The 62,659-nt window shown below is 34.5% G+C and overlaps 5 protein-coding genes and 1 long non-coding RNA gene across 15 annotated transcripts; all 6 read left to right on the top strand.

Annotated features, from left to right (window-relative positions):
• The first annotated feature begins 3,465 nt into the window (after positions 1 to 3,465).
• Positions 3,466 to 7,398, top strand: LOC115960859 (F-box/kelch-repeat protein At3g23880-like). The gene is made up of 2 exons (XM_031079859.1): positions 3,466 to 4,738; positions 6,853 to 7,398. Exon 1 carries the CDS (start codon positions 3,481 to 3,483, stop codon positions 4,696 to 4,698), a length of 1,218 nt encoding a protein of 405 aa, XP_030935719.1. The 5' UTR covers positions 3,466 to 3,480; the 3' UTR covers positions 4,699 to 4,738; positions 6,853 to 7,398.
• A 3,145-nt stretch (positions 7,399 to 10,543) lies between these two features.
• On the top strand, positions 10,544 to 19,323 carry LOC115960452 (F-box/kelch-repeat protein At3g23880-like). Of its 3 annotated transcripts, XM_031079373.1 has the most exons (4): positions 10,544 to 10,721; positions 10,827 to 11,873; positions 17,283 to 17,363; positions 18,774 to 19,323. In XM_031079373.1, the coding sequence occupies exons 1-2, from the start codon at positions 10,594 to 10,596 to the stop codon at positions 11,830 to 11,832; spliced, it is 1,134 nt and encodes a 377-aa protein (XP_030935233.1). In that variant the 5' UTR covers positions 10,544 to 10,593; the 3' UTR covers positions 11,833 to 11,873; positions 17,283 to 17,363; positions 18,774 to 19,323. The 3 variants fall into 3 exon arrangements, with proteins under 3 accessions (XP_030935233.1, XP_030935231.1, XP_030935232.1); XM_031079371.1 differs by having other exon boundaries at positions 10,544 to 11,873; XM_031079372.1 differs by lacking the exon at positions 17,283 to 17,363 and having other exon boundaries at positions 10,544 to 11,873.
• Positions 16,180 to 16,818, top strand: LOC115961381 (F-box/kelch-repeat protein At3g23880-like). Its single transcript, XM_031080373.1, has one exon. It carries the CDS (start codon positions 16,180 to 16,182, stop codon positions 16,816 to 16,818), a length of 639 nt encoding a protein of 212 aa, XP_030936233.1.
• Positions 19,324 to 26,215: 6,892 nt separating the features above from the next.
• Positions 26,216 to 32,202, top strand: LOC115960110 (F-box/kelch-repeat protein At3g23880-like). Of its 6 annotated transcripts, XM_031078820.1 has the most exons (3): positions 26,216 to 26,748; positions 26,914 to 27,691; positions 31,721 to 32,202. In XM_031078820.1, exons 1-2 carry the CDS (start codon positions 26,260 to 26,262, stop codon positions 27,649 to 27,651), a joined length of 1,227 nt encoding a protein of 408 aa, XP_030934680.1. In that variant the 5' UTR covers positions 26,216 to 26,259; the 3' UTR covers positions 27,652 to 27,691; positions 31,721 to 32,202. The 6 variants fall into 6 exon arrangements, with proteins under 6 accessions (XP_030934680.1, XP_030934676.1, XP_030934675.1 ...); XM_031078816.1 differs by having other exon boundaries at positions 26,216 to 27,691; positions 31,693 to 32,202; XM_031078815.1 differs by having other exon boundaries at positions 26,216 to 27,691.
• A 16,835-nt stretch (positions 32,203 to 49,037) lies between these two features.
• LOC115960892 (F-box/kelch-repeat protein At3g23880-like) lies at positions 49,038 to 52,500 on the top strand. Of its 3 annotated transcripts, none has more exons than XM_031079892.1 (2): positions 49,038 to 50,319; positions 52,184 to 52,500. In XM_031079892.1, exon 1 carries the CDS (start codon positions 49,065 to 49,067, stop codon positions 50,277 to 50,279), a length of 1,215 nt encoding a protein of 404 aa, XP_030935752.1. In that variant the 5' UTR covers positions 49,038 to 49,064; the 3' UTR covers positions 50,280 to 50,319; positions 52,184 to 52,500. The 3 variants fall into 3 exon arrangements, with proteins under 3 accessions (XP_030935752.1, XP_030935754.1, XP_030935755.1); XM_031079894.1 differs by having other exon boundaries at positions 52,188 to 52,500; XM_031079895.1 differs by having other exon boundaries at positions 52,274 to 52,500.
• Positions 52,501 to 58,203: 5,703 nt separating this feature from the next.
• On the top strand, positions 58,204 to 60,950 carry LOC115960798. The gene is made up of 2 exons (XR_004085239.1): positions 58,204 to 58,373; positions 60,493 to 60,950. It is a non-coding gene; the product is annotated as an uncharacterized LOC115960798 (long non-coding RNA).
• Positions 60,951 to 62,659: the final 1,709 nt, after the last annotated feature.

Raw genomic sequence — 62,659 nt, forward strand, 5'->3', positions numbered from 1 at the left:
TTACGGTTTAACTGAGAGAATAATAATATGACATGTAAGGACACGATTTGGTGACGAACCTAAACAGTATTGGGTTCGTACGTAAAAGGCCCAGACAACATGATTTGTAGAGCGTGGGTGTAAAGAGCTAGATTAACTGTGGTATCTACCTCCAAGATTTTCTCTCAAGCCCATACCATGTTTTCCTTTTCTTTTGTTGGTATAATCAACGTCTTTTCTTAAGTCCCTAGTGTTACTCTCTCTCCCTTTCTTCTTCCTTCTTTCTCTTCAGTTTTATGTGTGTTCTCCTTTTTTTTCTCGATCCCCTTCTTCATGTCCCTCTTTTAGTTTATATACTCCCCTTCGCGATCCATTTTCACCGAACACGTGTAGATTGTGTCCGTGGGATTTCTTTCTGTCCCATCTAGCGCCTCCTGGAACTTCCTATGGGCAGCTGTAAGGCTGCTTCCCTACTGCTCAGGTATCACCTCCACATTAATGCGGCCAGAGAGTTGGTTGAGAGGTCATTAATGCAGAGGCAGCTATAGTTTCAGATATTTGTTTGCCTTATCTCTTTCATCTTTAGTCGGCTACTCTACCCCTTGAGATGACCTACTTCTGAGATCTGATCGTGGTGATACCACGTCCTGATCGTCTTCGGACGCGATCGTCCTCGGACGCATACTGCCGAGGAGCATGGCGTCCTCGGACGGGTGCACGACCTCGGATGGGCCACTGGCCCAACAATCCTCAACCAATTCTGAATCCTATGGGCCTATCAACCGAATGATCCCCACATGACATATTTGCTATTTTCCAAAATATTAAGGAAAAAATTGTTTGATTTTAAAGTTTAAAGAGTAATGCTATGTTCACAATAATTTTACAACAAATTTTATGTGGCAAGGAATTTTTTATGAATAAAAAAGTGATATCAGTAATGGCTTAGTTTAAAACCAATAAAAACTTGTCATTTAGAAATTGTATTAAAAATGTTTTGGATGTAGCATTTCTCTCAAATAAAATAAAAAATATCTATTCAAATCCTAAAAAAGAAGGTATTGTTAAAACGTTGTAATATTTTATTGTATTCTTAGACTTCTTTTTTAGTATAGTTAAATTGGGTGAGCCAAAATTCACGATTTCACACACAATTTTCTTTTGTTGTCTTTTTATTTGTTTTTTTTAATGCATAATTTTAAAATCAGTAATAATTTCATCTAATATTTTTTGTGAAAATGCTGTGAACGTAAAAAATAAAATAATAAAATATCAAACTGAGCCCTGCCACAGCTGGAAATAAAAAATATTGTGAAAATGTTGTGATATTTTATTGTGTTCCTAGGATTCTTTTTTGTGTGACATTTTGTTGTGTTCCTAGACTTCTTTTTTTGTTTAGTCAAATTTAGTGAGCCAAAATTTATTATTTTAGGCACAATTTTCTTCAATCGGCTTTTTATTTTTATTTTTTTTCAAATGTATGGTTAAAAGTGGTTAGTCCAATTTAAAACCAGTAACAATTTACCACTTAAGATTTATTATGAAAATATTGTGGACGTAACATTACTCTAAAATAAAATAATAAAATATCAGACCAGAACCTACCATAACTAGAAATAAAGATATTGTAAAAATATTGTGACATTTTGTTGTGTTCCTAGACTTCTTTTTTGGTTTAGTCAATTTGTTGAACCAAAATTCATTGTTTTATGCATAGTTTTTTTAGGTTGATTTTTTTTTTTAACACATTGTTTCAATTTTTTTTTTTTTTAAACACATTGTTTTACACACATACACACACAAATTGAAGAAGTAGCACTTTCCTCCTTTATGTTTGGGATAGTTTCATTCCCCCCTAAACTAAAGTTGAATAATTCCCTCCTTTATATTTTGTAAATGAGTATTGTAAGGACACGATTCCTGCGCGGCCCAGTGACATTTTTGGGTTCACGCGGGAGAGATCCCTCACAATACGATTTGTAGAGAGTGGGCTTGAAAAGCTTGGGCTTGGTCACGGGGCGATGGTCCGGTCTGGATTTCAGAAAGGTCCCTGTGGAAAATGGACTGGGCCTAAACGTTTAAAGCCCCGCCATGCTGCCACTTCTGAGAATGGGCTCCTCGGACTTGATCCGAGGACCCTTGTGATCCTTTCCGGCTGTCCAACGGAGGACCTTCTCTGTTCTGTGCATGGATCGTTCCAGCGATCTTATTCATGAAGTCCTTTTTTTTCTCCCCCCCCCTTTCTAGATTCACTTACTTCTCCTTTTATACTAGCGTGCATTCGATGTCCTTCGTCCACGTGTAGGGTCAGTCTTTACAAATACTGACATTGGTCCCATCAGTCTAATCCCGGAATTGTTGGGGATGACTTGATAAAGCTGCAGAGTACGGTTCTGTCAGGCATTGGGCCTTATCTAGAAGGGTATTTAGGGTAATTGCCCCAAGGTATTTTGGATTTCCTTACGAATTTATCCCTTTATTCTGGGCGGATTATGGGCTTGCCGAGGACTAGACTGTCCTCGGCTGCCTCCCAAAATTGGTCTGTGCTCTGCGTCATGGAGCTTGGGCCACAGTTCTCCTCGGATTGGGCCCTCGGACTCTCTAAGGGCAAATGGGCCTGGTCCACGAATTGTTGGGCCCCACAAGTATATACTCTTATTGTTACTCTCTTAGTTAAACCCTAACGAAATTTTATAATTTCTAAATATTTAATTATGCAATGTCTAAATTACTTCTACTAAATTTTAATGTTCCAAAAAATTTCTTATTTTGAATATTATGTAGTAGATTGATAATCATGCTTGAAAAATTAGAATGATGATATATGGTGTTCTATTTGTTATCTAGAGAACACTAATTTATTAGGATTAAATCTTCTAAAATTATAATTTTATCTAATAGAAACTTTGATGATAGATGTCTTTTGTTATTTTGTTGTTGTTGTTGTTGTTTTTTTTTTTTTTTTTTTTTTAATTTCTTTTCTCACTTAAAAGAGTGTTCATTAAAAATAAGTAAGCTAAATATCGTAGTTAGACTCATAAAATAAGATGATAAAGAATGAAGTATGAATAACAAAATCTTTATTGTAGATGGTTGCAAGTATTTAATTTGATGAAGATTTTCAAAAAAATTGTAGAATATATCATCATTCATTGCGAAAATTTAAATATTGTGGAAAGATTATGACATTCATGATCATTCTTGTAACATTTTTAGTGAGTAGATATTACATTAATAAATAGGTTCTAAAAAATTGTCACAATAAATAGATATTTAAAAAGCTATTTTTAAGTTAATTTTCATAGTACATAAATATTCAAATAACTATTTTTAAGTTAAATAAATAATTTCATACTACTTCAAAACAAAAAAAGTTGTATTAATTTTTTCACGAAATGGTCAGCACATGCCTTGCACGTGCAACCCACGCTAGTGTACTAAAAAGAGTTAAAGAGACACAAACTGAGTCACTGGCACAGTCTCTTTCTCTTCCGATAGAAAATGTCCCATAAGAAAGAAGCCCGACCATCGATGATTCTCCAACGTAGGACGAAGCATGATCTCCCACTCCCAGACGAAATCATGTTGGAAATTTTAGCAAGACTTCCAGTGAAATCCCTCCTAAGATTCAGGTGCGTTTGCAAAACCTGGTACTCTTTTATCACCAACCCCAGTTTCATCTCCACCCACTTGTTGTGCTACAATCATGATGATGATGGTTATGTCATACACATGCCCAAGACTAATTTTTTCATGGTTCTTTTTTATCGTCCTCACTGTCAAATCTGTACGGTCGCTTCGGACCGCACGTTTGAAACTATGTCCGAGTTTAGAATTCCCTTCACTATTGAATCTGGGTATCCCAATTTAGTGGGTTCTTGTAATGGCATATTATGTTTCACTGATTTTATCACAGCAAAGTCTAAAGATGTATACTTGTGGAACCCCAGTATTAGAAAATTTAAGAGGTTGCCCAATACTTGCTTGACCCTGTTATGTAATGTGGCACTCGGATTTGGGTATGATTCCCAGAATAATGACTACAAGATTGTCAGGTTTTCGTCGACTATTGCCAAACCCCCTGAGGTTGAGGTGTACTCATTAAGTTCGGATTCATGGAAAAGAATTGAACTTGGAATCTCGTGGAGACCCAATGTTTTGGCCCACAACTTTAATTGTACTTTGGCATCCCCATTTGTGAGTGGACATTTGCATTGGATGATAGAAATCATAGAAAAAGGAAGTGAGCAAGAGGAGCGTTTTACTTCTATGATTTTGTCACTTGATGTCAGTAGTGAGAAATTCAAAGAGCTACCACTGCCTGATGAAGGAGGTTGTTTTACAAAATGTCTTACGTCATTCAAGGAAAAACTGGCTTTGATTAAGTTTGGAAGTCGTGTGCTTTCGTGCTCCATTTGGGTGATGAGGGAGTACGGTGTGTTTGATTCCTGGAATAAACTTGGTGTTGTACCAGTTGGAAGCTATCTTAATTTCATTGGTTTCACCAAGTATGGTTTACTTCTAGTTCGAAAAAGGTCTCAGCTGGTCTCTACTAACAGTGAATTAGAGAGCAAAGATAAGTCTTTTTTAATTGACCCTGAAACTCTGCACGAGAAGGAGATTAGTTACATTAGTAATCAAGTTGATAATCATTTAGACATAGCTGTTTACATGGAGAACCTTGCTTTACTTGATGGAGAAAATCTGGTATCTTACTGAGAAGATGGTGCTATGTGTATAACAAGTGATGTCATCACAGGTATGTATGAATTGAAACTTCTGTCATGCATTTACTGGTTGCAGTAGGCATGTTAGTATTGTTAAAACCATTATTTATGCCCTGGATTTATATTATCCTTTTATGGTTGCGGCTATTATATATCAGTATTTTTTTGAAAGGTAACGTAAATTTTATTAAATAAACTGTTATATATTAGTGTTTATTTCCTTTTATGGTTGATAGTGTTTGTGAATGATTGTTGCACAGACAGTGAACCAATAAAAATGATGGGCCAAAATAACCTTGTTTACTTGTGTGTGTCTCTGTTGTAGTGATAAAAAGAACTCATTAGAGCTATCTAACTATATTTTTTCTTAATAATAAAAAAAAGATATGGCAAAAGAGATAGAGGAAGAATAAAGAGAAATAAAAAATAATAATTAAAAAAGGAATAGAAAAAAGAAATGGTACATGCAATGTTGTCTTCTTTGAGGGGGAGGTTTGGTGGGAGAAGCAGCAGGGGACTTGGAACGCGATCCCCTAGTGTCTGTCTCAAGTGTTGTTTATGGAGAGAGAGGAATCATCGTTATTTTGACAGGTAGGATTTAAGAGTGGTGAAGTTGAAATAGTTATTGTTAAATTCTCTAAGTCTACATTAATCATTTATAATAGTTTTTATTTTTTATTTTGCTAAAATCTTTCGTTTTTCAGTTTGTACCTATGCCCTTTGTGTCTTTGTGGAAACATAATCGAAATGAATGTAGGAGGTTTTCTAAACTTATCAAGTTTGAGGTGGGTTGTGTTTGTCGTATTCACTTTTGGCTTGATCATGGTGTGGGGAGGTCATCCTTAGGGGGCCTTTTTGGCACTGTTTCAAATTGCCCTAAATAAGGACACTTATTTGGCACGCTATATGCATTGGACTAATGGAGTTATTCATTGGGACGTTCTCTTTACCAGATCAGTCCATGATTGAGAGTTGGAGAATTTACATTATTTTCTTGGCTTTCTCTATTCCCATAAAATTGGTAGGAGGAATGCCTATGTGGTGTTTATGGAGAGAAAGGAATGCTCATTGCTTTGATGGGCAGGGGTTAAGTGTGGCAAAGTTGAAATATTTATTGTTGAAATCCTTATACGAGTGGATTCAATGTCTCCATTGTCCTCTCTCACAAGGCTTCTAGAGTTTCTGGATTCTCTAGGTCTACACTCTACATTAATCCTTTGTAGCAGTTTTTATTTCTTATTTTTTCTATAATTGGTCCTTTTTTATTTTCTGTTTGTAGCTATGCCCCATGTACACTTCCCGTCATCCCATGTATTAGGGTGGTTTCACTTATGTTATTTTTAATGAAGTACTTACTTATCCCAAAAAGAAAAAGAAAAAAAAAGACTGAAAGAAACTCAAAGTTGAAACCTATGGTGTGTCTTTAGGGAAACATATTCAGAATGGGTTTAAAGGTTTTTTTTTTAAATTCATCAAGTTTGAGGTTGGTTGTGGTTCTCGTATTTTCTTTTGGCTTGATCCATGGTGTTGGAAGGTGATCCTTAAGGAGGGCCATTCCGGTACCATTTCAAATGATCTGAAATAAGGAGACTTAAGTGGCAGACTATGTGTGTTGGAATAACTGAGTTATCCACTATTTTTTCTAACTTGAAAAAGAAAAAAATAAAATAAGCACCAGGGGATTTTTCATGAGTAGGGAACCAAAAATAATATCCTTTATTTGTTTTCTCTCTCTCTCTCTCTCTGAAATAATTGCTAGGATAGCTATATATTCGTTATAATTTTATAAATGTCTAATTAATTTAAATAATTGTTATATACAATTGCGTATGTTTCAGTGCTTTGTTGTACACAATCGATCTTAAATCAAGGAAAAGAAGAAACAGAAACCAGTTAAAAGTGATTCAAAATAGTATAAAATATATTAAATTTTGTTATATTAATTCAAAATTGTATTATTATATAAATTTAGAATTATTATTTTAATTTATAAATTATGGTAGGTTATTAATATAGAATAAATAGTAAAACTTCTTAACTTTCTAGAAACTTTGGTTGTTACTAATAAAATAATGATATAAAATAGGCCTATTAAAATAATATAAAATAAATAATAAAGTGGTTTTTGTTGTATATTTTGCTGAAGGAGGATGAGAGCAAAGAAAAGGAAGAAGACTGGGTAGAAGTTGAATTTAAGATGTGGGAGAGCTGCAAGATTGAAAAGAAAGAATTCTTTTTCCAGAGAGAGAAGCAGAACAGGAATGCAACAAAGAGGAAGTGGACTCAAAGATGGAAGGCAGTGAGAACTTTGATCAGATAAATGGGATATCTTCTACAGAAAACATTGATGATGGTGGAAGCCCACCATCAAAGCAGCAGCAACATAAGAAGAAGAAGCCTATGCTCGGAAAGTTTGGAAGCCTATTCAAGAAGAAGGGCACTAGCAGCCATAAGTAGAGAAATAGACCAGTTTGGCTTATCTTCTGCCCTACTAGCAGGCAGGTATATTTGGTATTATTGCACCTAAATGTTTTTGCTTCATTGTTTATGCTTCCAGAAAGCCGAATAGGTTAAAGAAATGAAGATGCTTGTATAATGTTTTTAGTTTTTTCTTCTATTTCTTTTGCTTTTAATGTGATTCCTCATGTGGAACGGTATCTTGTATGCAATGGAGATTTTTTTTTTTTTTTTTAACCTTCATTTTCATCGTGATAATTGTTCTTGTCTAGATTTTGTGAAAAGAAGTGGTAATTTTGAATTTTCATCTTGATGTGCTATTGTCCATTGTCTATTCTAACTGGATATGTTGTAGCAAAGAGCTGCAAAATTTTATTTTGGTGTGCAGTAGTCTATTAAATGGATAAATCACATATCAGTTATCACTGTTGGTTGTTGCCGAGTTTAAACATCATTAAAGCATGAAGAATTACTGTTTAGAAAGGGAACCACGCAATTTATTAGTGTCTTTTGCTGCAATTGAATTTCATCTGATTTGGAAAGTCTTATTAATCTAGTGAACTTTACCATTTCAAGTTAGTTAATTGAAGTATACCGACTGGTTTAGGAAGTGAATTTCCATGTTGCCAAGTTCTGATGTGCCATGCATTGGTTTAATAATAGGGAAATAGCCTCCACCTCCAACTGATTGACATTATCACATGGTAGGGAACACCCACTTACCTTGCAAGTGCAGTATCTTAAGATCAGGACTGACTTGAAATTACTTGGTAGCCTAGTTGCATGTCACTCAAAAAGCTAGGAAAGTTATTTATTTAATTGTTTGTTTATTTGGGTAAGACAGAAATTTTCTGTTTTGCACATATGGAAGTATTTTTTTAGAAATCTGTATAGAATTTTTCTGTTAGTTGTTGAGTGTGAAACAAGCATGAGTACTTCGTTTGTTCCCAACATATATGAGATAATACACAAACTTTGTCTTGTGTCAGCCTTTCCATGTATTGGAAATTCTGATTGCCCAGGTATTGGAGCATCAGATGGCTTATTTCATAAGTTGAATCAAAGAGTTCTGCAACATTGCAAATGTTACATGGACGGGTTTTTTTTGGATTGAGTTTTACATATACTGTTTGTTGTTGTTATTGTGGTCAGCTGTATAAAAAGTATACTGAAAATAAGTGTTATGTGATAGCATATATATGTATCTAAATGACCCCAATGCTCTTCTCAAAAAAAGGAAAAAAAAAAAAAGAAAAAAAAAAAGTGACCCCACTGCATACTTGTGGCCATAGGCAGGTGAAGCTTAGGTGGGAGACATGTTTTATAGGTGCTGAGCATGGCCAATTGAACAGCATTTTTATTTTAGAAGGAAACACACACACACACAAGGGAGATGAAATGAGGATTTAACACAAAGGCAAGTTCTGCCTCTTCTGGCTAGTACACATTCTTCAATCAGCTCCCATACTAAAAAAACTATGCACATTCATTTTTCTGCAATTGTTCCATCACAATTAAGTTTGACAGGTGTTCTTCAAACATTTATGGTCCATTTGGATTGAGAGGGAGGGAGGGAGCGAGTAGAGTAGAGTAAATTTGGTCCAAAATTAGCATATTTTCAGCCAATTCTACTCTACTTCCCTCTACTCTCCCTCAATCCAAACGGGCTCTTAGCCATCATATAGGATTTTTTGAAAGCCCTAATTTGAATATCATATGACTGTATGCCTACTTGACGTGTGTTTTTTCATTTCTTAGTGAAGTTTTCTGGTTCTAAAAAAAATAAAGGAGAAGCCAGGTAGTTGAAAAACGTTTCCTAGTGCAAAAAAATTAAAATTTAAAATAAGAAGATTTGGAGTTAAGAATCTTGTGGTTCATTGACATTCTCTAATTACATTTCAAACCCAAGGGTGTAACAAGTTAAACATATTGTTTCTCAATACTTGCCAATAAACCAAGCAAGATTCTGGTTGGTGGGGTTAAGAATCTTAGCACTAACTGTTTGCCTATTTTGACATGTACTTTTCATTTGTTAGCAAACTTTTTTGGTTCAGAAACAAAAGAAAAAAAAAATAAGTTGAAATCCATTTCCAAATGTACACTTGCAAAAAAATTTAAACAAAGAAGATTTGGAGTTAAGAAATCCATTTCCTCTAGACTTCATCTGATTCATTTGGTGCGGACAACATTCTAACATGATTGTGCATCTTATATGCTTTCTTTTATTATCTATTTTGGCTTTTTGGAACATTTTGGTTGTTCACAATAAATTGATTTTCCAACAATTAAGCAACTCAATCTCTCAACTCGTTCTCGAAACTAACCATTATACCTATGAATTTTACTATTATGCTTATAACACAAAAGTTTCACTTTCTAAAAAAAACTAAGTTGGATTTCATTGTTCCTTCCCCCTATCAGCTATTTGAAGTCATAAGTTGAATATAGATGGCAGCTCTAAAGAAAACCATGATTTTTTGGGAGCTAATGGTATTATTAGAGATTAATTCGCTTATTAGATTGTCAATTTCTTGATTAACATAGGATATTAAACCAACAATTTTTGTGGGATTGGCGAACATGGTGGAGGTGATTAACTGTGGAACAAGACCATGAACAATACAAGTGTGGATTAGTGTGGTTTATTTCAATATCTTGATAGATTGATGATATGAAATAATTTGGTCTTATTAAAATAAAATAAACTCTTCATCTAGTAATTGTAATGGTATATTTGGTATAGATTTTTTTTTATTGACTTTTTTATTATTTAAAAGTAAGTTAGATAAAATGTATGAGTAGAAAGGTGTGCATTCTCCCTTTAATGGGATAAAACATATGCTATTTCACCTTCTTCTTTTTTTCTTTTTTCTTTTTGTTGGTTGTCAATTTGGTAACTACTGTTTTTAAACATGTTTCAATGATATTATTATTGTCATTTACTAATAAAAAATGTTGGTGTAGCTAATAAAACATTTATTTATTAGCTTAATTATAATAAACAATTTTATGTAATCAACTTGGAAAATAAAAACCACATCAACTAAAAAAGATTTACTCAACAAAAAATAAAATTCCATTTTCTTGAGTCTTGATAACCAAACAGTATGAAAGCAATTTAAGATGAGATCAAATATAAAAAATATCAACCAATTATAAATTTTTCTTTCTTTACATTTTTCAACTTTTTTTTTATCTTTTTCTTCATATTTTTTTTTACCCTAACTTAATACTAAGCATGGAAAAAGAAAAGTAAAATATCCTCTTGTACTCATTTACTTCTATTATTAATTTTTTTTTAAATATTTATATTTTAAAAATGTACCCATTTTAATAAATGAAAGTGAGCGTAGACAAGAGGGAAAGGGTTTGCTAAAAAAAAAAAAAAAAGAGAACACACACACAGAGTCTCCTTCTCTTCCGTTAGAAGATGATGTCCCAAAGTAAAGAAGCACGACCACCGATGATCCTCCGACGTAGGACGAACAATCATCTCCCAGACGAAATCGTGTTGGAAATTCTAGCAAGGCTACCAGTGAAGTCAGTCCTAAGATTCAGGTGCGTTTGCAAATCCTGGTACTCTTACATCACCCACCCCAATTTCATCTCCACCCACCTTAATCACAATCATCATCATCATCATCATGATTATGTCATACACAGGCCCAAGAGTAAGAGTGTTTCATATCATCCTCCTTCTCGTTCTAACCTTCAAGTCTGTACGCTCGCTTTCGACCGAACCTTTGAAACCATATCCGAGTTTAGAATTCCCTTCACTTTTCAATCTGGGTATCCCCGTTTAGTGGGTTCTTGCAATGGCATATTATGTTTCACTGATTGTGTCACATCAAAGTCTAAAGATGTATACTTGTGGAACCCCAGTATTAGAAAATTTAAGAGGTTGCCAGATACTTGCTTGACCCAGTTGCGTACATTGGTGCTCGGATTTGGGTATGATTCCCAGAGTAATGACTACAAGGTTGTCAGGATTTCACAGACTCGTGTCAAAGATGTGCTTGCCCGTGAGGTTGAGGTCTACTCATTAAGTTCGGATTCATGGAAAAGAGTTGGACTTGGAATCTCGTGGACACCCAGTGCTTTTTCCTTCAGTTTTAATGGTATTTTGGCATTCCCATTTGTTAGTGGACATTTGCATTGGATGATAGAAATGACAGAAGAAGGAGGTGGGCAAGAGAGGCGTTTTACTTCTATGATTTTGTCATTTGATGTCAATAGTGAGAAATTCAAAGAGCTACCACTGCCTGACGATGAAGGAAGTTTTATTGTGACGAAATGTGTTACATCATTCAAGGGGAAACTGGCTTTGATTAAATTTGGATTTGGTGTACAACCACATAGCATGCTATGCTCCATTTGGGTGATGAAGGAATATGGTGTGCTTGATTCCTGGAATAAACTTTGTGTTCTACCAGTTGATGCTTTTATTGATTTCACTGGTTTCACCAACTATGGTATACTTCTAATTCAAAACATGCCCCGGCTGGTCTCCACTAACTGTGAATTAGAGAGGAAATATAAGTCTGTTTTAATTGACCCTGAAACTCTACATGAGAATGAGATTAGTATTCAAGTTAATTATCATTTAGATGTAGCTACTTACATGGAGAGCCTTGCTTTACTTGATGGCGCAAATGTGGTATTTCACTAAGAAGATGGTGCTATCTGGTATAAGAAGTGATGTCATTACAGGTATGGATGAATTGAAACCCCTCTTGCTTTTACTTATTGCACTAGGCATGGTAACATTGTTGAAACCATATTTTTTTCCCTGGACTATATTATCCTTTTGTGGTTGGGGCTGTTATATATTAGAATTTGATATTGTTTTTCAATGATTGTTGCGCTCAGTCAACAAATAAAACCGTAATTGGTCAACATAACCTTTTTTTGCTTGTGTGTCTCTGTTGTAGTGATAAAAAGAACTCAGTAGAGCTCGGCAGCTTTTTTTTTTCCCGCCAAAAAAGAAAAAAGAAAAAGAAATGACAAAAGAGATAAAGCGAAATTAAATAATAATAAAAAAGGAAAAAAAAGGAAGAAAATAAAAAAAGAAATGGTTTAGGAAACAAGGAGGCATTCCCATTGTTGTATCGCATTGCACGAAACACCCACTTACCTTGCAAGTGCAGTATTAAGATCAGGACTGACTTGAGTTTAGATGATTGCCTAGTTGCATGTCAGACTTAAATGCAAGGAAACTTCATTTGTTCTTCTGTTTTGCACATATGGAAAGGATTTTTTTTTAATAGAAATTTGAAGAGAATTTCTCTATTAGTTGTTGAGCATGAAACTAGCATAAGTGCTTTCTTTGTTCCCAACATCTATGTTATAATCCGGACTCCGTCTTGTGTCAGCATTTCAATGTATTGAAATTGCTGATTGCCTACGTATTGGTGTATCAAATGGCTTATTTCATAAGTTGTGCTGATTCCAAGAGTTTGCAACATTGTGATCTGTGAATGTTGCATTTACAGTTTGTTGTTACATGGATCACATGCCACAATGCATACTTTTAGCTGTTGGCAGGTGAAGCTTAGTTGGGGGGCTTGTTTTAAAATTAACTAATGGTTAATTTGAAAGAATCTTTTTAGCTTTGAACAATCCAAGTGTATAGAAGTACCTGGGGTCAAAAAGAGGGTCTTGGCTGTTCTTCTGGTTTGGAAATAGGAAAGAATCCTATTACATGCTTCATTCAGCTGCTCATCTGCATTCTTTACCACCACAGTTATGCAGGTTCGTTTTTCCCCAACTGCTGCATCACAATTAATCCTATGTTTGGATGGAGGGGTATGCACGGATCAGGGAGATCCCTGCATCTCTGTCCATCCCAAACATACATAAGTTTGACAGGTGCTCTTCAATTGTCATAGAAACTGTTGAAGCACAGTTAAATTTGGAAGCCTTTATATCATATGAATATGACTGTAGGCCTACTTAGCTGTTGTTGGTGGTGGTGTGCTTTTTTTTGGTAGCCTTTTCAGTTAAGGAAAAACAAAAAAAAAATGAAGAGCCCAGGTAAGTTGAAATACATTTCCAAATGTACACTAGGGCAGACAATTTTTAACAAGAATATTAGGTGCAAGAATCTTGTGGTTAAATCATCCTATTGATTCTCGCATAACAAAAAATCTGGGTGTGATCTCCCTGTCTCACTTGTTATATGGAAGGAAAAAAATAGGAGTTAAAAATAATATGTGAAATATATAAATGATAAAAGAAGACATTATCGAGTCATCCTCTTTACATGGCAAATACAGGAAAAAAAAAGATGAATAATGACTAGCTCATTTGGTTTGAAATAATTACCTCAAAGCTTCTCTCAATTCTTTTGTGCAGCCAACATTTTTGTTTGATGTCATTCTAACATGATTATGCATCATATATGCTCTTCCTTGGATTTTATCATTTATTTTGGCTCTTTGGAACATGTTGGTAGTTCACAATAAATTGATTTTAAAACAATTAGACAACTCAATCTCGGATCGAAAATAATTTTACTATTATGCTTATAACACAAAAGTTTCACTCACTAAACAACCAAGCTGGATTTCATGGTTTCCTCCCCTTATTGGCTATTGGAAATCATAAGTTGAATATAGATTGCAGCTCCAAAGAAATCCATGATTCTTTGGGAGCTAATGGTATTATAAGATTAATTAGGTTATCAGATTGTTGATTTCTTGATTTACATATTGGTGAACATGGTGGAGGTGATTAGCTGTGGAACTATACCATGAACAATACAAGTATGGATTAATGGGGTTTATTTCAATATCTTAATAGATTGATGATATAGAATAATTTGGTCTTACTATTAAAAAAATCTCTTCATCTAGTAATTGTAATGGTTTATTTACCTATTTATTTTTCTATTTAAAAGTAAGCTAGATAAAAGTGTGAGGTAGAAAGGTGTAACATTCTCCCTTAGAGAAAAAACATATGCTTTTTCCCCCAAATTTTTTTGGGGTCAATTTGGTACGTACCGTTTTCAAACATGTTTCAATGATATCATTACCGTCATTTCCATTAAAAAAAAAATGTTGATGTTGCTAATAAAATATTTACTCCCTCCGTCCCACTTTGTTTGTCCTGTTTGAAAAGTCAAATTTTTTAAGGGAACATCATTTATTGTCTTGTCTATCTTTTAAAAATGTATAAGTTTCCAAAACTATTCTTAAATAAATTTATCAAAAAATTGAATTAGTAAATTAATAGGGGTATAATAAGAATATTAGTAAATTAATGACTTTTATTTTTAGAAATAGGACAATATTTTGGGACATCCCAAAATGGAATAGAGGACAAACAAAGTGGGACGGAGGGAGTATTTGTTTGCTTAATTACAATAAACAATTTGATGTCATCAACTTGGAAAATAAAAACCACATCAACTAAAAAAGATTTACTCAACAAAAACTAAAATCTCTATTCTCATGAGTCTTGATAACCAAGCAGCATGAAAGCAACTTAAGATAAGATCAAATATATATATATATATATATAATCAACCAATTATAAAATTTCTTTCCTTTCCTTTTCAACCTCCTATCTTTTTCTTCACTCTTTTCTCTTTTTTCTTCTTTTTTGTTTACTTTTTTTATATAACAAAAAAAAAAAAAAAAAACAAAACAAAACAAAAAACAAAAAACTTGAAGTAGTAAAAGCATATTTTGGACGCTCACGAAGGTATTTGGGTGGTGGGCTCATTTGTTAGGGACATGACGTAAATCCAGAATTCTTAGATACAATTCATCATACTATCAGTCAATGGGTTTTTAGGGTGTCTAGTAGAATATTCTAGCCAAAAGCTGAGACTAAAGTTGTCAATTCCATTTTGATTGTCATTTCGGTTTATCCATTGAAACACAATATTTCAGTACTAGACTATTCTAGTGCATTATTTTGATGGTAAAGTTTTCAATTCCATTTTGATGGCCATTTCGGTTTATTCATTGAAATAAAATATTTTAGCACCGTTCTATTTAAGCACATTGTTTTGGGGTTAACACTAAAATTATGTATTATTTGAACATAATCAATATTTAAGCACATTGTTTTGGGGTTAACACTAAAATTATGTATTATTTGAACATAATCAATTTACATCTGATGTAATTCAAAGTAATATTACACCCCTAATAAGTTTTTATTGGATTAATATATGGAAAATTTTGTTGGATTATATGTTCACTATGTTCTTATCATGCATGTCAAATTTCTTGCTAATCAGATGTTATCTGGTATTCGATTTGTAAATTCATCTTTTATGCATAATTTTTTTTTAAAATTTGAACATTTAATAGATAAAATAATTAATATATTATCATAGAGTTTGTAAGAAGAAAATGTAATCCAACTATAAATTTTTCAAAATTTGCATTCAATTTAAAACATATAGTATAGCATTGTTAAAAGTTGTCAAGTATAACTTGAACTATATATACATAGACACACACACCTTAGACTTCATTGCATATTAACTTTCTAGGAATTGAATTTTAGGGTTGTTTTGGCGAACATAATAATAATAATAATAATTATTATTATTATTATTATTATTATTTGGAGAAAGAACACAATGGAATTATTATTTTTATTAATTTTATAAACTCAATGGAATTGAAAACATTAGTTAGGGCACAATTTCATTATTTTAAGGATTATTTTGGTCTCTAAACTTTATCAAAACTGTGCTTTTTATCTCGCAAATTTTATAAAAAAAATATTTTTTCGTCCTTAAATTTTGTAAATAATTTTTTTTTAATAGTTTAGAAACAAAAATAAGTTCAAAGACAGAAAAATAAAAATATTTTTGGAACAAAAGATGAACCAAAGAAAAACAAGTTTTTGGAAATGTATAGAGACAAAAATATTATTTTATAATAATATATATACTAAAAAAACCAAAAAAAAAAAAAAAAAAGATGCACAAAACCAAAGAGGTGTCTATTAACTTAAAACAAGCGTTGCTCTCTTTTTTTCTTTTCCGTTGAGAGACATGTCCCAAAGGAATCTCCCTGAAGAAATCGTGTTTGAAATCCTAGCAAGGTTACCAGTCAAATCCCTACTTAGATTCAGGTGTGTCTGTAATTCCTGGTACTCTTACATCACCATCCCCAATTTCATCTCCACCCACTTGCTGTGCCACAATCATGATGGTGGTTATGCCGTACACATGCCCAAGACTACTGTTATTTCTCCTTCTTTATGTCGTCCTCACAGTCAAATCTGTACGGCTGCTTCAGACCGCATGTTTGAAACTGTATCAGAGTTTAGAATTCACTTCACTTTTCAATTTGGATATCCCGATTTTGTGAGTTCATGTAATGGCATAATGTGTCTTGCTGATTATAGGCCGTTTAAGTTTAAGGATGTGTACTTGTGGAACCCCAGTATTAGAAAATTTAAGAGGTTGCTGGATACTTGCTTGACCCAGTTATGTCCTGTGAGACTAGGATTTGTGTATGATTCCCAGAATAATGACTACAAGTTTGTCAGGATTTCATGGGGTTGTCCCCAATTGATGCCTCCCCTTGAGGTTGAAGTGTACTCATTAAGTTCGGATTTGTACAAAAGAGTTGAACTTGGAATCTTGTGGAGACCCAGTGTTGTGGCCACAAATTTCATAGTACTTTGACACACCCATTTGTGAGTGGACATTTGCATTGGATGATAGAAATGATAGAAGGAGGTGGGCAAGAGAGGTGTTTTACTTCTATGATTTTGTGATTTGATGTCAATAGTGAGAGATTCAAAGTGATGAAGGAACTTATATCACGAAATGCGTTACATCATTCAAGGGGAAACTAGCTTCGCTTAAATTTGGAAGTGGTGTGCAACCACAGAGCATGCTATGCTCTATTTGGGTGATGACGGAGTATGGTGTGCTTGATTCCTGGGATAAACTTTGTGTTTTACCAATTGAAAATCTTGCTGATTTCATTGGTTTCACCAAGTATGGTTTAATTCTAATTCAAAAAAGGTCTCACCTGGTCTCTACCAACATTGAATTAGAGAGGAAACATAAGTTTGTTTTAATTGACCCTGAAGCTCCTCATGAAAAGGAGATTAGTAATAAAGTTGATTATTGTTTAAATGTAGCTGCATACATGGAGAACCTTGCTTTACTTGATGGAGCAAACGTGGGGATGGTGCTGTGTATAACAAGTGATGTCATCACAGGTATGGATGAATTGAAACCCTTGTCATGCTTTTTCTGGTTGCAGTAGGTGTGTTATTATTGATAAAACCGTAATTTTTGCTCCATATTTATATGATCCTTTTATGGTTGTGGCTGTTATATATTAGTTTTTGATATTGTTTTTGGTGACCTGAAGTATTTGATATCGTTTGTGATTGATTGTTGTACACATTGTGAACCAATAAAAATAATTAGCCAACATAACCTTGTTTGCTTGTGTTTCTGTGTTGTAATGCTAAAAAGAACTCATTTGAGTTATCCTACTCTTTTTTTTTGTTGATAATAAAAAAAGAATGGCGAAAGAGATAGAGGAGGAATACAAAGGAATAAAAAATGGTACTGGAAATGTTGTCTTCTTGGAGGGGGAGGTTTGGTGGAAGAAGTAGCAGGGGACTTGGAACGCAATCCCCTGGAGTCTCATGTGGTGTTTATGGATTGAAAGGAATGATCGTTGTTTTGACAAGTAGGAGTAAAGAGTGGCAAAGTTGAAATATTTATTGTTAAATTCTCTAGGTATACATTGATCATTTGTAGTAGTTTTTATTTCCTATTTTTCTAAAATCTTTCGTTTTTCAGTTTGTAGCTATGCTGCATGTACACTTCCTGTCATCCCATGTACTCAGGCAGTTACACTTACACTTATGCTATTTTTAATCAAGTATTTACTTATAATTTATATATATATATATATATATATATATATGAGACGAGAGGGAGAGAGAGAGAGAGAGAGAATAAGAGAAACTCATAGCTGATACCTATGCTGTGTCTTTGAGGAAACATAATTGGAATGAATGTAAGAGGTAAACTCATAAAGTTTGAGGTGGGGTGTGTTTGTCATATTTGCTTTTGGCTTTATCAATGGTGTGGGCCTGTGGGGAGGTGATCGTTCAGGGGGGCCTTTCTGAATTGCCCTAAATAAGGACACTTATGTGGCACACACACACTGTATGCGTTGGACTAATGGAGTTATTCATTGGGACATTCTCTTTACCAGATCAGTCCATGATTGGGAGATGGAGATTTTACAATATTTTCTTGGACTTTTCGCTAATCTCATAAAATTGTAAGGGCTAGGAATGACCAGATTTGTTGGATTTCTGCCAGGAGCAGTATTTTTGAAGTCCTACTGTAAGGTTCTCACTAAGGAAAATCTTCATAGAGCTTAAAATAAGAATCTCCATTATTTTTTCAAACTTGAAAAGAAAAATTAAATGTGAGTTGCTAAAATTTATTATATGAATTGGAACTTTTTTGCATCGCCCGTGTTACAACCATAATTGATAAATAATTAAATTGGTTGTGTACTAATAATATAATATGTAAAATAAGCCTATTAAAATAATATAAAATAAATAATAAAATGTTTGTTGCTGTATTTTTTTTTTCAGAAGGAAGATGAGTTCAAGGAAAAAGATGAAGACTGGGGGTAGAAATTAAATTTAAAATGTAGGAGAGCAGCACAATTGAAAAGAAAGAATTTTTGCTAGAGACAGAAGCAGAGCAGGAATGCATTGAAGAGGAAGTGGACTCAAAGATGGAAGGTGGTGAGAGCTTTAATAAGATGAATGGGGTATTTTCTACAGAAGACATTGACGATGGTGGAAGCCCACCATGAAAGCAGCAGAAACATCAGAAGGAGAAGCCTTTGCTCAGAAAGTTTGGAAGCCTACCCAAGAAGATGGTCACTAGCAACCATAAGTAGAGAAATAGACCTGTTTGGCTTAACTTGTTTCCTACTAGCAGGAAGGTATATATGGTATTAATTTGCACCTAAATGTGTTTGCTTTATTGTTTATGCTTCCTGAAAGCAGAATAGGCTAAAGAAGTGAAGAGGCTTGTATTATTTTTTTAGTTTTTCCTTCTATCACTTTTGTTTTTTTAATGTGATTTCTCATGTGGGACAGTATCTTGTATGTGATGGAAATTTTTTTTTTTTTTGCCTTCATTTTCATTTTGTGTTCGTTGCTCTGCTTATCTTAAATTTTATGAAAAAGAGTGGTAATGTCTATCAGTATTTTGTTGTGCTGCTTCCCGTTCTCTATTCTAAATGGATATGTTAGTTGTTGCAAAGGGCTGCAAAATTCTATCTTGATGTGCAGTAGTCTATTAAATGGATATATCACACATCACTGTCAATTGTTGTAGGGTTTAAACATCATTATTGCCTGGGAAAACTGTTTGCAAAGGGAACCACACAAGTTGATGTCTTTTGCTGGAATTGAATTTCATCTGATTTGGAAACAGTCTTATAACTCTAGCTAACTTTACCATTTCATGTTATTTTATGTTTCCAAGTTCTGATATGCCATGCATACCTTAAATCGTAGGGAAATAGCTGCCTCCATCTGCAACTGGTTAACATTATCACATGGTAGGGAACACCCACTTACCTTGCAAGTGAAATATTAAGATCAGGACTGACTTGAGTTTAGATGATAACCTAGTTGCGTGTCAGGCCCCAATGCAAGGAAACTTCATTTGTTCTTCTGTTTTGCACATATGGAAAGGATTTCTTTTAATAGAAATTTGAAGAGAATCTCTCTGTTAGTTGTTGAGCACGAAACTACCATAAATGCTTCCTTTGTTCCCAACTTGTAAGAGATAATCCTCGGACTTAGTCGTGTCAGCATTTCAATGTATTGAAATTGCTGATTGCTTATGTATTGGTGTATCAGACGGCTTATTTCATAAATTGTGGTGATTCCAAGAGCTTGCAACATTGTGAATGTTGCATTTACAGTTTGTTGTTACATGGATCAGATGCCTCAATGCATATTTGTAGCCGTTTGTTGTTACATGCCTCAATGCATTTACAGTTTGTTGTTACATGGATCAGATGCCTCAGTTTGTTGTTACATGGCAGGTGAAGTTTATTTGGGGGGCTTGTTTTAAAATTAACTAATGGTTAATATGAAAGAAGCTTTTTAGCTTTGAACAATCCCAAGTGTATAGAAGTACCTGGGGTCAAAATGAGGGTCTTGGCTGTTCTTCTGGTTTGGAAATAGGAAAGAATCCTATTACATGCTTCATTCAGCTGCTCATCTGCATTCTTTAACACCGCAGTTATGCAGGTTTGTTTTTCCTCAACTGGTGCATCACAATTAATCCTATGTTTGGATGGAGGGAGATCCCTGCTTATCCGTCCATCCCAAACATACATAAGTTTGACAGGTGCTCTTCAAACATTTGATTGTCTTAGAAATTGTTGAAGCACAATTAAATTTGGAAGCCTTTGTATCATATGAATATGGCTGTCGGCCTACTTGACTGTTGTTTGTGGTGGTGTTTTTAATATATTTCACATATTAAAAATAATATGTGAAATATATTAATGATAGAAGAGGACATTGTCGAGTCATCCTCTTTACTATTTTGCTCTTTACATTGTAAATAGGAAAAAAAAAAAAGAAAAAAGAAAAGATGAGTACTGACTAGTTTTTTTTTTTTTTTTGAGAAACGACTAGTTCATTTGAAATGAAATAAAAGCACATTTTTATCTGATATCATTCTAACATGATTATGCATCATATATGCTCTTCCTTGAATCTTATCATTTATTTTGGCTCTTTAGAACATTTGGGTAGTTCACAATAATTGATTTTCCAACAATTAGACAACTCAATCTCTGAACTCATTCTCGAAAAGAATTTTACTATTATGCTTATAACACAAAAGTTTCACTCGCTAAACAACCAAGCTAGATTTCATGGTTCCCTTACCTATTGGCTATTGGAAGTTGTAAGTTGAAAATAGATTGCAGCTCCAAAGAAAATTCATGATTCTTTGGGAGGTAATGGTATTATCAAATATTAATTAGGTTATTAGATTGTTGATTTCTTGATTAATATATGATGTCAAAACAATTTTTGTGGGATTAGTGGACACGGTGGATGTGATTTGCCGTGGAACAATTCCATGAACAATACAAGTGTGGATTAATGGGGTTTGTTTCAATATTCTTTTATTTTTCTATTTAAAAGTAAGCTAGATAAAAGTGTGAGGTGGAAAGGTTTACATTCTCCCTTAAATGGAGAAAAACATATGCTTTTTCACCTCAAATTAATTTCTTTTTAAAAAATTATGTCAATTTGGTACCTACCAACATGTTTCAATTATACCATTACCATTATCTACTAATAAAAAATGCTGGTGTAACTAATAAAATATTTATTTGTTAGCTTAATTTCAATAAACAATTTTATGTGCTTGGAAAATAAAAACCACATCAACTAAAAAAGATTTTCTAAAAAATAAAAACAAAAATCTCCATTCCCTTGAGTCTTGATAACCAAACAATATGAAAGAAATTCATGATGAGATCAGATATCAAAAAAATAAATCAATTATAAATTTTCTTTCCTTTCCTTTCCAACCTCCCTCTCTTTTTTCTTCACTCTTTTCTATTCTTCTTTATTTATTTATATTTATTTTTTATATAACCAAAAAAAAAAAAAAAAACCTATGTTAAGTACTAAAAGCATATTTAAGACATTTACGAGGATATCTGGGTGGTGAGCTCATTGGTTAGGACTTAGGAACATGAAGTAAATCCTGAATTCCTAAATACAATCAACCAAACTATCGGTCCATGTGGTTTTTAAAGTGTCTCATGGGTAAGGAGTTGAATAGACTAACCAAAAGTTGAGACTAAAGTTGTCAATTCCATTTTGATTGCCATTCCGACTTATCCATTGAAACAAAATATTTTGTTATTGGTTTATTCCACAATTTCCAACGCATTATTTTGAGGGTAAAGTTGTCAATTCTATTTTGATGGTCATTCTCTGTTTATCCATTGAAACAAAATATTTAAGCATGGGTCTATTCAAGTGCACTATTTCGAGGTTAACACTAAAAGTTATATATTAAAATATTATCAAATTACACATGATGTAACTCAAAATAATATTACACCCCTAATAGGTTTTTATTAGATTAATATATGGAAAATCCTGTTTAATTATATGTTCACTTTGTTTTTATCACGCATATCAAATTTCTTGCCAATTGGATGTTATTTGTTATTCGATTAGTAAACTCATCTTTTATGCATAATTTTTATTTTTATTTTTATTTTTTTTAATTTTAAAATTTAGTAGATAGAATAGTTATCAATCTTTGATCATCTTAATTTCACTATTATGGAGTTTATAAGAAAAAAAAATGTAATCCAACTATAGATTTTTCAAAATTTGCATTCAATCTAAAACATTAAGAAGTATAGCATTGCTAAAAGTTGTCAGGTATAACTTGAACTATATATCTATACCTAAGACCTCATTACATATTAACTTACAAGCAATTCAATTTTCTAGTCGTTTTGGTGAACAAAATTTTTATTATAAATTTTTTTTTTTTGGAGAAAGAACTCAATGGAATTATTTATTTATTAATTATAAAAATCCAATGGAATTGAAAACATTAGTTAGGGCACCATTCCATTATTTTAAGGGTTATTTTGGTACCTAAACTTCAACAAAATTTTGTTTTTCATCTTGAAAACATAATAGATATTGTACTGCCTATAAATACCCAAACTCTTAATGAATTAAAAAAATGTGCTAGGAACTTGGTGAAAATTGCACAACTTTTTATGCCATCACCAATTCGTTTCTAATAGATAAGAGGCCAAAACAATATCAATACCTAGCGCAAAAAAATTTAAACAAGAAAATTTGGAGTTAACTAGTGACTTAGAGACACCGTCTAATTTTCTTATAGAGAAAATTTTGAAGTCGCATCTCCCATTTCTCACTTATTTTAAGGGGGGGAAATTTTTATGCTCAACCATAGGATAAGGTGGGGGTGACTAGCATAGGATATTCAAAAGTCATTTTTGTCAAACCGAAAATTTTATAAGGTGTATATTAATGAGGATTTATTTTGATATATCAGTGGGGTGATAATATGGAATAATTTTGTTCTAATTATAAAAGAGCTTTTTTCTTTGTTTTTCTTCTTCTATTTTTATCTAGTAATTGTAGGCTATTTAATATAGATATTTTTATTATTTTATTTTATTTAAAACTAAATTAGATAAAAGTACAGTTGTACTTAGAAAAATGGTTAGGTAAAAAGGCTCTTCATCTAAGTAGTTATAACATCTAAGTAATTGTAAGGGTTTATTTGGTATAGATTATTTTTATTGATTTATTTTATCTAAAAATAAGCTAGATAAAAGAACAATTATACTTAAAAATTGTGAGGTAAAAAGGCATACCTTTTCTTGTAGATGATTTTTTTAAAGGAATTTATTTTTTTGAATTTGGTTAGAATTGCCTACTACTACTATCTGAATCCCTCCTTTCTCCTTCAACCACTAGGTAATAGACCATCTCAGTGGTCAATTCCTTTAGATGAAAGTAAACGTAGGCTTAAATATGAGATCAACCAGAACCCAAAAAAAAAAAATAATAAATCCTTTATTTTACTAAAAAAAATTACTTGAAGATTTATTAAAAAAAAAGCTAAAATCGAAAATTTTAAAAATCTAATCTCCATTATTTTTCTGTATTTTCTTGACAACCAAATAATAGGAAAACAATTTAAGATGAGATCAAAGCTTCAAAAAATTCAACCAATTATATATATTTCTTTCTTTTCCTTTTCAACTTCCTTTTATTTTTCTTTGCATTTTTTTCCCTTACACTAGTTAAGTACTCAAAGCATTATTTAAGGAAATAAAATTTTTTATTGGGTGTTTGATTGTACTCATTAAAGAGGAATTGAGTATATCTGAGAAATGACTTCCTTCAATTCATAAAAACTAATGTGTCACGCATGATACAGTAAACATTTAGTAAAATATGACACACATATAATACAGAAAACATATGAATGGGTACTGTGGGGCCCGAAATTTGCGGTCCCAGCCCACTTTGTATTAAGGGCCCAAAGCCCAAGCCGAGGAGCCGAGGAGCCCTACTGTCAAGGACGCGGAAAGGGAAACTCCTTGAAGGCCCAAGAATGTGGCCGAGGACGACTTTACGTCCAACATCCCACAGAAACGTCGGAAGAAAAGGACAAATTCAGCATAGGAACAGCACATGGGAGAAGGCTGCCATCACCTTAATGTGGGGCCCAGCGCCTGACAAACCCATACTTATATCCTGCTATCCAGCTTTCCCCAACCACTCTGACGTGAGGATTGATAAGACAAGTAACCACCCAGAACGAGGAGAAACGGACACGTGGGTGAAGAATGGGAAGGAAATACTAGTATAAAAGGGAGGCTCGGGGCATTGACAAAGGGGACGGAAAAAGAACCAGAAAAAGGAGAAGAAGGAACTCATAAAGAAGAAGGATGATAAGGACGAGACTCTCCTCGGACTAATTCCGAGGAGATAGATCCTCATACCGAATCCGCGTAAGGCTTAGCCATGCAGGCCAAACCCACCTTCATATGGGCTTCCATGAAAATCCTGACAAGACCGTTGCCCAACGACCAAGGTCTAGCCTTTTCCAAACCCACCTTCATATGGGCTTCCATGAAAATCCTGACAAGACCGTTGCCCAACGACCAAGGTCTAGCCTTTTCCAAACCCACTCTCTACAAATCATATTGTTTGGACCCTTTACACACAAGCCCAATGTCATCCCTGGGTTGTAAAAATCGTGTCCCTACAGGTACAATTCAATATTTTTTTAACAAAAGTATGTTTATAAAATTCAGAATTAAAATAATAAAAACACAAAAGGGTACTAGTATAAAAGAAAAAATTTAGGTATAATATCTTATATGCTGTTCTTTAAGTTTCTCATTTAAGATTAAGCTATGTGGCTATTTAACTAAAAAATTATCTTCTATTCTTAAAAAAAAAAAAATCTACATGACAAAATCTTAAAAAGAGAACATAAGAAACAACACCTAAATACTGTAGCTAAATCTTACTTAAACATTTATATTTCAAAATTTTGTATAGAAACATTTACCACATATTTTTTGAGATAAATACAATAATCCTTATTTGATTCATTCGATTTATTTATTAATAAAAAAAAAAAAAAAAAAACCACAAAACGCAGGAAAAAATTGCCAAACAGACTATTCTTGGAAAAAAATTAGACGCGTGGCACATTTTCAAAGTTATTTAGCAAGTTAGACCGTTTTTGAAAGTCGAGTTTGGCAAACTCGACTTTGGGCTGAAAAACAGACACTATAGTGGCGTTTTTTTAGTGGCTATAACAGCGTTTATAGAAAACGCCACTATAGGGAACCTATAGTGGCGTTTCTAACAAACGCCATTAAAAAAAACGTCACTATTGTGTATTTATTCCAGCCCAAAGTCGAGTTTGCCAAACTCGACTTTCAAAAACAGTCTAACTAACTAAATAAGTTTGAACGCGTGCTGTCCAGCTAAAATTTTTCAGAATTTTCACTTTTTGGCAAATTTTGCCCAAAACGCAGCTTGAACAGTAGATATTAAACCCAAAATTAGGGAAAAAATTGCCAAACAGACTATTTGTGGGAAAAAATTAGGCGTGTGGCATGTGTTCAAAGTTATTTAGCAAGTTAGACTGTTTTTGAAAGTCGAGTTTGGCAAACTCGACTTTGGGCTGAAAAACGAACACTATAATGGCGTTTTTTTAGTGGCTATAGCAGCGTTTATAGAAAACGCCACTATAGGTGGCCTATAGTGGCGTTTTTTCAAACGCCACTAAAAAAAACGCCACTATTGTGTCTGTATTCCAGCCCAAAGTCGAATTTGCCAAACTCGACTTTCAAAAACAGTCTAACTAACTAAATAAGTTTCAACGCGTGCTGTCCAGCTAAAATTTTTCAGAATTTTCACTGTTTGGCAAATTTTGCCCCAAAATTAGTGTTGCTTACTGTTTAAAACACACACTCTTCTGTTTCTCTTCTTCCGTTGGAAAATGTCCCAAAGGAAACAAGAACGAGGAACGATCCTGCGACGTAGGACGAAGCACGATGATGATCTCCCAGACGAAATCGTGTTGGACATTTTATCAAAGCTACCTGTGAAATCTCTCCTAAGATTCAGGTGCGTTTGCAAACCCTGGTACTCTTACATAGCCAACCCCAGTTTCATCATCAATCATCAGCAATCTCTTCCGTTAGAAATGTCCCAAAGGAAAGAAGCACGACCCCCGATGATCCTCCGACGTAGGACGAAGCATGATCTCCCAGAAGAAATCGTATTGGAAATCCTAGCAAGACTACCCGTCAAATCCCTATTAAGATTCAGGTGCGTTTGCAAAACCTGGTACTCTTACATCACCAGCCCCAATTTCATCTCCACCCACTTGCTGTGCTACAACAATCATGATGGTGGTTATGTCATACACATTCACAGTCAAATCTGTACGCTCGCTTCCGACCGCACGTTTGAAACCATATCCGAGGTTAGATTTCCCTTCACTTTTCAATCTAAGTATTCCGATTTGGTGGGTTCTTGTAATGGCATATTATGTATCACTGATTTTGTCACATCAAAGTCTAAAGATGTATACTTGTGGAACCCCAGTATTAGAAAATTTAAGAGGTTGCCCCTTACTTGCTTGAACCAGACCCAGGTGCTTAATGCGGCACACGGATTTGGGTATGATTCCCTGAATAATGACTACAAGGTTGTCAGGATTTCATGGAATCGTACCAAATGGATACCTCCCCCTGAGGTTGAGGTGTACTCGTTAAGTTCGGATTCATGGAAAAGAGTTGTACTTGAAATCTCCTGGAGACCCAATGTTATTTCCTACGGTTTAAATGGTATTTTGGCATTCCCATTTGTTAGTGGACATTTGCATTGGATGATAGAAATGATAGAAGAAGGAGGTGGGCAAGAGAGGCGTTGTACTTCTATGATTTTGTCATTTGATGTCAATAGTGAGAAATTCAAAGAGCTACCAGTGCCCGATGAAGGAGGTTGTATTGCGAAATGTCTTACGTCATACAAGGAAAAACTTGCTTTGGTTAAATTTGGACATGGTGCACAACCATTTAGCAGGCTATGCTCCATATGGGTGATGAGGGAGTACAGTGTGCTTGATTCCTGGAATAAACTTCATATTCTCTCAATTGAAAGTCTTACTAATTTCGTTGGTTTCACCAACTATGGTTTACTTCTAGTTCAAACAAGGTCTCGGCTGTTCTTTAGCAACAGTGAATTAAAGAGGAAACATAAGTCTGTTTTAATTGACCCTGAAACTCTACATGAGAAGGAGATTCAAGTTGATTATCGTTTAGATGTAGCTGCTTACATGGAAAACCTTGCTTTACTTGATGGAGCAAATGTGCTATCTTACTGAGAAGATGATGCTATGTGTATAACAACTGATGTCATCACAGGTATGGATGAATTGAAACTTTTGTCATGCACTTACTGGTTGCGGTAGACATGCTAGTATTGTTAAAACCATTATTTTGCACTGTTGATTTATATGATCCTTTTGTGGTTGTGGCTGTTATATATTAGTATTTGATAATGTTTGTGAATAATTGTTGCACAGATTGTGAACCAATAAAAATAATGGGCCAAAATAACCTTGTTTTGCTTGTGTGTTTCTCTGTTGTAGAGATAAAAAGAATTCATTAGAGCTATCTAACAATTTTTTTTTCTTAATAATAAAAAAAATAGAGGAAGAAGAAAGAGAAATAAAAAAGAAAAGAAAAGAAAAAAAGAAACGGTGCATGAAATGTTGTGTTCTTTGAGGGGGAGGTTTGGTGGGTCAAGAAGTGGGTGACTTGGAACATGATCCCCTGCTGTCTCATGTGTGTTTATGGAGAGAAAGGAATAGTTGTTGTTTTGACAGGTAGTAGTAAGTGGTGAAGTTGAAATATTTATTGTTAAATTCTCCAAGTCTACATTAATCATTTGTAGTAGTCTTTATTTCCTATTTTTCTAAAATCTTTCATTTTTCAGTTTGTAGCTACGCCCTATGTGTGTCTTCGTGGAAACATAATTGGAATGAATGTAAGAGGTTTTCTAAACTTATCAAGTTTGAGGTGGGTTTTTTTTTTTGGTAATTGCTTTTGGCTTGATCCATGGTGTGGGGAGGTCATCCTTAAGGGGACCTTTCTGGCACCATTTCGAATTGCCCTAAATAAGGACATTTATATAATGGAGCTATCATTGGGATGTTTTCTTTACCAGATCAGTCCATGATTGAGAGATGGAGATTTTACAATATTTTCTTGGCCTTCTTTATTCCCATAAAATTGGTAGTGCTAGGAATGACTAGATTTGTTGGATTCCTGCTAGGAGTAGTATTTTTGAAGTTAAGTCCTACTATAAGGCCCTCACTAACAAAAACCTTCATATAGCTTCAAATGAGAATCTGCATTATTTTTTCAAACTTGAAAAAGAAAAAAAAAAAATGTGAGTTGCTAAAATTTATTATCTGAATTGAAACATTTTCGCACATCACATGTGTGTTACAGCCATAATTGACAAATAAGTTGCTCTTTTAGAGTTTGATGTAGTCGGTGACAATGAGAGAACTTAGAAGAATCTGAAGAATTTGAAGAATTTGGGAATAGGGTGAAGGGAAAGCTGAAAAAGTGTGAGGAAGGTTGACTTGCGCAATTGCCTTGGTGGGATATTTCCAAGGGGTGGATTATGTGCCTTGCTCCATTGGCCCATCGCCAGATGCTGTTGTCCATAGTTGTTGTCAACTGCATAGTATGCAAGAGGGGATTTTTTGTGATTAGGGAGCCAAAAAATAAAAACCATTTTTACTCTCTCTCTCTCTCTCTCTCTCTCTCTCTGAAATAATTGTTAGGATAAGTAACTATATATATTTATTATAATTTTATAAATGTCTGATTAATTTAAATAATATATACAATTCTGTATGTGCTAGTCCTTAGTATATTTTGCTCACAATCAGTTTAAACCTGGAAAAAGAAGAAAAGGAAACCTATTAAAAGAAATTCAAAATAATATAAAATATAATAAATTTTATTAATTTTACTTATCAAAAAAATTTATTAATTTAAAATTTTTTAATATAATAATATAAATTTCAAATTAGTAATATTTGAAAAATATGGTAGGTTATTATAATATAGAATACATGATAAAAATTTTAAATTTCTAGAAACTCTTGGTTGTATAATAAAACATTATCCTATTATTTTATTATATAAAATAAACAATAAAATGATTTTTGTTGTATACTTTTCTGATGGATGAATTGAAATCCTTGTCATGACTCATGCTTTTACTTGAAGCAATAGGCATGTTAGGATTGTTAAAGCCATACTTGTGCCCCGGATTTATATGATCCTTTTATGGTTGTGGCTGTTATATTTTATATTTATTTTTGATATTTGTTTGTGGATGGTTGTTGCACACAGTGGACAAATAAAACCGTAATTGGCCAACATGACCTTTTTTGCTTGTGTGTCACTGTTGTAGTGGTAAAAAGAACTAAGTAATAGCTCTACAACTTAAAAAAAAAAAAAAGTAATGGCAGGAGAGATAGGGGGAGAATAAAATTGGTTGGGTTAGGGGATGACTGGATATGTTGAAAATGACAAAAATAATAAGCAACGGGATTTTTCATGCCTGTGCTCTACTAGCTGGCAGGTATATTTGGTATGATTGCACCTAAATGTGTTTGCTTCATTCTTTATGCTTCTAGAAAGCAGAATAGGTTAAAGAAATGAAGAGGCTTGTATTGTCTTTTTAGTTTTCCCATCTATCTCTTTTGTTTGTCTGCTTTTTTTTTTTTTTTTTTTTTTTTGCCTTCATTTTCAATGCGTTCATTGCCCTTCTTATCTGGATTTTAGGAGCGGTAATCTGAATTTGTGTCTTGATGTGCTGCCACCCATTGTCTATTTTAAATTGATATGTTAGTTGTTGGAGAGAGCTGCAAAATCTCATCTTGATGTGCAGTAGTCATTAAATGGATAAATCACATATCAATTATCACTGTTAATTATTGCAAAGTTTAAACATCATTACTGCATAGAGAATTGCTGTTTGCAAAGGGAATCACACAATTTGATTTCTTTTGCTGGAATTAAATTTCATCTGATATGGAAACAGTCTTATGAATCTAGCCCACCTTTGCCATTTTGTATTTGATTGAGATATGCCAAATTGCCAACTAATTTAGGAAGTGAATTTTAATGCTGCCAAGTTCTGATGTGCCATGCATTGGTTAAATCATAGGGAAATTGCCTCCATCTCCAATGGGTTAACATTATCAGATGGTAGGGAACACCCACTTACCTTGCAAGTGCAATATCTTAAGATCAGGACTGAGTTGACTTTAGATGGTAGCCTAGTTGCATGTCAGACTCAAAATGCAAGGAAAGATTTTTGTTTTTGTTTTTGTTTTGGGTAAGTCGGGAATTTTCTGTTTTGCACATATGGAAGGTTTTTTTTTTGAAATTTGAAGAGAATATCAGCATCAGTTGTTTAGCGTGAAACATGCATGAGTGCTTCCTTTGTTCCCAACATATATGAGATATTCCACACACTTTGTCTTGTGTCAGCCTTTACATGTATTGGAGTATCAGATGGCTTATTTCAGAAGTTGTGGTGAATCCAAGAGTTCTGCAACATTGCTAATGTTACGAAGACAGTTTTGTTTTTGGATTGAGTGTTACTGTGGCTTGCCATATAAGATATATACTGAGAGTAAGTGTTGTGGTAGCATATATATATCAAAATGACCCCAATGCTCTTTTGAACAAAAACAAAAAAAAGGTGACCCAATGCATACTTGTAGGTGCTGAGCATGGCCAATTGAACAATTTTTTTTTTTTTTTGAGAAAGAAAAGAACACACGCACAAGGGAAATGGAATGAAGTTTTAAGACAATCAGGTTCTGCTAATTCTGGCTATTACACATTCATCAATCAGCTCCCATACTTAAAAAAAACTATGCACATTCGTTTTTCTACAATTGCTGCATCACAATTAAGTTCAACAAATGTTCTTCAAACATTTAGCCATCATATAGAGGATTTGCTGAATGTTTTTCCTCCCAAAACCTTTCTAAAAGCCCTAATATGAATATCATATGATTGTATGCCTACTTGACATGTATTTTTCATTTGTTGAAAAACGGTTTCTAATATACACTTGTGCAAAAAATTTAAAACATGAAGATTTGGAGTTAAGAATCTTGTGGTTCAATGACACTCTCTAAATTACATTTCAAACCCTATAATTGAAGGTGAAACAAGTTAAAAACACAAAAAATCACCTTCATGAGATGTGTCAAATGCCAAATAAATTTGGCATTAGCAACAGGAACATTCCAACAATAGCATTGTACAGATAAGTATGTTATTAATATTTTAGATTATTTTATATTCAATTTGCTCTCTCTTAGATCCGTACAACCTCATTCTGCTAACCAGGATCTTGGAGGACCTTGGGATCTGATAATCAAAGTAGCTGGATTTAGGAAAAGGACACGAAGAATTGCCCTTGCCTATGAAGCCATCAATCTTCAAGGACTAGCCATTTTCTCTGGTGGTGCCAGTTGTGCAGCAGCAACTACTAGTGCAGCAACACAGGAAGCACTTGTGGAGGCAGCCTTAAAAGCTAAGAGTTTGGGATTCTTCAGAATTTTGTTTCTGTGCAGCAACAGTAGTATAGTTCAGGCTTGTAACTCAAAATGTTCTAATAGATGGCAGGAAAAGACTATGGTTGTAGATCTTATAGCTTTACAACAGCAGGGTCTTATCTGTAAAGCTCTTTGTGTTCCCAGAGCCATTTTGAGCTTGGTTTATTGTATAGCTGATCTGGCAGCCAATATTCCAAGACATCACAGCTGGATTCATCCAGATATTTTGTAACTGTTTCTGGGTTTTATTGGTATCAAAAAAAATTTGCTCTCTCTTGTGTGACGTTGGGACTTGGGAACCAAAAAGAAATAATAAAAAAGAAGAAGGAAAGAATAGAAAAAGAATATTTAAATAAAATGATAAAAGAATAGAAGATGTGATGTAAGGTGTATTGTAAAGTAACGTGTTAAAATAGATAAACTAACTTTTTGATGTGTCAAAATATCATTTTTTAAGAATGTCTGATGCTAATGCTTTTAATGAAGTTTCGGTTCAAAACAATGAAAAAAAAAACAAAAAATCTAGCTAGGTTGAAATTGATTTCCAAATGTAAACTAGGAAAAAAAAAATTTAAATAAGAAGATTTGGAGTTAAGAAATCCCTCCCGAAGACAATATTTTTGTCTAGTGTCATTCTAACATGATTATGAATCTTATATGCTCTTCCTTGACCCGCATCATTTATTTGGGCTCTTTTGGAACATTTTGGTGGTTTACAATAAATTGATTTTTTAACAATTAGGCAACTCAATCTTTCAACTCATTCTCGCAACTATCCATTATACTTGTGAATTTTACTATAATGCTTATAACGCAAAAGTTTCACTTACTAAAAAGCTAAGTTGGATTTTATGGTTCCCTCCCCCTATTGGCTATTTGAAGTCATAAGTTGAATATAAATGGTAGCTCCAAAGAAAACCATGATTCTTTGGGAGCTAATGGTATTTATTAGAGATTAATTAGGTTATTAGATTGTCGGTTTCTTGATTAACATAGGATGTCAAACCAACAATTTTTGTGGGATTGGTGGACATGGTGGAGGACTGGAGGTGATTAATCGTGGAACAAGACCATGAACAATACAAGTATGGATTAATGTGGTTTATTTCAATATCTTAATAGATTGAAGTTATGGAATAATTTGGTCTTATTTTAAAAAATAAAAATAAAAAACTCTTCAACTAGTAATTGTAATGGTTTATTTGGTATAGATTATTTTTATTGATTTTTTTTTTTTCTATTTATAAGTAGGCTAGATAAAAGTATAAGGTAGAAAGGTGTAGATTCTCCCTTAGGTGGGGGAAAAACATATGCTTAAATATTTTTTTCACGTCAATATATATATATATATATATTTTTTTTTTTTGCTTTTTTGGGTGTCAATTTGGGGGAAAATGGGCATTTGTCCCTACTTTACAAACTATGCAGCAAAATACTCTTGTTTTGAAACTATTTAGCAAAATGCCCATGTTTTTGAAACAAAATCGAGTTATGTGTAAAACTTTATATCCTTAAAATCAAGTTATATGAATATTTTTAAGTGGAACTTGACATTAGTAATGTTGAGTTTTGATGGTTCCTTGGAAATCAGTAGGTTGAAAGTCTCGGGCGTTGATGATCTTAGGGCTTGATCCTGAAAAAACAAATACTAAGTCAGAGGAGACTGGTGGAGAATGGCTAAAAGTCCTCTGATGATAAAGTCAGTGGATTTGTGATTCCAAGTAAAAAGGAAGTATTCTCTGGAAAAAAAGTCTGACCCCCTTACCTTTCGGTAGAAGAACCCTTATATAGTATTTGCTAGAGGTAGTTATCTCCTCAATCGTTGTAGAGTTCGGAGGATCCGCATATAACTTCCATAACTAACAAGGAAGTTATATCTTTTGGGGTTTGTCTTCCAAAACCGTTCATTGTGTGAGGAATTTGTAGTCTTGACAGGAAAACAAAAATAGCCCAAATATATTTAAGACGCTGTAAGCTCGTCCGACCAACTTTGTGGACAGACGAGATTACTCTAGACGGATAAACTGTATGCCTTCCTTCATTTCCTTAGGACGAGCCATATGGACGAGCGTAGGAGTTGGTGCATTTTATAACACCATCAGTTGCCCCCTTGTCCATATGGGTCGTTTAAAGGAATGTGTAGTTTGGCACTATTTCTTTGGATGTGTGTATTTAACATCCATAGTTGATTATGCCACGTGTCCTAATTTTACTGGTGACCAGTCTCGTCAATTTATTTCTTCGAGGGTAAGCCACTTGTCATATCTTGGTTGGTTGTGTCGTTTCAAATGCCTTGTTGGGCTGTCTATAAATAGTAGAATTCCTCCCCTACCCTTTCACACTTTCTGAAATTTCCTTCCTGACATTCCTTGTCTAGAGCCTCGTCTAGAAGCCCCTCTACGTCTTGAGTCCTCTTCCGTCTAGAGCCAGGTATTCTCCTTTTTCTCGTCTTTAGGTTTTAAGTTTCCAAAAAATGTCTGAGACGATTCTTTCTTCGTCTAGCAATAGTATAGAGAAAGATATAGACGACTATCATGACGATACCAGTTATAGTGGTTCTAGTGGTAGTAGTCATAGTACTGAGGGGAGTTCTACGGATGAGGGATACACTTCGGGTGCGCCTGGGTTCCCTATAGAAGTTATCCAGGAACAACTTAGAAAGGCTTCTGGTTCTCAAGTCGGTTCCTCGTCTAGTGTCCCTCCTTCTGATTCGATAGACGAGGTGGAGATCGTCTATAGTTGTGCAATAGGTGGTCATTCCAAAATAAGTGAACAGAGACTTAATAATCTAAAAATCTAGTATCAAATCCCCGACGCGTTTAACCCTAGGTTGCCCGTCTGTGGAGAATGGTGCTGTAACCCTCATTTTGGAATAGGCGTCTATGAGGCTTACTTCTTAGGTGGTCTTAGATTGCCATTAAACGCATTCGCTAGGGAGTTGTTAGTTAGACTAGGTTTAGGTGTATGTCAGTTTAATCCTAATGTGTGGAGATTAGTTATTTCCATGCAAATTTTGTGGAGGGAAGTGTTTGGTGGGGATTGTCCTCTTACTGTGGATGAGTTTCTTTACTGTTATAAGCCCTCCGAAATAAATCAATCCAATGGTTTTTACCAATTTACAGCTAGGGGTAATGATTGTAGGTTAATCAAATCCCTAGCTTCATCTGACAAGAATTGGAAGACAGAGTTTATCTTCATCTCTGGTTTTTTGGGCAGGGAACCCTGTGGACATTGGCAGGGATCCTTTTGCTCCTTACACTGGGGACTTAGGGAACCTTCGTCCTCAAGGTATGTCCCTCCCCTTTACTTTTCTCTCTTTATTTCATTTCCTGTTTGTACTTCTAACTTTTGTTTACCTATTGTTTTACAGTTGTTAAACGTCCGTCTTTAAGCAAGTTCTTCCGTAACTGCGTCCACAGGGCTCATCTACACGTCGATAGGAGTTTTCACTCTTTAGTCACCCTTCGACGTCTTGCCAAGTGGGGGCTTGGTCCTCAGCCGTCAGACGAGGCTATTGCTCACGAAGTTACTGTACGCAGAAGTAAGTTTCTACTTATTGGCTATTTGAATATGCTATGTTGCGTATTTCTAACTTATTTACCATTTTACTTATTGTTGCAACTATTACTTGTCTTAGGAATGTCAACAATGAAGGAAAACAAAGGAAAAAATGTTGTGGCTGAGGGGAGTCATCTTGAGGTTCAGCCTCAAACTCGTCCGTCGACTGGGGACAAGAGGAAAACCTTACCAAAGAACTTTGATTTGGGAAGCCTTCCCAGTCGTCAAGGCAAAAAGGCCAAACATGGGTCATCCCAAGTAGTGGCCACAAATTTAATAGTACTTTGACACACCCATTTGTGAGTGGACATTTGCATTGGATGATAGAAATGATAGAAGAAGGAGGTGGGCAAGAGAGGCATTTTACTTCTATGATTTTGTCATTTGATGTCAATAGTGAGAGATTCAAAGAGCTATCACTGGCTGATGAAGGAACTTATATCACGAAATGCATTACATCATTCAAGGGGAAACTGGCTTTGCTTAAATTTGGAAGTGGTGTGCAACCACAGAGCATGCTATGCTCTATTTGGGTGATGACGGAGTATGGTGTGCTTGATTCCTGGGATAAACTTTGTGTTTTACCAATTGAAAATCTTGCTGATTTCATTGGTTTCACCAAGTATGGTTTAATTCTAATTCAAAAAAGGTCTCGCCTGGTCTCTACCAACATTGAATTAGAGAGGAAACATAAGTTTGTTTTAATTGACCCTGAAGCTCTACACGAAAAGGAGATTAGTAATAAAGTTGATTATTGTTTAGATGTAGCTGCTTACATGGAGAACCTTGCTTTACTTGATGGAGCAAACGTGGTATCTTACTAAGAGGATGGTGCTGTGTATAACAAGTGATGTCATCACAGGTATGGATGAATTGAAACCCTTGTCATGCTTTTTCTGGTTGCAGTAGGTGTGTTATTATTGATAAAACCGTAATTTTTGCTACATATTTATATGATCCTTTTATGGTTGTGGCTGTTATATATTAGTATTTGATATTGTTTTTGGTGACCTGAAGTATTTGATATCGTTTGTGATTGATTGTTGTACACATTGTGAACCAATAAAAATAATTAGCCAACATAACCTTGTTTGCTTGTGTCTCTGTGTTGTAATGCTAAAAAGAACTCATTAGAGTTATCCTACTCTTTTTTTTTGTTAATAATAAAAAAAGAATGGCGAAAGAGATAGAGGAGGAATAAAAAACGGTACTGGAAATGTTGTCTTCTTGGAGGGGGAGGTTTGGTGGAAGAAGTAGCAGGGGACTTAGAACGCAATCCCCTGGAGTCTCATGTGGTGTTTATGGATTGAAAGGAATGGTCGTTGTTATGACAAGTAGGACTAAAGAGTGGCAAAGTTGAAATATTTATTGTTAAATTCTCTAGGTCTACATTAATCATTTGTAGTAGTTTTTATTTCCTATTTTTCTAAAATCTTTTGTTTTTCAGTTTTTAGCTATGCTGCATGTACGCTTCCTGTCATCCCATGTACTCAGGCAGTTACACTTATGCTACTTTTAATCAAGTATTTACTTATAATTTATATATATATATATGAGACAAGAGAGAGAGAGAATAAGAGAAACTCAATGCTGATACCTATGCTGTGTCTTTGAGGAAACATAATCGGAATGAATGTTAGAGGTAAACTCATAAAGTTTGAGGTGGGGTGTGTTTGTCGTATTGGCTTTTGGCTTTATCAATGGTGTGGGCCTGTGGGGAGGTGATCTTTCAGGGGGGCCTTTCTGAATTGCCCTAAATAAGGACACTTATGTTGCACACTATATGTGCTGGACTAATGGAGTTATTCGTTGGGACATTCTCTTTACCAGATCAGTCCATGATTGGGAGATGGAGATTTTACAATATTTTCTTGGACTTTTCGCTAATCCCGTAAAATTGTAAGGGCTAGGAACGACCAGATTTGTTGGATTTCTGCTAGGAGCAGTATTTTTGAAGTTGAGTCCTACTGTAAGGCTCTCACTAAGGAAAACCTTCATAGAACTTAAAATAATAATCTCCATTATTTTTTCAAACTTGAGAAGAAAAATTAAATGTGAGTTGCTAAAATTTATTATATGAATTGGAACTTTTTTGCATCGCCCGTGTTACAACCATAATTGATAAATAATTAATTTGGTTGTGTACTAATAATATAATATGTAAAATAAGCCTATTAAAATAATATCAAATAAATAATAAAATGTTTGTTGCTGTAATTTTTTTTTTCAGAAGGAAGATAAGTTCAAAGAAAAAGATGAAGACTGGGGGTAGAAATTAAATTTAAAATGTAGGAGAGCAGCACAATTGAAAAGAAAGAATTTTTGCCAGAGACAGAAGCAGAGCAGGAATGCATTGAAGAGGAAGTGGACTCAAAGATGGAAGGTGGTGAGGGCTTTAATAAGATGAATGGGGTATTTTCTACAGAAGACATTGACGATGGTGGAAGCCCACCATGAAAGCAGCAGAAACATCAGAAGGAGAAGCCTTTGCTCAGAAAGTTTGGAAGCCTACTCAAGAAGATGGTCACTAGCAACCATAAGTAGAGAAATAGACCCGTTTGGCTTAACCTGTTTCCTACTAGCAGGAAGGTATATATGGTATTAATTTGCACCTAAATGTGTTTGCTTTATTGTTTATGCTTCCTGAAAGCAGAATAGGCTAAAGAAGTGAAGAGGCTTGTATTATTTTTTTTAGTTTTTCCTTCTATCACTTTTGTTTTTTTAATGTGATTTCTCATGTGGGACAGTATCTTTTATGTGATGGAAATTTTTTTTTTGCCTTCATTTTCATTTTGTGTTCGTTGCTCTGCTTATCTTAAATTTTATGAAAAAGAGTGGCAATTTCTATCTGTATTTTGTTGTGCTGCTTCCCGTTCTCTATTCTAAATGGATATGTTAGTTGTTGCAAAGGGCTGCAAAATTCTATCTTGATGTGCAGTAGTCTATTAAATGGATATATCACACATCACTGTCAATTGTTGTAGAGTTTAAACATCATTATTGCCTGGGAAAACTGTTTGCAAAGGGAACCACACAAGTTGATGTCTTTTGCTGGAATTGAATTTCATCTGATTTGGAAACAGTCTTATAAATCTAGCCAACTATACCATTTCATGTTATTTTATGTTTCCAAGTTCTGATATGCCATGCATACCTTAAATCGTAGGGAAATAGCTGCCTCCATCTGCAACTGGTTAACATTATCACATGGTGGGGAACACCCACATACCTTGCAAGTGAAATATTAAGATCAGGACTGACTTTGAGTTTAGATGATAGCCTAGTTGCATGTCAGACCCAAATGCAAGGAAACTTCATTTGTTCTTCTGTTTTGCACATATGGAAGGGATTTCTTTTAATAGAAATTTGAAGAGAATCTCTCTGTTAGTTGTTGAGCACAAAACTACCATAAATGCTTCCTTTGTTCCCAACTTGTATGAGGTAATCCTCGGACTTAGTCTTGTGTCAGCATTTCAATGTATTGAAATTGCTGATTGCCTATGTATTGGTGTATCAGACGGCTTATTTCATAAATTTTGGTGCTTCCAAGGGCTTGCAACATTGTGAATGTTGCATTTACAGTTTGTTGTTACATGGATCAGATGCCTCAATGCATATTTGTAGCCGTTTGTTGTTACTTGCCTCAATGCATTTACAGTTTGTTGTTACATGGCAGGTGAAGTTTATTTGGGGGGCTTGTTATAAAATTAACTAATAGTTAATATGAAAGAAGCTTTTTAGCTTTGAACAATCCAAAGTGTATAGAAGTACCTGGGGTCAAAATGAGGGTCTTGGCTGTTCTTCTGGTTTGGAAATAGGAAAGAATCCTATTACATGCTTCATTCAGCTGCTTATCTGCATTCTTTAACACCGCAGTTATGCAGGTTTGTTTTTCCTCAACTGGTGCATCACAATTAATCCTATGTTTGGATGGAGGGAGATCCCTGCTTATCCGTCCATCCCAAACATACATAAGTTTGACAGGTGCTCTTCAAACATTTGATTGTCTTAGAAACTGTTGAAGCACAATTAAATTTGGAAGCCTTTGTATCATATGAATATGGCTGTAGGCCTACTTGACTGCTGTTTGTGGTGGTGTTTTTAATATATTTCACATATTAAAAATAATATATGAAATATATTAATGATAGAAGAGGACATTGACGAGTCATCCTCTTTACTATTTTGCTCTTTACATTGTAAATAGGAAAAAAAAAAAGAAAAAAAAAAAAGATGAGTACTGACTAGTTCATTTGGAATGAAATAAAGGCACATTTTTATCTGATGTCATTCTAACATGATTATGCATCATATATGCTCTTCCTTGACTCTTATCATTTATTTTGGCTCTTTGAAACATTTGGGTAGTTCACAATAATTGATTTTCCAACAATTAGAAAACTCAATCTCTGAACTCGTTCTTGAAAAGAATTTTACTATTATGCTTATAACACAAAAGTTTCACTCGCTATACAACCAAGCTAGATTTCATGGTTCCCTTACCTATTGGCTATTGGAAGTCGTAAGTTGAAAAATAGATTGCATCTCCAAAGAAATTCATGATTCTTTGGGAGCTAATGGTATTATCAAATATTAATTAGGTTATTAGATTGTTGATTTCTTGATTAATATATCATGTCAAAACAATTTTTGTGGGATTAGTGGACATGTTGGACGTGATTTGCCGTGGAACAATTCCATGAACAATACAAGTGTGGATTAAGGGGGTTTGTTTCAATATTTTTTTTTAATTTTTCTATTTAAAAGTAAGCTAGATAAGAGTGTGAGGTGGAAAGGTTTACATTCTCCCTTAAATGGAGAAAAACATATGCTTTTTCACCTCAAATTAATTAAAATTTTTTTTTAAAATTATGTCAATTTGGTACTTACCAACATGTTTCAATTATACCATTACCATTATCTACTAATAAAAAATGTTGGTGTAGCTGATAAAATATTTATTTGTTAGCTTAATTACAATAAACAATTTCATGTGCTTGGAAAATAAAAACCACATTAACTAAAAAAGATTTACTAAAAGAAAAAACAAAAATCTCCATTCCCTTGAGTCTTGATAACCAAACTGTATGAAAGAAATTCATGATTAGATCAAATATCAAAAAAACAAATCAATTATAAATTTTCTTTTCTTTCCTTTCGTTTCCAACCTCCCTCTCTTTTTTCTCACTCTTTTCTATTCTTCTCTATTTATTTATGTTTATTTTTTATATAACAAAAAAAAAAAAAAAAAACCTATGTTAAGTACTAAAAGCATATTTAAGATGTTTACAAGGGTATCTTGGTGGTGGGCTCATTGATTAGGAACATGAAGTAAATCTTGAATTTCTAGATACAATCAACCATACTATCGGTCCATGTGGTTTTTAAAGTGTCTCATGGGTAAGGAGTTGAATAGTCTAGCCAAAAGTTGAGACTAAGGTTGTCAATTCCATTTTGATTGTCATTCCGACTTATCCATTGAAACAAAATATTTCGTTGTTGGTTTATTCCACAATTTCTAACACATTATTTTGAGGGTAAAGTTGTCAATTCTATTTTGATGGTCATTCTTTGTTTATCCATTGAAACAAAATATTTAAGCATGGGTCTATTCAAGTGCACTGTTTCAGGGTTAACGCTAAAAGTTATATATTAAAACATAATCAAATTACACCTGATGTAACTCAAAATAATATTATACCCCTAATAGGTTTTTATTAGATTAATATATTGAAAATCCTATTTGATTATATGTTCACTTTGTTTTTATCACGCATATCAAATTTATCGCCGAGTTGGCATCTTTTGAATAAAGTTACAGTGTTCTTTCTCAAAAAAAAAAAAAAATTATCACCAATTGGATGTTATTTGTTATTAGATTAGTAAACTCATCTTTTATGCATAATTTTTTTTATTTTTAAATTTTAACATTTAGTAGATAGAATAGTTATCAATCTTTGATCATCTTAATTTCACTATTATGGAGCTTATAAGAAAAAAAATGTAATCCAACTATAGATTTTTCAAAATTTGCATTCAATCTAAAACATTAAGGGCATGTTTGGTAGACTGTAATAGGCTCTGTAATGTAATAGTTATTCCTATGGTTTAGTTATTCTTTAGTTTGGTTATGTTTTTATTACAAGGAATAATCATTCCTTATGAATAGTTATTCTTTAAAATGAGGAATAACTATTCCTCTTTAAGAGGTTGTATTAGCTATTCTTTAGTAAGTGTAATAATTTCAAAACTTAATATATGTCCAAGTAAATAAACTTTCCATATATATATATATATATATATATATATATATATATCTAACAATTATAAAAATAAAAAATCATAAAAAATAACACACATCTGTCTTAAATTTAAAAATAACAAATTTTAAGGAGATATAATTGTATGAGTAAGAAATTTCCTAATATAAATGTTAAGTTTCATTCTAATGTTATAACTCACAACCAAACTAATGAATAGGTTTAATTATTACATTACAACGCATTTTATTCCTAGTAATAAAGATTACAATTTATGTCGTAATCTCCATTCAGTATACTAAACGTACCCTAAGTAGTATAACATTGCTAAAAGTTGTCAAGTATAACTTGAGCTATATATCTATACCTAAGACCTCATTATATATTAACTTACAAGGAGTTCAATTTTCTATTCGTTCTGGTGAACAAAATTTTTATTAAATTTTTTTTTTTTTGGAGAAAGAACTCAATGGAATTTTTTATTTATTAATTATAAAAATCCAATGGAATTGAAAACATTAGTTAGGGCACCATTCCATTATTTGAAGGGTTATTTTGGTACCTAAACTTCAACAAAATTTTGTTTTTCATCTCGAAAACATAGTAAATATTGTACTGCCTATAAATACGCAAACTCTTAATGAATTAAAAAAAAAATGTGATAGGAACTTCGTGAAAATTGCACAACTTTTTATGCCATTACCAATTCGTTTCTAATAGATAAGAGGCCAAAACAATATTAATACCTAGCACAAAAAATTTTAAACAAGAAAATTTGGAGTTAACTTGTGACTTAGAGACACCGTCTAATTTTCTTATAGAGAAAATTTTGAAGTCCTATATCCCATTTCTTACTTATTTTAAGGGGGGGAGTGTTATGCTCAACATAGGATAAGGTGGGGGTGACTAGCATAGGATATTCAAAAGTCATTTTTGTCAAACCGAAAATTTTATAAGGTGTAGATTAATGAGGATTTATTTTGATATATCAGTGGAGTGATGATATGGAATAATTTTGTTCTAATTATAAAAGAGCTTTTTTCCTTTTTTTTTCTTCTTCTCTTTTTATCTAGTAATTGTAGGTTATTTAATATAGATATTTTTATTAATTTATTTTATTTAAAACTAAATTAGATAAAAGTACAGTTGTAGAGCATCCACAACATTGGAGCTAAAAATTTAGCTTTTTAGCTCCACCAAAAGTTACTTTATCTATTTTACCTACACACATATTGCAGCAGTGGATCTATTTTAACTTTCAGCGCAACAAAATAATATAAATATCACAATAAAATAATATAACCACTACAATAAAATAATATATTTCACTACCGAAAAAACATCCACAACACCAACCACAACCACCTCTACCATCAACCACAGTCACAACCACAGCCACAACCACCGCCACCGCCACCGCCATTCATCAATCAGAGAAACCCAGCCACCATTCATCAACCATCAACAAAATCAATACCCATTCATCAAAATAAAAATAGAACCCATCATCAACCATCAAATTAGCCAAAAGCCACCATGAAACCAGAGAAACTCAGCCACCATTCATCAACCATCAACAAACCCCATTCATCATCCATCAACAAAATCAAAACCCATTCATCAAAATAAAAATAGAACCCATCAACATAAACCCAGTCATGGCGACAACGCTGTTTTGTCAATCACGGCGACAAAATCAAAACCCAACACCAACAATCATGGGTCTTGGTGTTTGAGATGGAGAAAGATTGAGAGACAGAGTGAGGAAAAATGAGACTGCAGAGAGATAGGGACGGAGAACGAAGAAATCAATTGGCATTGTTGGCGTTGGGCAGGGGCTTGGGTCGGCGTTGGGCAGGGGCTTAGGTTGGCGTTGTCGGTGCTGGGTAGGGGCTTAGGTCGACGGTGAGTGGAGGAATTGAAGCTTGCAACGGGAAGAAATGAAGAGTGTGAGGACCGACTTAGGGGAGAGAGGAGCAACGGGTAGAATGGGGAAGGAGGAGAAAGAAAAAAATAAATAAAATATTCTAATCATAGTGTGAACACAAAATAAAATAATTTTTTTTTATTTTATTTTATTTTATTTTATTTTTTTTAACCTTTGACTATAACTCCATTGCTGTAGCTCTTCTTTTGTGATCAGTGGTACTAAAAAATAGCAATATAGCTATTTAGCACCATTGTTGTGAATGCTAAAAGTGATTAGGTAAAAAGGCTCTTCATCTAAGTAGTTATAACATCTAAGTAATTGTAAGGGTTTATTTGGTATAGATTATTTTTATTGATTTATTTTATCTAAAAATAAGCTAGATAAAAGAACAATTATACTTAAAAATTATGAGGTAAAAAGGCATACCTTTTCTTATAGATGATTTTTTTAAAGGAATTTTTTTTTTTTTTTTTTTGAATTTGGTTAGAATAGCCTACTACTACTATCCGAATCCCTCCTTTCTCCTTCAACCACTAGGTAATAGACCATCTCAGCGGTCAACTCCTTTAGATGGAAGTAAACGTTGGCTTAAATATGAGATCAACCAAAAAAAAAAAAAATCCTTTATTTTACTAAAAAAATTACTTGAAGATTTATTCAAAAAAAAAAACTAAAATCAAACATTTTAAAAATCTAATCTCCATTATTTTTCTCTATTTTCTTGACAACCAAATAATAGGAAAACAATTTAAGATGAGATCAAAGCTCCAAAAAATTCAACCAATTATATATATTTCTTTCCTTTCCTTTCCAACTTCCTTTTCTTTTTCTTTGCATTTTTTTCCCTTACACTAGTTAAGTACTCAAAGCATTATTTAAGGAAATACGAATTTTTAATGGGTGTTTTTTTTTTTTTTTTTTTTGAGAAACATTTTTAATGGGTGTTTGATTTTATTCATTAAGGAGGAATTGAGTATATCTGAGAAATGACTTCCTTCAATTCATAAAAACTAATGTGTCACGCATGATACATTAAACATTTAGTAAAATATGACACATATATTGTAGGTGCCCAATTTTGTTACGGTCCCAAGACAGTGTTGGGTTCGCACGAAAAGAGGCCCTCACAATATCATTTGTAGAGAGTGGGCTTCAAAGGTATGGCCTTGGGCATAGATGATCTGCTTGGTAGTAATTCTTATGGGAAATACTGCATGGGCGGGTTTTTTATTTTCCTAACTCAACCCCTTTTCTTTTTAGGCCGGAGTCCCCCCCCTCCAGAGCTTTATTTTCTTCCCCTTTTATACTGGTGCTCCATCCCCTTTTTTGTGTCCACGTGTTGATTTTACTTTTGAGGGTGCAGGCCTGTCCAATCGACCCATACCTAGAGTGGTTGGGAGTTGCTGGAAAGGTGCATGGGCATGGGCATGGGCCTGTCAGATGCCGAATTCCGTATTACTGTGTTGGCTGCTTTTTCCCTGACCCTGCCCGCTACACTCAGTTTGCTCCCTTCTTTAGGCATTTAATGAAGTGCCGAGGAGGATGTCGTCCTCGGCAAATGCTCTCCTCGACTTGGGTTGCGGGCCTTAAGATAAACTGGGCCTAGGCCGGGGCTACACTTCCTTTGGCCCCACAATAGCCCTTCAAAAACCTGCTGCCTGACTTTTAGTTGGGGAGGAGGGTTTTGATAATGTTGGGCCTACATCATAGCCTGCTCTGATTCTGCACTCCATTAATATTTACATTTTCCATTTACACGGGGAAACGTGTCAATTTAAGAGGCACTTCTTCACCTACTCACGCGGGGTCCTTTGACACCCCTACGCTCGAGGTGATCCTTCTCGAGGATCTTTAGATCCTACGGTCACGAATGGCGTTGGAACTTGATCCCACTATTCCTTGTCTGTAGCATTCTTTGGAACTCTGCGCAAATTTAAATATCTCCTCCTTTCCCTTTAAATAGGTAGGACAGTAGGTCACTCCTCTTACATACAAACCCATCAATCTTCTTCACAGCCATAACCCTTCAGCCATAATCACAGTGTCCATACTTAGCGTTTCCCACCTTTAGTGCAATATGCTTAAGGCATGTGTAGGGGTGAAGAAACTACCCCCTCCGCAGAGGCGCCGGACTCCTCCAAGGCTCAAGGTGATGTGGTCTGGACAAGGTAGACACAGACTCAAGGTGATCTTCCATTTTGGTAAGATGGGGATGATATCTCCCTCTCTTTTAGCCAAAATCCGAAGCAGGTACTGGCCGCGTCAAATTCTTGACGCGTCAGAAGTAGGGTTTTCCACCATCAGCGCCGTCTGCTTTGTCGCAGACGCGGTTCTACGGGGGCTCCTCCACCTCCGGCTCTCTGCACCGTTTTTTCAGATGGTGTTAGCTTGAGGTCAGGTTCCCTGCACCTTTTCTTCACCGGTGCAGGCCCCGAGTTGGGTTCTTTGGCTGCCTGAGTTATGGGCATGTAAAAGTGTCGAGGAATAGTTTCCTTAGACAACATCTTGGAACAGCAGCCAACCTCTCCTCTGTGCTTCTTCTTCGGCTTTCTCTTTATTCCCTTGTATCTTCTCTTTTCGCTTACGTAGTTAGCTCTAGTATAAGCTTATTCCAGCTTTTCATTGTACACTGTACTATTCCTTTGTCTTAATAAAAGATGAGTTTATTTCTTTCTAAATATTTTTCCTTTCGGCAACAGTCACTTCGTGAATGAACGTTAAATATACGCTTGCCTTTGATGATACTTGGAGTAGAAAAATGCCTTAAAACAAACTCCTACTAGTTTAAACTTACGGACATTATTAAGTATAAAAATGGTAATCCTCAATAAATTAAACTCTTGGAACTAATCGGGATAACGGCTGAACGCTGCGCGATGCACGCTAGACCAATATCCGAGAACGATAAACCCTAAATAATTCATCCGAGAGGGTAGCCGAGCAGTGAGGGACCTCAATTGTGTTTTTGGTAGCAGGTTGCTCTATATTGTATCAATCCCTTTGGTACTGGGGGTCCGAGGGTAGACTGGGGAATCCATTCAGTGTAGGGATCAACCCAACTGTTAATGGGGAATTCTCCTCGGATAGATTCTAAGGCCCATGTAACATAGTTTTTTCCTTTAAGTAGTTGGTTTTCCCAGAGGCTTGGGTCTGAGGACCATACAAGGTCTTGGTTCTGTCCAAAACTTGTACTTTTGCGTCTAAGTAGTTGGTTTCCCCAGAGGCTTGGGTTCGAGGACCATACAAGGCCTTGGTTCTGTCCAGAACTTGTAGTTTGCTTCTAAGTAGTTGGTTTCCCCAGAGGCTTGGGTCCGAGGACCATACAAGGCCTTGGTTCTGTCCAAAACTTGTACTTTGCTTCTAAGTAGTTGGTTTCCCCAGAGGCTTGGGTCCGAGGACCATTCAAGGCCTTGGTTCTGTCCAAAACTTGTAGTTTGCTTCTAAGTAGTTGGTTTCCCCAGAGGCTTGGGTCCGAGGACCATACAAGGCCTTGGTTCTGTCCAGAACTTGTACTTTGCTTCTAAGTAGTTGGTTTCCCCAGAGGCTTGTGTCTGAGGACCATACAAGGCCTTGGTTCTGTCCAGAACTTGTACTTTGCTTCTAAGTAGTTGGTTTCCCCAGAGGCTTGGGTCCGAGGACCATACAAGGCCTTGGTTCTGTCCAGAACTTGTACTTTGCTTCTAAGTAGTTGGTTTCCCCAGAGGCTTGGGTCCGAGGACCATACAAGGCCTTGGTTCTGTTTAGAACTTGTACTTTGCTTTTAAGTAGTTGGTTTCCCCAGAGCCTTGGGTCCGAGGACCATACAAGGCCTTGGTTCTGTCCAGAACTTGTACTTTGCTTCTAAGTAGTTGGTTTCCCCAGAGGCTTGGGTCCGAGGACCATACAAGGCCTTGGTTCTGTCCAAAACTTGTACTTTGCTTCTAAGTAGTTGGTTTCCCTAGAGGCTTGGGTTCGAGGACCATACAAGGCCTTGGTTCTGTCCAAAACTTGTACTTTACTTCTAAGTAGTTGGTTTCCCCAGAGGCTTGGGTCCGAGGACCATACAAGGCCTTGGTTCTGTCCAAAACTTGTACTTTGCTTTTCTCATCTGTGGGGCCTTGACTTTAAGGGAATGAAATCCTCGGCCGAGCCCCTTGAACCATCTACGTGGCTGACGCTATAAGTGTAGTCCCTAGTTAAGAATCATAGCCCCTATCAAAGCTTTACACTAGAGCACTGTAAGTGGCTGGTAGAAACGACACGGGTACTGTCTCAAACCATCATCTATGCCAAGACACAAACCTCCCCACAGACGGTGCCAATTGTAGGTGCCCAATTTTGTTACGGTCCCAAGACAGTGTTGGGCTCGCACGAAAAGAGGCCCTCACAATATCATTTGTAGAGAGTGGGCTTCAAAGGTATGGCCTTGGGCATAGATGATCTGCTTGGTAGTAATTCTTATGGGAAATACTGCATGGGCGGGTTTTTTATTTTCCTAACTCAACCCCTTTTCTTTTTAGGCCGGAGTCCCCCCCCTCCAGAGCTTTATTTTCTTCCCCTTTTATACTGGTGCTCCATCCCCTTTTTTGTGTCCACGTGTTGATTTTACTTTTGAGGGTGCAGGCCTGTCCAATCGACCCATACCTAGAGTGGTTGGGAGTTGCTGGAAAGGTGCATGGGCATGGGCATGGGCCTGTCAAACGCCGAATTCCGTATTACTGTGTTGGCTGCTTTTTCCCTGACCCTGCCCGCTACACTCAGTTTGCTCCCTTCTTTGGGCATTTAATGAAGTGCCGAGGAGGATGTCGTCCTCGGCAAATGCTCTCCTCGACTTAGGCTGCGGGCCTTAAGATAAACTGGGCCTGGGCCGAGGCTACACTTCCTTTGGCCCCACATATATAATACAGAAAACATATGAATAGGTACAATTCAATATTTTTTCAATAAAAGTATGTTTATAAAATTCAGAATAAAAATAATAAAAATACAAAAGGGTATTAGTATAAAAGACAAAACTTAGGTACAATACCTTAGATGCTGTTCTTTAAGTTTCTCATTTAAGATTAAACTATGTGGCTATTTAACTAAAAAATTATCTTCCATTCTATAAAATTTAAAAAAAAAAAAATCTAAATGGCAAAATTTTAAAAAAGGAATATAAGGAACAACACCTAACCTAAGTACTGCATCTAAATCTTGCTCAAACATTTATATTTCAAAATTTTGTATAGAAACATTTACCACATATATTTTTTGAGATAAATACAATAATCCTTATTTGATTCATTCGATTTATTTAATAATAATAAAAAAATAAATAAACCACAAAACGCAGCTTGAAGAGTAGATATTACTCAAAATTAGTGTTGCTCACACACACTCTTCTATGTCTTTTCTTCCTTTGGAAAATGTCCCAAATGAAAGAAGAACGAGGAGCGATCCTGCAACGTAGGACGAAGCACGATGATGATCTCCCAGACGAAATCGTGTTGGACATTTTATCAAAGCTACCTGTGAAATCTCTCCTAAGATTCAGGTGCGTTTGCAAACCCTGGAACTCTTCCATAGCCAACCCCAATTTCATCATCAATCATCATCACCATCACGGTTATGTCATACACATTCCTAGGTATATTCCCGTACTCCTACCTTCTTCTTTACCTGGTTCTTCGCATTCTAGCGATCAAGTCTGTACTCTCGCTTGCGACCGCACCTTTGAAACCATATCCGAGTTTAGAGTTCCCTTCACTTTTCAATCTGGGTTTCCCCATTTTGTGGGTTCATGTAATGGCATGTTGTGTTTCACTAGTTCTAGATCATGGTCTAATGTTGTTTACTTGTGGAACCCCAGTATTAGAAGATTTAAGAGGCTGCCCAATAGCCAGTTATTTATTATGTCACTCGGAATTGGGTTTGATTCCCAGAATAATGATTTCAAGGTTGTCGGGATTCCACGGACTTTTGCCAAGCCTAAGCCTCCCCCTGAGGTTGAGATGTACTCATTAAGTTCGGATTCATGGAAAAGAGTTGAACTTGGAATCTCCTGGAGACCCAATGTTGTGTCCCACAAATTTAATTGTGTTTTGAGATTCCCATTTGTGTGTGGACATTTACATTGGATGATAGAAATGATAGAAGAAGGAGGTGGGCAAGAGAAGCATGATACTTCTATGATTTTGTCATTTGATGTCAATAGTGAGAAATTCAAAGAGCTACCACTTCCTGATGATGAAGGAATTTGTATTACAAAATGTGTTACATCATACAAGGGGAAATTGGCTTTGATTAAATTTGGAAATGGTACCCAACCACATGTTACACGATGCTCCATTTGGGTGATGAGGGAGTATGGTGTGATTGATTCCTGGAATAAACTTTGTGTTCTATCAATTGAAAATCTAACTGATTTAATTGGTTTCACCAGGGATGGTTTACTTATTCGAAAAAGCTCCAGGCCGGTATCCACCAACAGTGAATTAGAGAGCAAAGATAAGTCTGTTTTAATTGACCTCGAAACTCTACATGAGAAGGAGATTAGCACTCATGCTAAATATGGTTTTGATGAAGCTACTTACATGGAGAGCCTTGCTTTACTAGATGGAACAAATGTGATATCTTACTAAAAAGATGGTGCTATGTGTATAAGAAGTGATGTCATTACAGGTATGGATGAATTGAAATCCTTGTCATGCTTTTACTTGAAGCAATAGGCATGTTAGGATTGTTAAAACCATACTTGTGCCCCTGATTTATATGATCCTTTTATGGTTGTGGCTGTTATATATTATATTTATTTTTTATATTTGTTTGTGGATGGTTGTTGCACATAGTGGACAAATAAAACCATAATTGGCCAACATGACCTTTTTTGCTTGTGTGTCTCTGTTGTAGTGGTAAAAAGAACTAAGTAATAGCTCTACAACTTAAAAAAGTAATGGCAGGAGAGATAGGGGGAGAATAAAATTGGTTGGGTTATGGGATGACTAGATATGTTGAAAATGACAAAAATAATAAGCAATAGGGGATTTTTCATGCCTGTGCTCTACTAGCTGGCAGGTATATTTGGTATGATTGCACCTAAATTTGTTTGCTTCATTCTTTATGCTTCTAGAAAGCAGAATAGGTTAAAGAAATGAAGAGGCTTGTATTGTCTTTTTAGTTTTCCCCTCTATCTCTTTTGTTTTTGTTTTTGTTTTGTTTTGTTTTGTTTTGTTTTTTTTGTTTTTTTTTTTAATGTGATTCCTCATGTGGGACAGTATCTTGTCTGTGAAGGAGTTTTTTGTTTTTTTTTTTTTTTTTTTATTTCAATGGGTTCATTGCCCTTCTTATCTGGATTTTAGGAGCGGTAATCTGAATTTGTATCTTGATGTGCTGCCACCCATTGTCTATTTTAAATTGATATGTTGGTTCTTGGAGAGAGCTGCAAAATTTCATCTTGATGAGCAGAGTCTATTAAATGGATAAATCACATATCAATTATCACTGTTAATTATTGCAAACTTTAAACATCATTATTGCATAGAGAATCGCTGTTTGCAAAGGGAATCACACAATTTGATTTCTTTTGCTGGAATTAAATTTCATCTGATATGGAAACAGTCTTATGAATCTAGCCACCTTTGCCATTTTGTAGTTGATTGAAATATGCCAAATTGCCAACTAATTTAGGAAGTGAATTTTTATGCTGCCAAGTTCTGATGTGCCATGCATTGGTTAAATCATAGGGAAATTGCCTCCATCTCCAATTGGTTAACATTATCAGATGGTAGGGAACACCCACTTACCTTGCAAGTGCAATATCTTAATATCAGGACTGAAATGACTTTAGATGATAGCCTAGTTGCATGTCAGACTCAAAATGCAAGGAAAGATTTTTGTTTTGGTAGGTCGGGAATTTTCTGTTTTGCACATACGGAAGGTATTTTCTTTATAGAAATTTGAAGAGAATATCAGCGTCAGTTGTTGAGTGTGAAACATGCATTAGTGCTTCCTTTGTTCCCAACATATATGAGGTATTCTACACACTTTGTCTTGTGTCAGCCTTTACATGTATTGCAGTATCAGATGGCTTATTTCATAAGAAATTTTCAATAATATAAAATAAGAAATTTTATTATATTAAATAATAATTTAATATAAGAATAATAATTTAAACTTTACATTATTATTATAATTCAAAAATTATGGTAGGTGTAGGTACTCAAGAATTCTTTGCCTTTGGCTTTGGGCTTTTTTGGCTTGATTGCCTTGTCTTGCCTTTGGCTTGAATTGTTTTGTCCTACATTGGAAAGATAGTTTTCCTCTTTCTACCTTATAAGGGATGAACCAATGAGAAAGAGTATCATTAGTTTGGTTTACCTACGGTAGGTTAGTCAAATAATATTTATAATATAGAATAAACAATAAAACTTATTTTAAATTTCTAGAAAATCAGGGTTGTGTAATAATAAAATAATAGTTAGAATAAACCTATTAAAATAATATAAAATAAATAATAAAATGATTTTTATTGTATATTTCTCTGAAGGAAGATGAATTCAAAGAAAAAGATGACTGGGTAGAAATTGAATTTAAGACGTGGGAGAGCTGCAAGATTGAAAGAAAGAATTTTTGCTAGTGACAGAAGCAGAGCAGGAATGCTTTGAAGAGGAAGTGGACTCAGAGATGGAAGGTGGTGAGAGCTTTGATAAGATGAATGGGTATTTTCTACTGAAGACATTGACTATGGCAGAAGCCCACCATGAAAGTAGCAGCAACATAAGAAGCAGGAGAAGCCTTTGCTCGGAAAGTTTGGAAACTTACTCAAGGTCACTAGCAGCCATAAGTAGAGAAATAGACGTGTTTGGCTTAACTTGTGCCTACTACCAGGAAGGTATATTTGGTATTAATTTGCACCTAAATGTGATTGAGATTTTTTTTTTTTTTTTTTCCTTCATTTTCATTTTGTGTTAGTCGCTCTTCTTATGTTAGATATTATGGGGGAAAAAAAAAAGTGGTAATTCCTGTCTGTATTTTGATTTGCTGCTTCTTGTCCTCTATTCTAAATGGATATGTTAGATATTGCAAAGAGCTGCAAAATTCTATCTTGATGTTCGGTAGTCTATTAAATGGATATATCACATATCACTGTCAATTGTTGCAGAGTTTAAACATCATTATTGATAGTTCAAGAATGTATTGACTTCTTATGGAAATTCAATTAACTAATTAATTAACCAAGTAAATTAATTAATTCAATTACATGTAATGGCGTGGTAGCACGAACAAATTACCAAATAACTAAGTGCAGCGGAAATTAAATTTTGACACATGTGATTTGTTTATGAATGAGGAAAACCACCGAGACAAAATTCTACTGAGTGATTTTAAGGTCACCACTTCAACGAATCTACTGTTATCAAAATAAGCGGTTATAAATAAAAGGAATTTTAGTACTTAATACCAATCTACAGTTGAACCATTATCCTAATACCCAATTGGACTTGTAATGTAGTGATAATCTCTCATTTCAATGCACGACTCTAAGTATGTGACTAACCAATCGATGCACATATCCCAATACGTGACTAACACACCAACTTGAGGAAGATGTCGGCTGTAAAGTTCTTCAGTTTATTCAACGATGAAGAACAGGAAACTCCTTGGTTACAAAACCCTTGGCGCAAAGACGTAGCAGCTTTTACAATACGTGACTAACACACCAACTTGAGGAAGATGTTGACTGTAAAATTCTTCAGTCCATTTAACGATGAAGATCAGGACGCTCCTTGGTTACAAAACCCTGGGCGCAAAGACGTAGCAGCTTTTACAATACGTGACTAAAACACTAACTTCAGGAAGATGTTGGCTGTAAAGTTTTTCAGTTCATTTAACGATGAAAATCAAGAAGTTCCTTAGTTACAAAACTCTTGGCGTGAAGACGTAGCAACTTCTAGAAGGAATATGATGAATTATGGCAAATTCTGTCTCTGGTCACAATTTGCATACACAATTAATTTGCATTGAGTTGCATCACTTTGCATCACCTTTAACGGCCTTTAAAATAATCCTTATATATGTCTCGGGTTGTAAGAAAAGAAACTCTATACAAATATACATGGATATGCGTGAAAACAGATCTGAAAATCTGAATTTCGTGATTCTCAACAGATACAACTTTTGTCGAGCAACTGTCAAGCATCAGTCATTAAACCTCGATAGCAATGAATCTGTCAAGATATCTGTCGAGCTTTAATGAACAACACTTCTTCATTTGTTTCTTGGATAAATTTGCATGGTTTCAATACTAGACTTGAACTCTTGTTCCTAGAAGTACTAAACTCATCCTAGATCTACCTACTTACAAGTAAAGTGCGTTTTGTCAAAAGATTAGCCAATTACATCAAAATTACCCTAACAATTATTGCTTGGGAAATTACTGTTTGCAAAGGGAACCACACAAGTTGATGTCTTTTGCTGGAATAGAAATTTGAAGAGGACCTCTCTGTTAGTTGTTGATGAAATTGGCATGAGTGCTTCCTTTGTTCTTAACATGTATGAGGTAATCCATGAACTTAATCTTGTGTCAGCGTTTCAATGTATTGGAATTGCTGATTGCTTATATATCGGTGTATCAGATGGCTTCTTTCATAAGTTGTGGTGAATCCAAGAGTTTGAAACATTGTGAATGTTGCATTTACAGTTTGTTGTTACATGGCTTATCAGATGCCTCAATGCATACTTGTAGCTGTAAGCAAGTGAAGCTTAGATGGGGGCCTTGTTTTAAAATTACTAATGGTTAATTTTAAAGAAGTTTTTTTGCTTTGAATAATCCCAAGCATATAGAAGTACCTGGGGTAAAAAAGAACCATAGTACATTCTTCATTTAACTACTTATCTGCATTATTTACCACCATAGTTATGTAGATTCCCGCCCCCCCCCCCCCAACACTGTTATGTCACAATTAATCCTATATTTGGATGGATGGAGATGCAGGGAGAGGTCCTCTCCCTCCATCACAAACGTACTTAGGTGCTCTTCAATTATAAAAAAGAAAAAGAAAATACCTAGGTGCTCTTCCAAAATACCTAATTGAATGTTGTTGGTTTTTATTTTTTGGTATATTTTTTAGTTTAGAAAAAAATAAAAATGTCAGGGCCATGTAAGTTGAAATAAATTTCCAAATATATACTAGAACAGAAACTATGAGTTCACATGTCTCTATCTCACTTGTTATATTGAAGGGAAAAAATGAGTTAAAAATAGAATTCGAAATATATAAATGATAGAAGAAGACATTGTTGAGTCATTTTCTTTACTATTTTGCTCTATACATGGTAAATAGTAAAAAGAAGATGAATAGTGACTAGTTCATTTGGTATGAAATAATTACCTCCAAACTTCTCTCGATTCTTTTATGCAGACAACATTTTTGTTTGATATCACTCTAACATGATTATGCATCTTATATGCACTTTCTTACTCTTATAATTGAAAAATTATTAGGTACTCCTGGAGTATCATAAATGCGTATTCCTCCCTCTCACATAAATGGTGGGTCCCACCATGAATTTAATTAGTGGGACTTACCATTCATGTGAGAGGAGGGAGTACACATTTATGATACTCCGGGAGTACACAATAATTTTCCCTTATAATTTATTTTTCCTCTTTGGAACATTTGGGTAGTTCACAATAAATTGATTTTCTATCAGTTAGACAACTCTTTCTCAACTTATTTCTCAAAAAGAATTTTACTATTATGCTTATAATACAAGAGTTTAACTAACTAAATAGCCAAGTTGGATTTCATGGTTATAACACAAAAGTTTCACTCACTAAACAACCAAGTTGGATTTCATGGTTCCCTCCCCCTATTGGCTATTGAAGAGCATTCAAATCAGGTGTGCTAAATGCTAAACACCAAACAATAAAAACCTTCCAATACTAGGTTTTCCATATGCCTAATGATTTTGACATTTGACATAGTGTTGTTCCATCTTTGAAATGGTACGGACAAGAAATGGTAAAAGTTTATTATTATTTTATCTAACTTTTCTCTCTCTTCCCTTAACACATATCTCTCTATTTCTCTCCCATTTCCTTTTCTTCTCTTCTTTTCCCCTCTCTAAACTCTCTCACTCTTTCTCTGTCACAGCTATCCCCATCGATCTCACTACATTGCCCACAAACCCACACCTTCAAGACTGCCTTGTCGTTGACCTCACGCATCGCCGTCCAGCACGCAACACCGTCCACCTCCCATGTTTTCCACCATTCCATGCTGTTGACTCCCCACCTTCAGATCTCTCAATCAACCACTTTTTATTGTGGTGGTTTTTTGGTTATTGCCTTGGGGTTTTTTTTTTTTTTTGGGTGGTGGATGTGGGTTGAGTTTCATAGGTTGTAATTGGCTAATGTTGGTGGGTTGTGGTGGTGGGTGTGGGCTAATTTTGGTGGTTTGGTTGATTTTGGATTTTAGCTATGGTGGTCAATGGTAGTGGGTTGGTTGGTTGATTTTGGGTTTTGGTTATGGTTGTCAGTGGTGGTGGATTATGGTGATTGTAGGGGTGGGCTTTGGGCTGTGGTGGTGGTGTGCTATGGGCAGTGGTGGTGGTGGGCTGTGTAGTATATATTACTGTTTGAAGTTTTTTTTTTAATGTTATTTTAATATGTTGTATATATTATTTTAATATATGGAATTAAAGAATAGAACATGTGATGTAGGGTATATTATAAAATGATGTGCTTAAATAATAAAGTAGGTTTTTTAGTGTGTCAAAATGACATATTTATAGAACACTTGATAAGAATGCTCTTAGTAAGTTGAATATAGATTGTAGCTCCAAAGAAATCCATGATTCTTTGCTAGTAATGGTATTATCAAAGATTTAGTTAAATATTAGATGGTTGATTTCTTGATGTCAAAACAATTTTTATGGGATTGGTGGTGGTGATTAACTATGAAACAATACAAGTGTAGATTAATGGCTTTTATTTCAATATCTTAATTGATTGATGACATGAAATAATCTGGTCTTACTATAAAAAATAAAAATAAAACTCTTTATCTAGTAATTGTAATGGTCTATTTGGTATCGATTGTTTTTATTGATTTTTTTTTCAACTATTTAAAAGTAAGTTAGATAAAAGTATGAGGTTGAAAGGTGTATGCTCACCCTTAGACGGGGAAAATCATATGCATTTTCACTTCAAATTTTTTTTTTTTTAAAGTCAATTTGGTATTTACTATTTTCAAATGTGTTTTAATGATATCATTTTCATTATCTACTAATAAAAAATGTATTTTTTTTTGAATAAAGTAATAAAAAATGTTGGTGTAGCTAGTGAAACATTTATTTGTTAGCTTAATTATAATAAACAATTTCATGTAAGCAGCTTGGAAAATAAAAGCCACATCAACTAAAAAAGATTTACTCAAAAAAAAAAAAAACTTGAAATTCTAATATTAGCAATTCCGAAGATCCTCCGACGTAGGACGAAGCGTGATGATCTCCCAGAAGAAATCGTGTTGGAAATATTAGCAAGACTGCCAGTGAAATCCCTCCTAAGATTCAGGTGCGTTTGCAAAACCTGGTACTCTTACATCACCAACCCCAATTTCATCTCCACCCACTTGCTGTGCTACAACAACAACCATGATGGTGGTTATGTCATACACATGCCCAAGGCTACTTTTTCCATGGCTTATTGTCATCGTCCTCACAGTCAAATCTGTTCGCTCGCTTTCGACCGCAACTTTGAAACCATATCCGAGTTTAGAATTCCCTTCACTTTTGAATGTGGGTATCCCAATTTAGTGGGTTCTTGTAATGGCATATTATGTTTCAGTGATTTTGTCACATCAAAGTCTAACGATGTATACTTGTGGAACCCCAGTATTAGAAAATTTAAGAGGTTGCCTAATACTTGCTTGACCCGGTTAAGTAATGTGGAACTCGGATTTGTGTATGATTCCCAGAATAATGACTACAAGGTTGTCAGGTTTTCATGGAATCGTATCACTTGGATACCTCCCCCTGAGATTGAGGTGTACTCATTAAGTTCGGATTCATGGAAAAGAATTGAACTTGGAATCTCCTGGAGATCCAATGTTTTGTTCCACAAATTTAATTATACTTTGACATTCCCATTTGTGAGTGGACATTTGCATTGGATGATAGAAATGATAGAAGAAGGAGGTGGGCAAGAGAGGCTTTTTACTTATATGATTTTGTCATTTGATGTCAATAGTGAGAAATTCAAAGAGCTACAACTGCCTGATGATGAAGGAGATTGTATTTCGAAATGTCTTACGTCATTCAAGGAAAAACTGGCTTTGATTAAATTTGAAAGTTGTGTGCCACCACATAGCATGCTTTTATGCTCCATTTGGTTGATGAGGGAGTACAGTGTGTTTGATTCCTGGAATAAACTCTGTGTTGTACCAGTTGAAAGTTTTCCTAACTTCATTGGCCTCACCAAGTATGGTTTACTTCTAGTTCGAAAATGGTCTCAGCTGGTCTCTACTAACAGTGAATCTGAGAGCAAAGATAAGACCTTTTTAATTGACCCTGAAACTCTACACGAGAAGGAGATTAGTTACATTGGTAATCACGTTGATAATTGTTTTGAAATAGCTGCTTACATGGAGAGCCTTACTTTACTTAATGGAGAAAATCTGGTATCTTACTGAGAGAAGATGGTGCTATGTGTATAACAAGTGATGTCATCACAGGTATGTATGAATTGAACCTTCTGTCATGCATTTACTGGTTGCAGTAGGCATGTTAGTTTTGTTAAAACCATTATTTATGCCCTGGATTTATATGATCCTTTTATGGTGGCGGCTGTTATATATCAGTAATTTTTTTTTTTTTGATAGGTAAAGTAAATTTTATTAAATAAACTGTTATATATTTGTATTTATTTCCTTTTATGGTTGATAGTGTTTGTGAATGATTATTACACAGATAGTGAACCAATAAAAATGATGGGCCAAAATAACCTTGTTTACTTGTGTGTGTCTCTGCTGTAGTGATAAAAAGAACTCATTAGAGCTATCTAACTATATATTTTCTTAATAATAAAAAAAGATATGGAAAAAGAGATAGAGGAAGAATAAAGAGAAATAAATAAAATAAAATAAAAAAGGAATAGAAAAAAGAAATTGTACACGAAATGTTGTCTTCTTTGAGGGGGAGCTTTGGTGGGAGAATCAGCGGGGGACTTGGAACGCGATCCCCTGGTGTCTGTCTCATGTGGTGTTTATGGAGAAAGAGGAATCGTCTTCGTCATTATTTTGATGGGTAGGATTTAAGAGTGGTGAAGTTGAAATTTTTATTGTTAAATTCTCTAAGTCTACGTTAATCATTTGTAGTAGTTATTATTTCCTATTTTGCTAAAATCTTTCGTTTTTCATTTTGTAGCTATGCCCTTTGTGTGTCTTTGTGGAAACATAATCGAAATGAATGTAAGAGGTTTTTTAAACTTATCAAGTTTGAGGTGGGTTGTGTTTGTTGTATTCGCTTTTGGCTGGATACATGGTGTGGGGAGGTCATCCTTAAGGGGGCCTTTTTGGCACTGTTTCAAATTGCCCTAAATAAGGACACTTATTTGGCACACTATATGCATTGGACTGATGGAGTTATTCATTGGGACGTTCTCTTTACCAGATCAGTCCATGATTGAGAGATGGAGATTTTACATTATTTTCTTGGCTTTCTCTATTCCCATAAAATTGGTAGGGCTAGGACTGACTATGTGGTGTTTATGGAGAGAAAGGAATGCTCATTGCTTTGATGGGCAGGGGTTAAGTGTGGAAAAGTTGAAATATTTATTGTTGAAATCCTTATAAGAGTGGTTTTAATGTCTCCATTGTCCTCTCTCACAAGGGTTCTAGAGTTTCTGGATTCTCTAGGTCTACATTAATCCTTTGTATTAGTTTTTATTTCTTATTTTTCTATAATTGGTCCTTTTTTATTTTTTGTTTGTAGCAATGCCCCCATTTACACTTCCCATAATCCCATGTACTAGGGTGGTTTCACTTATGTTATTTTTAATGAAGTACTTACTTATCCCAAAAAAGAAAAAGGAAAAAAGAGACTGAAAGAAACTCAAAGTTGAAACCTATGGTGTGTTTTTAGGGAAACATATTCAGAATGGGTTTAAAGGTTTTTTAAATTCATCAAGTTTGAGGTTGGTTGTGGTTCTTGTATTTTCTATTGGCTTGATCCATGGTGTTGGAAGGTGATCCTTAAGGAGGAAATTCTGGCACCATTTCAAATGACCTGAAATAAGGAGACTTAAGTGGCAGACTATATGTGTTGGAATAACTGAGTTATCCACTATTTTTTCAAACTTGAAAAAGAAAAAAAATAAAATAAGCACCAGGGGATTTTTTATGAGTAGGGAACCAAAAATAAAATCCTTTTTTTGTTTTCTCTTTCTCTCTCTCTGAAATAATTGCTAGGATAGCTATATATTCGTTATAATTTTCTAACTGTTTAATTAATTTAAATAATTGTTATATACAATTGCGTATGTTTCAATGCTTAGTCGTACACAATCAGTCTTAAATCAAGGAAAAGAAGAAACAGAAACCTGTTAAAAGTATAAAATATATTAAATTTTGTTATATTAATTCAAATTTGTATTATTATATAAATATAGAATTATTGTTTTAATTTATAAACTATGGTAGGTTATTAATATTGAATAAATAATAAAACTTCTTTTAACTTTCTAGAAACTCTTGGTTGTATACTAATAAAATAATGATATAAAATAGGCCTATCAAAAAAACAATAATAATAAAATAAATAATAAAGTGGTTTTTGTTGTATATTTTGCTGAAGGAGGATGAGAGCAAAGAAAAGGAAGAAGACTGGGTAGAAGTTGAATTTAAGATGTGGGAGAGCTGCAAGATTGAAAGAAATAATTTTTTTTTCTGGAGAGAGAAGCAGAACAGGAATGCAACAAAGATGAAGCGGACTCAAAGATGGAAGGAGGTGAGAAGTTTGATCAGATAAATGGGATATCTTCTACAGAAAACATTGATGATGGTGGAAGCTCACCATCAAAGCAGTAGCAACATAAGAAGAAGAAGCCTATGCTCAGAAACTTTGGAAGCCTTCTCAAGAAGAAGGGCACTAGCAGCCATAAGTAGAGAAATAGACCAGTATGGCTTAACTTCTGCCCTACTAGCAGGCAGGTATATTTGGTATTATTGCACCTAAATGTTTTTGCTTCACTGTCTATGCTCCCAGAAAGCCGAATAGGTTAAAGAAATGAAGATGCTTGTATTATGTTTTTAGTTTTTTCTTCTGTTTCTTTTGCTGTTAATGTGATTCCTCATGTTGGAGTTTTTTTTTTTTTTTTTTACCTTCATTTTCACCGTGTTAATTGTTCTTGTCTAGATTTTGATGTGTTGTTGTCCATTGTCTATTCTAATTGGATATGTTGTAGCAAAGAGCTGCAAAATTTTATCTTGGTGTGCAGTAGTCTATTAAATGGATAAATCACACATCAGTTATCAATGTTAGTTGTCGGCTTGTTGCCGAGTTTAAACATCATTAAAGCATGAAGAATTGCTGTTTAGAAAGGGAACCGCGCAATTAGTGTCTTTTGTTGCAATTGAGTTTCATCTGATTTGGAAAGTCTTATTAATCTAGCGAACTTTACCATTTCAAGTTAGTTAATTGCAGTATACCGACTGATTTAGGAAGTGAATTTCCATGTTGCCAAGTTCTGATGTGCCATGCATAGGTTTAATAATAGGGAAATAGCTTATAGCCTCCCCCAGCTCCAACTGATTGACATTATCACATGGTAGGGAACACCCACTTACCTTGCAAGTGCAGTATCTTAAGATCAGGACTGACATGAAATTACTTGGTAGCCTAGTTGCATGTCACTCAAAAAGCTAGGAAAGTTATTTGTTTAACTGTTTGTTTATTTGGGTAAGACAGAAATTTTCTGTTTTGCATATATGGAAGTATTTTTTTTAGAAATCTGAAGAGAATTTTTCTGTTAGTTGTTGAGCGTGAAACAAGCATGACTACTTCCTTTGTTCCCAAAATATATGAGATAATACGCAAACTTTGTCTTGTGTCAGCCTTTCCATGTATTGGAAATGCTGATTGCCTAAGTATTGGAGTATCAGATGGCTTATTTCATAAGTTGAATCAAAGAGTTTTGCAACATTGCAAATGTTACATGGACATTTTTTTCTGGATGGAGTTCTACATGTACTGTTTGTTGTTATTGTGGTCAGCTGTATAAAAAGTATACTGAAAGTAAGTGTTATGTGATAGCATATATATGTATCTAAGTGACCCCAATGCTCTTCTCAAAAAAAAAAAAAAAAAAGTCATCCCAATGCATACTTGTAGCCATTGGCTAGTGAAGCTTAGGTGGGAGACATGTTTTATTGGTGCTGAGCATGGCCAATTGAACAACATTTTTATTTTAGAACGAAACACACACAAGGGAGATGGAATGAGGATCTAACACAAAGGCAAGTTCTGCTTCTTCTGTCTAGAACACATACCAAAAAAACTATGCATGTTTTGTTTTCTGCAATTTTTGCATCACAATTAAGTTTGACAGGTGTTCTTCAAACATTTAGCCATCATATAGGATTTTCCATAAGCCCCAATTTGAATATCATATGACTGTATGCCTGCTTGACGTGTTTTTTTTTTTTTTTTGATTTCTTAGTGAAGTTTTCCGGTTCAGGAAAAAAAAAAAAAAAAAAAAAAAGGCCAGGTAGTTGAAAAACGTTGCCTAGTTCAAAAAATTAAAAACAAGAAGATTTGGAGTTAAAGAATCTTGTGGTTCATTGACAGTCTCTAAATTACCTTTCAAACCCAAGGGGTTAAGAATCTTAACACTAAGTGTTTGCCTATATGACATGTATTTTTCGTTTGTAAGTGAAGTTTTCTGGTTCAGAAACAATAAAAAAAAAAAATAATAAATAAATAAATAAAAAGCCAGGTAAGTTGAAATCCATTTCCAAATGTA

This window comes from Quercus lobata, chromosome 9 (genome assembly GCF_001633185.2).
Source record: "Quercus lobata isolate SW786 chromosome 9, ValleyOak3.0 Primary Assembly, whole genome shotgun sequence".
In the NCBI taxonomy this organism is placed as follows: domain Eukaryota; kingdom Viridiplantae; phylum Streptophyta; class Magnoliopsida; order Fagales; family Fagaceae; genus Quercus; species Quercus lobata.

Excerpts from the sequence above, each read along its gene's own strand:
- LOC115960892 (XM_031079892.1), top strand. The coding sequence starts at position 49,065 with ATGTCCCAAATGAAAGAAGAACGAGGAGCGATCCTGCAACGTAGGACG.
- LOC115961381 (XM_031080373.1), top strand. The coding sequence starts at position 16,180 with ATGTCCCAAAGGAATCTCCCTGAAGAAATCGTGTTTGAAATCCTAGCA.
- LOC115960110 (XM_031078816.1), top strand. The coding sequence starts at position 26,260 with ATGTCCCAAAGGAAACAAGAACGAGGAACGATCCTGCGACGTAGGACG.
- LOC115960452 (XM_031079371.1), top strand. The coding sequence starts at position 10,594 with ATGATGTCCCAAAGTAAAGAAGCACGACCACCGATGATCCTCCGACGT.
- LOC115960859 (XM_031079859.1), top strand. The coding sequence starts at position 3,481 with ATGTCCCATAAGAAAGAAGCCCGACCATCGATGATTCTCCAACGTAGG.